The sequence below is a fragment of the Triturus cristatus genome, chromosome 11 (genome assembly GCF_964204655.1).
Source record: "Triturus cristatus chromosome 11, aTriCri1.1, whole genome shotgun sequence".
Taxonomy (NCBI): domain Eukaryota; kingdom Metazoa; phylum Chordata; class Amphibia; order Caudata; family Salamandridae; genus Triturus; species Triturus cristatus.
In genome coordinates, this window is record NC_140594.1 from 453,384,078 (window position 1) to 453,456,166 (window position 72,089).

The following is a 72,089-nucleotide window of genomic DNA, read 5'->3' on the forward strand; positions in this document are numbered from 1 at the left end:
ACCCAAAATGATTAATGGTGGATTAGTATTGTTAAATTTGAGTTAATTTGAACAGTGGATATGTGAATCTGTTAGTTGGATTGAAAAGAATAATGGGGCTAGAAGAGGAAAAAGTCTACAAAGTGTTTATTGGTAGATCATAGTATTAAGATGAGGTTTGGGATGAGTATAAGGAGCGATGGAGGAGAAGAATCTCTAGAAATGGATTAGGGAGATCATTATAGTAAAATTTGTTTTGGGATGAGTCAAAGGATGAATAAGTGAGGAAAGAATTTAGGAAGGGCTATTTGGGAGAACATGGTTTTAAAATGAAGTTTGGAGTGATACAAGGAGGGAAAAAGGAGGGAAGAGTATAGAAATGGTTATTTTGGAGATCATTGCAGAATGGGGTTTGGGATGAGTCAGAGAGTGGAGGCAGAGGATATATAGCGAGAGGTATAGGGTGAAATATATGGTAGTCAATTGGAGAGAGTCAACTTTTATTTTTAACTGTAGGAGTAAAATCATAAATATGTAGATACATAAGTACATATTATTATACATATTTATAACAAGAAACACATCAGTACCACACCCTTACCTCTGGCTGCAGGACCAGGCAAAACTACATGGGTGGACTTAATGTCCCATGAGCCCCCTTGCCTCTCCACGCACTTAAGGAGCACCAGGGGTCCCCAGAGCAGGGTAACATGCCAGCACTACACCCTTACCTCTGGCTGCAGGACCGGGCAAAACTACACTGCAGAACTACAAGGATGGGCCCGTCGGATCCCGGAGGAGTCTGGGCCTACCCTCTTGGTTATCTTTCAGGATTTTTGCTGTTGTGATTCAGCCCACAAAGCTATCTGAAGGTAAAATCTTGAATTTCCCCTAGTTTTATACATAAGGAAAATTTCACCAAGGGAAACGGAAACCTATGCCTGTTTTAAAAACTACTGATGCTACCCTCGATGGCTTGCTTCAAAAGGCGGTAGGGGCGATTAATAAGTAAATAGAACTGGCGAAGCAAAGACTTTTATTAGCTCCACTCCCTGACCCAGCTGCTTCCGTTAACACTGACTCTCATACAACCATGGCTGAAACAGTCACTGAACACAGGCCAAAAGCCCCACTCCCGCCCACCGTCAAAATTCTGAACCAGGGTGACTCACGGGCTACACATGATGGAGTTGAGCCTACCTCTTACCCAACCTTGGAAAAGATCGGTCCTTAGGCCGCAACAGGGGAGAAACATATTGAATTGGCAGTAGTTGACCACAGATTAAAGGGCCACTCACAGAGGGTCAAGAGAACTAAACAAACTGACACAACAAGCAATGCATGTAGATCCCGCGCAGGAGGAGGAAGAAGCACCGCACATGATGGAATGGACACCACTATTGAACATTTTACTTAAATAGTACAAGATGCTTTAGCACCTGTTTTATCCCGTTTAGTCTGTATAGAAGAGCAACTTGCCCGAGTACTGCAGGACTTAGGTCATATCTCGGCATCTAACAACAGATTGATAGGGCCACCCAACTAAGTACCACAGATAAACGTGTAGACAATGCCCCTTCTAGTGCTCCTCTGGATAGGATGGCCCCTACAAACGCAAAACCTACTCTAAGTAACTGGGTTTCTTCCCACAAGCCCCCCATAACAACTTTCTGGCACAGACACCATGGGAACCTGCGGCTCATGAGAATATCCACAGAAATAACCAAAATCTGGGACTTGGGGTCACAAATCGGTCAAGACTAGGCCCATTATATGGGGTTAGTTCTCCATGTGGAAATATAAATGTTAATGACCTAGCGTATGGTTCCCCAAGCATGGGCGGTGTAAAAAACATATTAAACCTACCCCCTGATTGTACACCATATACATTGATCTTGACGGGGGTTCCCCATCATGCCCCTGGTCATCAAGAAAGCTGTCAAAGCCTTATAAATAAATCAGCTCAGTGGTGTTCCCACATAAACTGGTTTGATTATATCATCATGGCGAGTAGGATGAGCTGGTTAGGTTATATGGCTAAATGTGTGGAAGGGGGTTGTGTGGTGCTTAACTTTAACGACGCAAGGTGTGTGTACTTTGCCTTGAAGCATCTCAGAAAAACACCTGGTGAGCTGATAAAGGCTTGCCCATTGTTTTTTTTCTATCCCCTCCACCAGTGGACTATCTTGAGAAAATGGCCCTCACGGCTAGGCCTGGACATATACCCCCCTTACAGCCCCCTCCATTTACTCACCCTAACCGCTTTGATGCTCTCTCAGGTCTGACTGAAATCGACTGACTAATCGAACAATCTGGACAGCCAGCCGAGAATAAAAGAATGGGCTTGCAAAGCATATATTTAGAGAGAGACTCATATGAAGGTGACCCTATTATCAAAGGGCTTGTAGATCCATCTGACACCATTCCGTATATCTCCAACAGTACTAATAGGAAGTTAAAAAATCCTGACTACCCTTCCCTGCATCTTAAATCAATCCCCAAAGGTAACCCTTCGGGGAGAGGAGTTGGCCTAAGGGCTAGGGCGGTTGTCTTTGAATCTGGTGAACTGGGTTCGAATCACTGCAACTACGCTGAACATCCTGTGATTCTGGGCATATCACTTAATCTCCCCGTGCCTAACAAAAAAAAAATAATGTGTCCTCATGTAACGCAACTGGTGCTATGCAAAGCGCTCTGATACCCGATTCGGGTCAAGTTTGCGCTATATAAAACTCAGTAAAAAAAAAATTATAATAATTAATAAAAATAAAACCCCCAGGGGAGGGGCCCGGCCCAGTAGCTCCTGCCACTATGTTGACTATTAATAGTACGGTTTGTAGATACAGGGACAAACTTCTCTCCCATTTAAAATGAATTCTTGGAGCATTGCAGGAATTCGCACTAAACTGACTAATGAGATATAGAGTACATCAGGGGTTTCAACATCATTTGTCTCCAGGAAACATGGTATAAAGATGACATTGTGTTGGAAGGTTATTGCTCCTTCACTGTCCATGCAATACCCTCTCCGGCAAGGAGGGCTCAAGGAGGGCTGGTGGTGTTAATTTCAGTAAAATATGGGTCCATAAAAGTCCTTGGCATAGGTTCGTCACCCTGGTATCAATTAATTATGATTTCCAATCTGATGCAGGTTAAGCTAAGATACTAGTGGTGAATTGGTATTACAACATCTTTGACCAAAATAGCTCTTATGTTTTTGTAGGCCTACAGGCGGATAGCTCTAATATTTCTGGGAAGTGGCAGCCATTATGTATCCTTTGTGTGGGGGATTTTAACTGCACTTTTTGTTTGTATAATACCAAACGAGTCTGTGGGCTGCTGGACACAGAGGGTCAGCCTCAGCCGTACTTTGTCCACACATCGCAGGGCGAGGACTTAAATTTCATTATCATCGAGAATGACCTAGGGGTTATTAATACCTTGGCCTGTAGTTCTTCAGCCCAGTGCCCCACATATGTTGGAGGTGGTAGGGAAAGTTTTATTGATTATATGTTCATTTCAGGGAAGAGTTTGCCGCTTGTCAGCAACTTCGAGGTGGAACCTAATAATGCTTGTGACCAAGGCCCCCCACAGCTTCTCTCAGTATAACGGCTCAGGCAGGGGAAGGTGATGGTCGCCTGAATCATTATAATCCTAATAAAGGGGTAAGATTAAACAGGGGTACAATAAATCCTTCCCAATTTGAGAAAGAAACTGTCATAGCAAACTATCACCCGATTATGAGGTGTCTCCAACAAGACTCTCCTCCAGGTGAGCTAATTAGGGAATTTGAGTTGATTTGTGCAGATGTAGCTAAGAGATTAACTAGACCTCTCCAACGAAGGGAACCCAAGGAAGTACAGTGGCTTAACACCAAATGCTCAAGACCTCAAAAAAACCTTAAAATGGCCCTTCACGCTAGCGCTCGCGACAGAATACAAATCAAAAACGCAAGGCAAATATACAAGGCTACTATTAGCCAAAGAAAAGAAGAACTGAGGATATTGGCATTAGAAGACTTGGAGGGAGCCAGTTCTCTTAAAGACACTAATCACTCTCTATTTACAGATGATGTGAGGCAGATGGAATCACTGATTCTGGGGGATGTTTGGGTATCCCACTTCTCCGCTTTGTTTAACCCAAACTGCCTGCAGTTAGAGGAGAATAGCGAGGACCTGCCTCTAGATTTGATCACGGCCTCCCAATTAAGCTCATCCCTCTCAGTATCTGAGGTTGAGGAGGCCTTAGCGAAGTAAATTTGCATGAAAGCCCCAGGTCCTGATGGGGTCCACTAGATCTGTTTAAAAGGAATCCCTTCCTTTGGGCACCTCTTTTGACTAATGTCTTTAAAGCAATGGCGATTGGCCCCATCCCAGCAACCTGGTAGGAGACCACTGTGGTTCCTGTCTTTAAAAAGGGCAATCAAAATGACCCTGCTTGTTACAGGCCAATTTTCCTTATCGATGCCTCAGCGAAGGTATTGGGGAGGGTCAATCTCGCCCAATTGAAAACCTGGGCGACCACCACAGGGGTCATGTCTAAAACTCAATATGGCTTCAGGAGTGGGCTTGGTACCACAGAGCAATGCCTCAATTTATCCCTGATTATTAGCAAGTATATGAAGGCCCTAGGCATAATGGTGAATGCAGTTCGCCAAGTGTGTGTACTTTCAAAGTTTCTCGAGTGTTTCACCAGGTAGGTGCAGATTGGTGCTGGCCATCTCCTTACGCTTGTTTCTGGATTTTTATCCCTCGTCAGTAGAGATAAGGCATTTCAAATATTGGGGGTTGCTGAGCAGGCTGCCAAAATATTCTCGGTTCTCAGTACCTCTCAAGGCGCGCAGGTGCCTCTCCACGAACTGCATTCACCAAAATATGTCTACCAATAATATTTTGGCAGCCTGCTCAGCAACCCCCAATATTTGAAATGCCTAATCTCTACTGACGGCGGATAAAAATCCTGAAACACGTGTATAGAGATGGCCAGCACCAATCTGCACCTTCTTGGTGAAACACTCGAGAAACTTTGCAAGTACACACTTAGCGAACTGTATTCACCATAATGCCTAGGGGCGAACCTGCTTGGAGGTGAAGCAGTGTGATCCCACATTTGTTTCCTGTTTAAAAGGCTCCCTCAAGCCGTTTGAGCTGACGAGCTCATGGAGAGGCACCTGGGCGCCTTGAGAGGTACTGTGAACCGAGAATATTTTGGCAGCCTGCTCAGCAACCCCCAATATTTGAAATGCTTAATCTCTACTGACGACAGATACAAATCTAGAAACACGTGTATAGAGATGGCCAGCACCAATCTGCCCTTACCTGGTGAAACCCTCAAGAAACTTTTTAAGTACACACACTTGGCAAACTGCATTCACCATAATGCCTAGGGGCGAACCTGCTTGGAGGTGAAGCAGTATGATCCCACATTTGTTTCCTGTTTAAAAGGCTCCCTCGAGCCATTTGAGCTGACGAGCCCATGGAGAGGCACCTGTGCGCCTTGAGAGGTACTGTGAACCGAGAATATTTTGGCAGCCTGCTCAGCAACCCCCAATATTTGAAATGCCTAATCTCTACTGACGACGGATACAAATCCAGAAACACGTGTATAGAGATGGCCAGCACCAATCTGCACCTACCTGGTGAAACACTCGAGAAACTTTGCAAGTACACACACTTGGCGGACTGCATTCACCATAATGCCTAGGGGCGAACCTGCTGGGAGGTGAAGCAGTGTGATCCCACATTTGTTTCCTTTTACAGATTTTATGTTGCGCTTGATTTTTTTTAAGTTTTAAAGAAGATTTTATTAAAGTTCATTTACAACATATTATCAACAAAGCAGAGTATTAAAACTAATCTCAAGTAGAAAAATAGAACGTCATATTTAAGAGAGAGCAAGAAAAGACAAGGGAGAGAGATAGAAAAAAAAAAAGGTAGAAGGCATCATCAAATATAGCAAAAGCAATTGCAGTAGAAATGTAATCATTGCCATACAAAATTATACACAAAATTAAAGGAGTGCATCAGACGTACAACAACTCTTCCAATAAAGATATACACAATAGCTCTAAGTTAAACGATAAAAATATGTACATAAAACCATTAGGAATGCTATCATGGGGGTTTGGGAACTTCTTCTGTACACGGATTATGTAAGGGTAGGGGTCGAGCAGACACATCTAAGAAATCTGTGATGGGGAGCCATAATAAATCACGCTTAATAGCAAGTGTAATGGGGTAAACATAGGCTCTATCGAGTCTGTGATGATAACAAACTCCATACCACCAAGCCTGAAAGGAAACATTCGAGGTATCCTTCCAAGATTTAGTGATTTGCTGAAACGCTACAGCTAAAAGTAAATCAATAATGGACGTGTTAGTGGTATAAGAGGACCATATGTCTGAAAGACTACCTAAAAAGATATGTGAAAGTGTAAGAGGGAAAGAGGTGGAAAAAATCCTATTGATCTGAGCCCACACATCAGACCAAAATTTATGAATCTTCGGACACTTAAATAACATGTGCTTAAGATCCGCCCCTGACGCTGAGCAAGACCAGCAAGAGGAGGGAATGGAAGGATCAATTGTATGCAATTTGACAGGAGTAACCAAAAGTCTGTTGTATATAAAAAATAACGTTTGAGTCGTATTTGCTGCTCTAGAGGTTTTCCTTATCTTAGTCCAGACCCTATGCCACAGTGAGACAGAGAAAGTGTCCTCTACATCTGACTCCCAGTCCAATTCTGTTTTAGATTTATCGCGAGTACTAGTAGTATCTCTCAATTTTGCATATATCTGGGAAGCAGAAGAAGAAGCCAGTAAGCAAGGGATAGAGAGAGGAGAAAAATTAGTGTGAGTGATGGAATCAGAAAGAACATTATACCTGCTTTGCAAAACCTCACGTAAAAGCTCATATTTGGATGCATGTGATACATGCAAAGAAAAACGAGATTGAAGGATAGAAAAGGGAATACACGTGCCCTCATCAAACAATTGATGAGTCCAAAGTATACCAAGGTCATACCAATCCTTCCAAAAAAGTATCCTATTTCGAAGTTTAATAAGAGGATTATACCACAAGGGAGATTGTAAAAAACGCGAACGGTCATCTAAACCATTTAGTAAGAGAGGAGAAAAAGTTTTCCGAGAATTTTTAAGAATAGGGAGAGAGAATTTATTGGGAATATGGGACAATGATACAAATTCTTCAAAGGTAAAAGGATGAAAAAAAGATGATTCAATCTCAACCCACAAAGGCCTTGACAGGGCATCGGATACCTGCCCGGATAATAAGGGGATAGAATGTTTAAGGAAAAATGAGGAATGATAAGAGGCAAAATCCGGAAAATTAACTCCACCCAACTGCTTAGGGCATTTAAGTTTTGCAAAGGACATTCTAGCTTTTTTATGTTGCCATAGGAATTTAGAGAGTGTAGAATAGATATTCTTATAACAAGACTTAGGGATATTAACTGGAAGGTTAGAAAGGTAAAACAAAATAATGGGAACTAACATCATTTTAATCGAGTCTAGTCTTCCCCACCAGGATAAAAACAAGGGATGCCAACGAGTCGTCGAGTCCAGTAACAATGTTTGTAGGTTTTTAAGATTAAGTGCTATAGTGTCTTTAATAGAGGATTTAAACCATAGGCCTAAATATTTTATCTTAATCGGACTCCAATGAAAAGAAGAAGTCAAAAAGTCTGCATGAAAACAAAATTTATTCAGGGGGAGAATTTCGCACTTATCAACATTAAGCTTATAACCTGAGACTTTCGCAAAATTAGATACTTCAGATAAAAAGGATGGAATAGAGGACTGTGGATTGGAAATAAATAAGAGAATATCGTCTGCATAGGCAGAAAGTTTCAAATACTTATCCTCAATGTTGCGCTTGATTTAAAAGTTAATTTTATTACATTGTACAGTATGGTGTGTGGCCCCAAATTCACTTAAACTTGGAACTTTGCTGTTGAGGGCAAGAACATTGATAAACTGCATTAGTTTACCTATTTAGGGAACTTATTTAATAATACAATGAATTGGGAAACACTCATAACAGCAACGGTGCAACACACAAGTAGGGTTGTGGACGGGCTATTTTGCTGTGCCTGCAAGCTAGGTTACAAGCCGGTGACAGGGCTAGTTACCCTTCATAAAGCAAACTGTTTGTCTGTGGCAACCTATGGGGCAGGGGTGTGGGACAACCACAAAAGCTGCGACTCACAGGTTTTAGAAAATACGTTTATAAAAAGGCCATTGATGACCCTAAATAGCACCCCCACACTCCTTTGTCATCGAGAGCTGAGGTTGGAATTTTTAGAGAACCGTACAGGTATTGACCCTTTGCTTCTATGGGCAAGAATTTGGCTGTATGAGGAATTAACGTTTTCAATGGATGTGATTAAAGATTGCATTAATCTAGATAGTGCACTATCAATCCCTTGGCTCCAATTTGTGAGAGATAAATTTCATGAGATGGGCCTGGGCCATTACTACGATAATCCTGATAGTATCCTTACAAATGCGAAAACCATCATCAAAGAGGCACATTAATTGAGGGCAAACGTGCTCCCTGCACAACCTGAGGTGATGGGTCTCTCATGTTTGTTACCCGCCCAACAGAAATTTTACCTAACTATCACCACCAATGTAGAGACATGATTTCTTTTAACTAGACTTCACCTACTAACTCTGCACTTTTTTTTGGCATTCCCAAGACAATCAGGGAGGGCTGACAAACTCATGCCCTGCCCATGTGGCAATTTGGCAGCTCAGAGCCCTTTGCACTTTATTTTATTATGTCCCCTTTATAAAGAACCAAGGGGAAACATTTTAGCTCCACTTCTAATGGCAATCCGGCCTTGCACATACATTGAAGGTTTTCATTTTCTGCATTCTTTGGCCACTTCTGCTATCTGTACTGCAGTTTCTAACTATATTAAAGTTGCAATGGCTATCAGAAAGCATTATGAGCCATAGAAGTCAAATAGGAATGTTGTAATCCTTTAGTACTACTTTTATACCCCCTGAAATTTTAGGACCAGTGCTATATCTTGCTGTGCTAGTTCTTTTGTATCAAGGATTACATTTTTTAACTGTCTGACTCCTATGAACTTTTCTCTTTACTAATTTTAACTACGCTGCATTACAAATATATTATGACATTTTAATTGCAATGTTTGTTTGTTAAACATTTATGGTTCTTGGAGCTGAATAAACTTATTTTGAATTGAACTGAAAACAAGAAATACACATCTAGATACATACATTTAATCAAATTAAATGTTTATATACACAGGGATAGGCTGTAAATTTGGGTTTGAGTCTGGTGGTTATGCAGGAATGAAGCAACTCTTGAGTAGTATTCTGAACGTTAAATAGTTATCTGTGGATCTTATGATTGGGGTAATGAATTCCACAGTTTGGATGCTTACACAGAGAAAGATGTGCCATCTATGGTTTGTTTCTTGTCTGATGGGATTTAGAGGTGAGGTGCCAATCTGGAGTGGAGGTTCGTTCCTTTGTTGAAAGTATTTGATGATTTTGTTCCTGATGAAAATGTTCCATGTACTGCTTTGTGGGTGATACAAAGCACCGTGAATGTGGATCTCCTGGCAACTGGTATCCCATGTAGGGACCTAAGGGCAAGGGAGATGTGGGCTTGTGGCTTTACATGTACGATTAGTCTGGCAGCACGGTTCTAAAATTGTTGCAGTCTTTTCATAGTTGATAAAGATGATCCATCGTAGAGGCCATTGGGGTAATCAGGTTTAGACATTATAAGAGAAATAGTGGCTTGGACCTTGTTTGGAAATCCCAGATGGGAGAAGATGTGTTGCAGAATTTTCATATTAATAAAGCTTGATCTTGCTAATTTGCCCACTTGGGCATTCACTGATAACTTAGAGTCCATGATAGTTCCAAGGTTTCTTACTTCCTTAGATATTTTAGAAATTGGTCCTAGAACGTCAGGTCAGGCAGAAAGTGGGTCATAATTTTTCCATTTCCATTTTGAAAACATTCAATTTCAGATGGCTCCATGTCATCCACTGATAAATAGCTCTGAGGCAACTGAATATTTGTGAGTTTCCAATGTATATGGGGCTTTACTGTTTAAAGAGTATTTGTGTGTCATCTGCATAGTTCTAGCATGTGAGCTGAAATTCATTGATGACTGCCAGTAATTACTTCACGTACTTGTTGAAAAGCATGGGTGAGATGATAGAGCTTTGAGAAACCTCTGCTTTTGTGAAGTACGGTTTCCATGACAAAGGTGGAGAATTAATGATATTAATTCCGTTTTGAAGGTAGAATGTGATCCAGTTATGAGAAGTCCCTTCTATGCCAGTTACATAGAGACTTTGGCTTAGTGTGTCATTGTCAACTGTGTCAAAGGCTGCTGAGAGGTCCAAGAGAAGTAGTGCAGCAACCCTGCTGCAGTTCACTGTGTTTATAAGGTCATCCCAGATGGTGATGAGGGCAGATTCCATGCCTCTCCTGGATGGAATCCTGTTTGGAAGTCGGAAAATACGAAGTAAATTTCAATTAATTGAAACATCTGGGGGAATGCTGCTCCTTCTATCAGTTTATCCAGGGAAGGTCCATTTGTAATCAGTATGTGATTGTCAGTGTCAAGGGGATCTATGTTAATTTTCTTTAATAATGGATGTATGTATGCCTTTTTAGGTCTCCTGGGAAGATTTCCCAAGTTAAGGAATTATTGATGATTCTTCGTACTGGTGTGGCAGCAGAGGTAGTTTGAAGAATGTTCTTAAATATTTGTTGTGGACAAGGGTCATAGGGGCTGCCGGAAGGCCTGCGTGCTTTGACCGGATCTTTAAATTCACTTTGTGATATTTTTTTAAGGAATGCAGAGGTTGTGTTAGCCTGCTCTTGGAGGGTATTTTTGGAAATGAGTTGGTGCTGTTGGTTTTCCTTTGTTTTTAAACTGGAGTCCAACATGTCTGCTTTGGTTGTGTAATGATTTGCCAGTTTGCCCATGAATTCTTGAGTAATGGGATTAGTTACTTTTATGCATTTAAGTTTATAAAATTCTCTGAGAATCTTGCATATTTGGCATTTTTAATTCTGTCTAAATAGTACCTTTTTAAGCTTTTTTGATAGCTGACTTCTATAATCTGAGGAGATGATGTAGTGGTTTTCTGAGAAGGATTTGTTGGTGAAGTATTTTTGGTGAATAGAAGTTGAATGGTAAAGGGTGTGGTGATGTGCTTTGGAAAATAATGTATGTTAATAGTGTTTGCATTAGATGTGCTAAGTGGAAGAGGTAATGTGTGGTTGAGTGGAGCGTGAGGATTATTTAATTGTGGGTTTTTGGTAAAAAGAGGAGTATGTTGTTGGTTGATGAAATGATGTAGGGCTGAGTATAGGTTTGGTGGTGACAGAAAGGGGTCTGTTAGGAGCAAGTAGAGGATAGAGCTGGTGCTTTGTAAGAAAAGGGATTGCGTGTCTGGGTGGATTAAAGTTAGGTATAATGTGGCTTTGTGCTGTGTTGGTGATGTGTGGATTTGATAGTGGTATAGGAAAGTGTGGTGTTTTGTGGGAGACTGAAGGTGCCATTGTGTGGCAGGTGGGGTAGAAGGGTGTATATGTGTGGGTTGCTGGGTTTTGTAGTGTTTTTTGAGGCAATTACATTTGATTAGGGTTTGCTTGTAGTAGATGAGTCGAGTGCGTTTTCTGTTAGTGTGTTAAAGTATTTGTTAATGGGTTAAAGTTGCTGTTGGTGAATGTAAAAAAAGGCAGCATTTCTGGCCCTAGGCCTGACCTATCCCGAACATGCCCAAACAGGAAACTGCCCTTGTCCTCTCTGCCCTTAGCATTGAAACCTGTGCTGTGACACCCTGAGCCCTAAGCTTAAATAGCCTTTGTGATCAGGTTGCACTTTTGACCAATGGGATGCCTAATCCTAACCGATCAGAACACTAGCTCTAAGCCCTAGGACCAATAGGAGACAGTGTCAAATTCACACAATCATGGGTGGAAAAGCCAGGTCAAAATCAACAACCCTTTTTATACCTGGGTAAGGGACGTAGTTTTATACAATCACAAATGGTATAAAGAAAGAAATACAAAAAAGTTTCTGAGTAGAGCACATTTAATTACCCTCTCCACAATTATTATTCTTGATGAATTGTATCAAAACATATTAATAACCTACATAGAAAATAGCACCTAATAAAAAAGAAAAATACAAAAAAATGACATAAATCACAACATTCTATACATAAACCAAAAAGACATCAATGTATAACTCAATAACCCTAAGAAAATTGTTCTCACTAGTGTCCTCCTTACAAATCACTAAGAGGTAGTCCAGGTGGTACACTTAAGATAAGTCAACTAGTGCAAGTCGTTCTAGTGTACTCTCCTTCAATTCCAAACAATCACTATAATTCCAACGACTCCTCCATAAGAAGTGTCTACTTGACCACGTTTCAGCCTTAATACTTCTTAGGCCTCCTTAGGACAGGGTTAATACATTAACCTCTCAGACTATCAAAACAGCCAATACTTCGCAATATGCAGCAACTCCTAATTTTCTAGGTGCTCAGGATGCAGTACACCTCCCTTGACAAACGGTGGGGCTCCCTCAGTCAGAGTATAACAATTCACCCTCTTCGTCTCCTCATAAAGCTATATACTCAACAGTCAACAGTCAAGCTCAACTTATGCTCGAGTCTGTAGTGAAGTCAATCACCACTCTGGCTCTCTATTAATCGACCGCCATGAAAAAGCGTCCCAGATTTGTAAGGAGGACACTAGTGAGAACAATTTTCTTAGGGTGATTGTGTTATACATTAATGTCTTTTTGGTTTATGTATAGAATGTTGTCATTTATGTCATTTTTTTGTATTTTTCTTCTTGATGAGGTGCTATTTTCTATGTAGGTTATTAATATGTTTTGATACAATTCATCAAGAATAATAATTGTGGAGAGGGTAATTAAATGTGCTCTACTCAGAAACTTTTTTGCATGGGTGGAAAAGTCAGCAGTTTTTACAACACAGTTTAAACCATAAAGCAGATGAATTTGTATTTTAAACACGCTCTGCTTAGCCTATGAGGGTGTACTTTGCCTTTTTTACAGTAAAAAACAATCAATGGGGGCAGGGCTGGGGGATTGTCCCTGCAGGCCTAAGCACAGTACAGGGGACACTAGGACACAAATTTAAACAGTCACATGTAGAAAAACCAGCAGTTTTCACAACACAGTTTAAACCATAAAGCAGATGAAGTAGTCTTTTAAACACACTCTGCTTAGCCACTGAGTTTGTACATTGCCTTTTTAACTATAAAAATAAAAAAGAGGGTTGTATGAGCTGAGGGCTTGCACAGTACAGAGGAAACTAGAACATAAAATCAAACAGTTACAGGTGGAAAAAATAGCTGTTTTTCACAGTACAAATTGCACAGAAACCAAGACTTTTGCTCAAACAGCCACAAGTAGAAAAACAGCAGTTTTATAGTTTTGGAAATTCACAGCACAACTCAGCGTTTTTACCACCTTCTTTGTTTGCTAACTAGGCTGTTTAGGGCACAGAGAAGCTCAGGCTTCACGATGGAGGTGCCTGTCTTGAGGTTCCCTGCACAGACCTTAACCCCTTCGCTGCGGCGGGAATTCCGCCGCAGCGCTGGGGGGTGCGGGGGGGCAGCGCGGTGGCGCTGTGCTCATGACGGAGCCACTCCGTCATGAGCCACGGTTGAGCTGTGCTCATGACGGAGCGGTTCCGTCATGACTCCGCCCAGTTGCGTTGTCCCCCCGCACAGGCAGGGAAACAGCGCCGCGTAGGCGGAGCGGCCGCCAACGGTCGTGGCATGACGGAACCGCTCCGTCATGAGCACACGGCAACCGTGGCTCATGACGGAGCGGTTCCGTCATGAGCAGGGAAGGGGTTAAAGGGCTTTTGCAGCTGTGAGAGGAGGAGGGCTTAGGGTTGTTCGGGAGCCAGAGGGCTAATCAGGAAGCCACAGGCTGATGGCCCGGGACATGGGAAGCTGCTCCTAAAGACCAAAATCTCCTTGGAGACAACAGGGCTCAATCCACACTTTGCAAGTCCAGGTTCTAACCCTGCAGGTAATGCCCATAATCTAAGACACTTAAATACTGCTTTTCACGCACTTCAGCGAATCATTTTCTAGCCAAACATGAGTTCTACATACACTTTCCAAACATTGTTTAAATAATTAAAACAGATAAAGCCATCTTGTAAACACTCTCTGCTTAGCCTCTGAGGGTGTGCTTTGCCTTTTTAACTTTAAAAAACAAAAAAGGGTGGGGCTGTGGGCTTGCCCCTGCAGGCCTAAGCACAATACAGGGCAATGTATGATACAAATTCAAACAATCACGGGTGGAAAAAAAAGCAGTTTTCATTTTACAGTTTAAACCATTAAGAGATGAAGTAGTCTTTCAAACACACTCTACTCAGCTTCTGAAGATGTACTTTGCCTTTTTAACTTTAACCCCTTGCATGCCCGCCCCTTTCCCCGCCCAGTGCCGCGCTTTTTATTAGCGGGCGGAGTTCATGACGAGCTGGACTCGTCATGGGCACAGCGCCACCGCAGCCCATGACGAGTACAGCTCGTCATGGGCACTGAAGGGGTTAAAAATAAAACAAAAACCAGAGGGCGGAGTATATGGACTGGGGGCTTGCCCCTGCAGGCCTAAGCACAGTACAGGGGAAACTAGGACACAAATTTAAACTGTCACAGGTGGAAAAAACAGCAGTGTACACAGTACAAATTGCACAGCAACCAAAAGTTCTATTGAAACAGCCATTATTAGAAAAACAACAGTTTTAAAGTTTCAGAAATTCACAGCACAAGTCTGTGTTCTTCCCACCTTCTTTGTTGTTTGATCACTGAGCTGTTTAGGGCACAGAGAGGCTGGGGCTATAAGATGGATCACTCTTGCTTGACCAAGCACTGTTTATCCATTCCTTGATTTTAGGTTTACAAAACATTTTCAAATGACTTGGTTAATCAAAACAAATGAGGACTAATACTCCAAGAATGCCTTGAAATATCCAATGGAAGCCCATACCAAAGACACAGCTTACATGCAGCAAGCTACCTAATGTATTATATTATATAATACTTATTTTTGCATTCTTTTTTTTCAAACAAATGAAAGGTAACAGAACAAATGGATGGCTCAAAGTCCTCTCTGTGAAAATAGAACGTTGTCTCTTAAATTGCCACTGGGCACTCTAAGAGGCAATTGTGCCATGACTGGCTCAATTGGTCTGAAGGCAAAACTGAAAAGGGATGATGTGATAAAGCAATCAGTAGATGCCTACACATCAGCAATTATGGCATTTGTCTTAAAATAAAGGAAGGACGCTATCAATATCAGAAACATTCAGACCCCTTCTGGTAAAAATACATTTTAGAGCTTAAATAGAGATTGAATCATATTGGAAATGGCCCTTCATGCAGGGTCATCCCCAGACATTTTGCCTTCCTCCTCCTATTTTTTCGGAATTGGTTTTCATTGGCTTTATGACTCTTTGCATTTTACAACTTCTAACCAGCACTAAAGTGCTTGGGCTCTCTCTAAAACATGTTAACATTGGCTTATACCCAATTGACATATTTAATTTACTTTTAAGTCTCTAGTAAAGTGGTACCTTATGTACCCAAGGCCTGTAAGGTTAAATACTATTAGTGAGCCTGCGGCACTAATTGCGCCACCCACCTAAGTAGCCCTTAAAACATGGCTCAGGCCTGCTATTGCACAGCCAGTTTGGCCAAATTTACACTGCCATCGTAATAGGGTAATTTCCAAATGGGAAGAGATAACCGGTTCATGTTTGGTGTCTCTGTAATCATAATTTGAAATCCTAAATTATGGTGGATTCAGATTCTTTTTGTCCACAATTATAAACGTATGCTAAGGTGTCGAAAAGGATCTAAAAGACCGTGGCTAGGAATGCCCAGTCTCTCCAGCAGGGAGGGATGTAAACATCCCAGGCTAAGGAAACGACCTGCCCAGTCAAAAGATCTGACTCCTCTGTACACGTATAGTAGTTACCAAGGAGGGTTATAACCGTAAACGGCAACCCAAATCCCACGCAACCTGTATAGCATATCGGTAATCAATGGACCAGTAGGTTATGCACCAAGAAAGAGGAAAAGAAAACAAAGGAGAATGTTTAAGGAATCGTGCCAGTAAAGTGATATTTACACCATTCTTCCCAGAGCTCAAAAACATTTGTTCACTTCGAGTGAAAAGTGCCCCAATCAACTTTAGATATTCTTTGTACTGATTGTATCCATGCTATCTCGGAGGGGGGGGGGAGGGAGAATCCATTTAACATATATCTCTCTTCGTGCAAGGAGAAACAAAACAAAAATAAGTGATTATTGTGCGTTAAGAAAAAGTTTTTTATCCTCCCACCAATAGCCACCCCGAAAACTACCAAAGCCAGTCTCAACTTGATCTCTTGGCTCATAATTCCCAAAAGAGTCTTACCCACTTTATGCCAAAATATCTGGATTGATGGGCCCCTCCAGAACGTGTGGACATCGTTAGTGTTTTCTTCTCCGCACTTGGGGCACTTCTTCACCTCCCGACTTCCCTGTTTCTACAGTTTTCTCGGCGTCCAGTAGGCCATATGGACAGTAAAGAGATGATTCTTTCTGAGAGGTGCAGCCTTCACAGATGACCACATGTGAGACATAGATACTTCCCAAAGTGATTTGAGGTCTTGGTCTGGCAGTTCCCTCCTCCAGATCTCCGTAAGCAGGAGTTGCAATTCTTCCCCTGCCTGGACTAACATTCAGTACCACTCTGAAACTTCTTTCCGCAAAGGCGGCCATAGCCATATCCTGTCCTCCCAATAATGGTTCCCCTTGCTGTCCTGTCCTAGGGCTTTTGCCCTACTTGATAATTGGTAGTACTTAAATTTGGAGACAGAGCCCTCATAAATTTCCAACAAACACTGCCAGGATATTAGTTGATTGTCCTCTATTACTTGCCCCCATCTGTGGATGCTGCACTCACTCAAGGGAATTGCGAGTGTATCATGAAGGCAAACTGGGGTGCTGGGGGACTCTTAGATCAGAGCAGAGTTACTGTAGTAGGGTATTTGTAAGGAGACTCGTACTTGGTACCACAACTCACATGTACCCACTAGGAGCTTTAGCCTCACTTTAAAAATAATTTTAGGTGGGCAAATTTGAGAAGAAAAAATCTCCATGCTCTAAAAGACCGGCAGCAAGAGCTCTAAAGATCAAGGACAAAAGGGAGCTACCCATCAACAGCTGTCGAAAATGCTTTAAATGAAAGCCACGATAATTTTGATAGAGATCTGGTCTTGCAATACGCCCTTGCTCCTTCGTGCTACGAAGCTTCCTCCAGGAAATTCTGACCCTTTTATACCTCCAAATAAAGATACTAAATTGTCCTTGTACCTTCTTAAACCACTCTTTCTTAATTTCTAAAGGGATTGTGATAAACAAAAAAGTACATTTAGGAAGAATAGACATATTCAATAGATTACATCTGCCTATAAATGACAATGGATTGACCACCCCACCCCTTGACCATTTTTCTACCTTTTGTGCTACCTTATTGAAATTAAGCTGAGCTAGTCTATCAAGGTTGTGCACTACTTGAACTCCCAAGTACCTTATTTCTTGCCTTATTAGTTCACTTGTGTATTCCGTGTTCCATTGCATTATCTCCGTATTTTGCTGACTAACAGAGTATCCAGACACCCTTCCAAACCCTGCTAGAATCTCCCAAATTTTGGGGAGGGGCATAGGCAAATCTCCTGTATAAATCACCAAATCATCAGCATGCAATCCAACTTTTTTCTCCCATTCATTATAGGCAAAAGGAGAAATATTCCTACATGCCCTTAATTTACATGCCAATGGCTTGATTCAAAGGTTAAACAGGAGAGGTGAACGAGTCCCCCTTCCAATATTTATTAATTTGGTAAGATTCCCATTAACAAAATCCTGGCTGAGGGGTTTTTGTTCAAAGAACTAACTGCGGCTAAGAAGACCTCTCCTAGGTTAAACTGCTGAATCACCCTGTAAAAAAGGGGCCAGTTGACTCTATCGAAGGCCTTTGCAGCCTTGAAGGTCAATACTGTCAAAGGTCTACTATATTCCCCAGCCAGGTCTATTGCTTCTATTAAATCATGAGTTAGATCATAAAGTTGCCTTCTTTTAATAAAACCTTTCTGGTCACTATGGATCAGAGTGCCCACCACCTTATCAAGCCGCTTAATTAAAATCTGAGTATAGATTTTATGGTCACTATTGAGGAGAGAAATGGGTCTATAAGACTCACAGACCCTGGGGTTGTTGTTTTGTTTAAGAATTATGCTTATAGTGGCTAAACCCCAAGAAGACGGGAAGTCCTTTCTATGTAAAAAGGCAGAATTAAAAAGTTATAACAGAATAGGCAACAGCTCCTCTTTCAAGATCATATAGATCTCATTGGGGAGGGAGTCAGGGCCAGTTGCTTTCCCATTTTTTAGGTTACTAATAATTTTGAGAATTTCTTGAAGACAAATGGGACCATTCAGGCCATCCCTGGAGGTCCCCTGCAAAGATGGCAGTTCCAAATCCTGAAGGAAGCTCTCAATTTGATCTCCCCGCACCATCAGGTCTTCTATATGGAGATGTTGACAAAACTGTGCAAAGGCTTTTTCAATACCAGTATCATTGGCGACTATTTTACCTGTGTTTTTGACATCTGACTTCCTTAATCATATTCCTTGTCTGATTGGACTTAACCTTCCAGGCTAGCAATTTGCCACAGCACTCCCCATATTCATGATGAGACAGATTACTGGCTTCCCATTTCCTCCTCACCATTACCTCCAAATAATTAGCAAGTTCTGACCTTGTTAGTTGTAAATTTTGTTCGATTTGGTTTGAGATTTGGATGTTGGAAGACTTTTCGAGATCAAACTGAAGGGTGCTTAATAAGGTTTTAAATTTGCTAATTTCCTCCCTTACCTTCCTATTTTAAACAACAGTTGACTAGTTAAAATACCTCTTAGAAAAGCCTTATAAGTGTCCCATACGATATGCAAGGAGGCAGAGTTTATTTTAAAGAGGAAAAAGTTGTTTGTGGCAACCTTCAGTTTTTCAACTACCTGTGAATCTAAAAGTAAAGTACAGTTTAGAGTCCATCTCTGAGGAGGAGACCTATTCATTAGAGTAATCTCTAATCTAACTGCCGAATGATCTGATAAATGCTTCGGTACGTGGCTAACTCTAATGGTGTCCTTGCTAGTAACAGAGTCTAGAAGGAAGAAGTCTAACCTGGAACGATAACCATATTTTTTATTGTAAAAGGGAAACCTTCCCCCTGCATTCTTCTCTTTACTGCCCGCTAGACTCCAGATGTCAATAAGTCCAATGTCCACCATCAACTGTTTCAGCGCAATTCTCATATTAGGTGCCGCAATAGTTGCCCTCCTAGACGATGTATCTTGGGCATGGTCAATAACTTCTTTAAAGTCCCCTCCTAATATAGTAAGGATATTGATGTCAACAAGATGGAGGAATAAAGCCAGAAGAGGGGTAGGATCATCTAGGTTGGGCCCATAATACCCTACAAATGTCAGCCAGAAATGTTAACCTTGGCTATTGCCCAGCTGCCTGAGGAATCGACAGCACACTCCCCAGGAGTAGCTTGGATGGATTTCTTAAAAAGGAGCACCACTTCCTTCACCGAGCACGTCTGACTGGTACACACATAACGTTCTATCCATTTCTGCCCTTTGAGTTTCTCCCCCATCCCTCTTTTCATATATAAGACTCCAGCAAAAGAAAGCCCTCACTACCTGAGAGCCTAAGATACTCCAAGATTCTCTTTCTTCTAGGAGCAACTTTGATACCGTTAACGTTCCAGGATAGGATTTTCAAGTGTCTACATCTGTCTGAACTCGCCATATATTAAGTAAGCAGATTTACAATTCCCGGGTGTTTCTGAGTATAAAATTGTAGACCTGGTAGGTCTACCTGATCTGCCTGATTCATTTTTACTAATGAGGACATTTTTTTGTTTTCTTCCACATGTTTTTTCACCCGCTGAAAAAGAAACCCTCCCAGTTAACTAAAGGTATTCTGAAATATTCCCTCTTTGAGCTCTCCCCCTACATCATGGCAATGAGATCACTTTTGTTGTGCTTTGATCTGTTCTATTAAGGTACTGACTTCGTTGGGATCTCTAAAATTGTGAGTTTTATGTTCCACATCACTTTTAGGGAGGCAAGAAAGCGAATGTTAGCAGTGGCACCCAGTTCTCTCAGGTCTTGAATGAACTTGCCTAACTACTCCCATTGTCTGTCTTGCGTAGCATGCAAAATGTCTGATCAAATACAGAAGGACCGATCCCCCTTCTCATATGTTCCTGCTTTAAGAGCCCCTGCAAGAATTTTCTTTTTAAGAGAGTACGACTTGGAAATTTACCAGGATCTTCCTCTGAGTTTTCTTTGCTGGTCTTCTCTAGAACGGGTCATAGTGTACTCTTTGAATATCTCTTCTAAGGTATGTTCATCAATATCCGGATTAAATTCTTTTAGGAGGCTGATCGTGAAACCCCAAATGTTCTTTCCCTCGAGTCCTGGTATATTAAAAACCCTGATATTATTTCTCCTTGCGCTGTTTTCAAGAGCTTTTATCTTGTCCCGAAGCTCTTGTTAATATCGACTTTTTTAGAAAGGTTTTCTAACGACAGCTCAATTGCCCCCACTCCTTTCATCAGGTTATTCATCGTTTCTTCCAGAACTTCGCATGCACCTTGAATGTTTTGTTGGTTTAATTCAGACACTGCAAACTTTTCCCTAACTTCTGTTAATTGGGTGGATAGAAGTTTCTCCATACTGGCTTTTTCAACCTGTTTGTCCCTCTGAATGCGGCCCTCCAGAATCATGAAATTGAACTGGGGCAGTCTTAGATGTATGATTTCTCTGGTCATGCTTCGAGTTGTCGGGGATGTTCTCTACTGCTAAAGGACTGAACCTGCAATCTAAGCAATGTGTGTCTTTTGTCCCTTTAATAACAATGGGGACCTCCATTATTTTGGGCAGGGCCGGACTGGGAACCAAAACCGGCCCTGGCAAAGTGCTCGGCCGGCCCCCCTGGGGCTTGGGAGTGCCGCCGAGCTCTTTGCCAGGGCCGGTTTTTGGCCGATTTTGTTACAGGGCCGATTAAGCAGCTATGCTGCAAAAACGGCCCTGTAACAAAAACGGCCCCCAGGGGCCCAAAACCGGCCCCCACCCGTGCGGCGCACCGGGGAATTGCCTGGTGCCCGCTACGGCCAGTCCGGGCCTGATTTTGGGGCAACTGCTGGATTCAGAGATGTACAAAGGGACAAGGGAGGCTGGCGGGGGAAGAGAGGCAACTTGATCTTCCTTGGACTGGACCTTGAAGTAAGAAGGGAGCGAAGGTGTAATCTTCACTTGATAGGTCTTTCTCGGATTATTTCTTCCTGCTGTTTTGGACAATGGTTTATCAAACAATAATGTCATAGCCACGGAAGGTGAGGGGAGAGATGTACGGGACCCATTACTCTGGAATGATTTTTCCTGTGTGGCCTGAGGTGGATTCCTTTTTGTAGAAAAAGGAACTGAAGGGGTCGCTGAAGTGCCTTTCTCCCAGATATTCCTACTTCTTAATGTGTATCTGTTTAGTGGACATGCTAAACACTCACCTAACCCCTTACAATCTGAGGAGACTGGTTCAGGTTGTTTGAATGTACCCCCCAATTTGACAATCTCCCGGTCCCCTTTCCCTTTCCTCATCGGAGTCATGGGTGGTCTGTGGACGGCTTCCTCCACCTCGCCGCCAACGGAGGTAATCTGTTGTCCAAAAAAGAATGTGCCGTCCCCTCCGCAGTCTGCCGCTCTGCTGGTCTGCCGCTTCCTCGGAAGAAGCTAAGCCTGGCAATGGCTCGCCGGAACCTGCCGAGCCGTGCTGCAGCCTCCACCCACTCACTCAATAACTTTTGAACCCCCATACTACCACAGAGAGCCGACCGCAGCCCCGAACCCCCTCCTAAAGATCTGCTACCCAACCAGACAAAGCCCCACCGAGACCGCCCTACAACAGCACCCACAAAAAGGCAAAATGTCTACGCGAAGGTAAGCATTACTAAAAAATGCTGTATAAGAGGGAGAGCTCTCGACCGGCACTACCTGTTGGCCGCCATGTTCCCCTACCGTGAATTCAGATTTTAAATTGCAATTTTGAAACTGCCACTTTTAGAATGTTGATATTTTCTTTCTTAGCCATTTGGTGCCTGCAGCCTGTCACGGTCACCTGGCTGAGTTTAGTTGGCAGTTTGGATTTTTGCATTCCTTCTAGACAGACACACACAAAGGGAGCTGGGATGTGACTTGATGGGTCATCACTGGCAGGATGGGAGGGGGGAGCTGGTCATAGCCTCACTTAGACCTGAATAGGCTGTGTCCCCACACATAGGGGCTAACGGCCCTGCATTGTCACTTCAGCCAGCTTGGAGGCAGGGCAGGAGAGGCAGGGAATTCATTGCACTTCAAAACCACTGTCTAGAAGCTTCTCCCACCTTCCAGAACCAGGGCACCCAGGTATAAAAATGGACCTCAGACACCAACGCTTCAGTAAACATCTGGACCTGTGGATACTCTCCCAGGAAGAAGGACAGCTGTGCTGCTTAAGGACTGCCACTCTTCTAAACTCCTGCTCTGCTGTGGTGACCTGCTGCCTACTGCCCTCCTGCCTGACTGAGGAGGACTGGACCTGCATATATTTAAAACGAAAACCCAGAGTGACTCCAAGGGATAGTTTGCTGGCTTCTGATCTAAAGTTTTCAGGGCTATATCAGGCTTCCAACAACTTTGTATCAGCACTTGACCGTGACATCTGTGAGTCTACCCTGCCATGTGGTGCAACTCTTAGTACTGGACCCTTGGAAGTGGGCCTAAGGTGGTCTGCCAGACTGTGGATCCAGCAAAACCAATGCATCTCCTCTGCTGCATGGCACAACCCTGAGCATAACCGATGCATCTCTGTTGCTGTGTGGATTGAACCCATCCCTAAAGACTTGCATCCCTGCCGTATCCCGCATCACCCTCGGAACCACCACTACGTGATGCATCCTTGATGCAGGCCCTCGCATCTTTCATTAATGGCAGCCTCGACGATGACGCCAGAGTCCACATTGCAGCCTTTCAGCTCCTCTGAACCGACGCATCACACCAACTGTGCATAGCATCCCCGACACCGGTCTTCACATCACAAGCCCTGTCAACAGGATCCGCGACATCAGTGCAACAGGACCTCTCACTGCAGCCTTGCCGCATCTCAGAACTGATGCATCGCCTCGACTGTGTGACGCATCTGTAACACGGGTCCACGCAACACTCTGCAAACCAGAATTGAAGGTACTTTTGTTCAGCGGGCCAAACTGGGTCCATGTAGTTGGCTTGTGTTCCATCGCTGTTATGTGTTTTCACTGTGTTACTGTTTGAAGTGTTGCACAAATACTGTACAAATTTCCCCTAAGGTAAGCCTGATTGCTCTGTACCAACCTACCAAGGGGGTGTGTGCAGGTTAATTTGGGGTTTGAATGTGTCCTACACTGACAAGGATTGTGGTTGCTGCTTGACCAGGGCTCCCACCCCAGCCAACCAACAACTCAACGTCTTACAAATCTGATCAACATCAAAGCATTATTGTTTACCAACCTATAATAAGTATCCACACACTACAGTTGCAAAATTGTGATATCTGTTGTGCACAATTGCATCATTTTCTGAGCTGTGTATGTTATATGTGAAATATGTGTACATTAATATGTGGCGTGAGTCGCTTGTACTTTGGTGCCTCATGCCTTTACATAATGTGGAAAATGAACCTCTTTTCCGTATTCAGAGCAGCCTCATTCTGTTTTGTATTACTCAACGTGGAGCACAAAGTAGGTAGTCGCATCTCTTCGTTCATGTGGCACCATGAGAGGCAACTTTTGGCCTCTGTAGATTGACATCAAATATTGTGTAAATTGCTATCACACATGCAAATGCCCTTATTAGCAGACATATGGCAAAATATAAAGTTGAAACAAACGTTGTTCCGATCTTTATATGCACATTGCAGTGTCAAATCGCCATGTTCATATATGCCCTTGCACAGGTCAGAATATGCAAAATAAAGAATATTTTATTGCTTTCATTGCCATTGCTGTGCTTGTCACTGAAAGCTCCTCGACTAGGTCAATGTAAAAAAACCTGGTTATAAAGTGACATGCTAAAGTGTGAATTTCCATTAAAATGGGGGATTTGTGTGTTACATGCATTCATTAGGACCCGTATGATTTAGCTTCAGGGGACCCAGCGTATTAGCAACTGTGCCTGCCACCTCATGTAAAAAGTGCACTGACAAGGTGACTGAGCTTGCAAGCATACAACCTCCTCATGAATATTAAGGGACGCAATCCCAGGAGGCAGCGGGGTGTTTAGAATGGAAGGAGCACAGAGCTGACGACGCACGCACGCTAGGTTGAAAGAATATTCATGGCCACGGGTCTGTATCTGGCCTTTGGCTCGTGTTCGGCACCACAGGGTCTGAAATGGAGCCAGACAGTGGCCTTTGATCTGTCAGTGACAGCCGGCTGTCACCGAGAGCCTAACGTTTCCGCTCTGCCCGTGCCACATGTCTACTGTACCGAAACATACCTCATGCACCTACCTCATCCAGGGACGCAGAGTGCAGATGCGATTTTCAAATCCCATCTCAATTTATTACGGGATTTGCTTCCTAAGTAATTAATGAATGAAGTAGGCATTAGCTCACTATGAGCCATAGGACATGATTTTCGAAGACAAAGCCTTTTGAATGCCTCGTTCTATTGAACTTTGCATAATACACACGTATTTGCCACTTTCTGTGAAATAGAACATTCTTACCTTGTGTGCATGTAGATTTTGGACAGCACGTTTCAGTAACCATGATATACGACAGATGTACGCAAACGGGCTTGCCAACCCGTTTGCCCATGCAAAAATGGCATGGGGTATGTACAAGCCCTATTTTACAATAGCAATTTCTTGCGACTCACAAAATAGGGTTTTGTGACTTGCTATTAGGAAGGGGGCGTTCCCTTCCTAATAGCGTGCGCAACCCTAAGTACAGATGTTTCGTGTCTGCAATTGCGGGCGCAAAACACTCGCAAATTACCACCTTGTTCAAGAGGGTGGTAATGGGGTTGCAAAAGGGAAGGGGTTACCAGGGGACCCCTCCCCTTTGCAAATGCAGGGGAAAATATTTTTATAAGGGCCGGCAGTGGTCCCATTTAAAAAAGGAAACGAAAACGTTTCATTTTCATTTTTTTAATGGATCCCGTTTTCCTTTAAGGAAAACGGGCTGCATTTGATATAAAAAACTGCTTTATTTAAAAGCAGTCCCAGACATGGTGGTCTGCTGAGCCCGGCAGCCCCCATACCTGGCAGGGCCTGCCATTCCCAATAGAGTCGCAAATTGCAAGAGGCTCATTAATATTCATGAGCCTCTCTATTTGCGACCCCATTGGGAATCGCTAACAGTGCGTTAGACACTGTTGTACATCCTAAATAGTGCCTCGCAAATTGCGAGTCGCATAAGACTCGCAATTTGCGAGGTCCTATTTTGGCAGTTTTACATCTGGTGCCAGGTCTTTACAAACACACACACACGCACACACACCCACAGACACATGCACGCACATTCTCTCTCTGTCTCTCTATCACCAACTCCATCTCGCTCTCGTTCCTAACTGTGTAGTCATAGTTAGAATAGAGTTTCCATAGGACAGTCCTGGAAACATAGGGGCAGATTTATATCGGACTTGCGCCACTTTTACGCCGCCGTTGCATCACTTTTGTGACGTAGCGGCGGCGTAAACCCTTCGCCATGTTGCGCCCGATTTACAACGTGATGCATCTAGGGAGATGCGTCAAGTTGTAAAGCTTGCGCCACATGTGGGCGTACCTGCACAGGGGGGGGCGTTCCGGCACAGGAACGCCTCCGAAAAGTGGCTGAGTGAAATCTACAAGATTTCACTCAGTCACTTTTCCGGCCATGCTGCGTCAAAACCCTGCGCCTGCTTGAAGCAGGCGTAAGGATTGACACAGCATTGTAACGATAGGGCACCCCCGAGCCTTGCTGGAGCTGCGTCGCGCTTGCGACGCAACTCCAGCAATGCGCCAACCTTCCGCCATCAGATGCGTCACGCATCTGTTTATCCTTCCGCCACGATGCGCTGCATTGTAAATGCGGCGCATCTATTGTGGCGCAAGGGTAAACTTTCGTGACGCATCTTTCCTGGCGCATCCCTGCTGATTTGCAGGGATGCGCCAGGAAACATAAATCTGCCCCATTACGCAAATGATCAATACATTGGAGATCAAAGTGTGGGGAAAAAAATGGGGTGGAATAACAAGGGACACAGCTTGAAAAGGAGACTCTGACAGTTAAATTAAACATTTATTTATTTTAAAAGTCTGCTGCAAAGAAATTAGCAACAAGGACATGTGACAGCAAATCTGTTCCAGCTTACGTAATTGATTACAAAGAGGCTGCCTTTTAAAATACCTTACAGGGCTAAGAGGCCTGCTGCAGAGATCTTTGTTTGTACAAAAATGTTGATAGGATTATGATAGCAGTAAGATAGAGGGATAATGTGCCTGCTGCAATTCAAATCATGTAACAAACACGCAGATCGAATTTGTATTCTATGTAGATAGATAAGAGTCCTACTGCTTTTGACACACAAGTTACTTATCTTCGGTAATGATGTAATTTTTCCCACCTGCAGGCGTATACCGTCTTAGTGGAGGGACGTCTGGCTGCCAAGATTACGTCACAGACTTCGGGAGGCGGGTCGAAAGTCGTCAACAGCCACCGCTCAATCTCCACACAAGGAGGTGGAGACTGGACAGGTTCGGGTGGAGTACCGTCCCCTGCTGCTGCGACATAAGATCCTCCTGAAGAGGCAGTCTGATCAGAGAATTGATGGCCATGTTGAGCAGCTCGGGATACCAGACTTTTCCTGCCCAATCAGGAGCCACAAGATTGGCTTGGGCCCGGTCGCGCCTGATCTTCGGCACTCTGGGCAGAAGTAGTATAGGCGGAAAGGCGTACAACAGACTGAAAATTCACTCGCGACGAAAAGCGTCGCCGAGCGAGTGCCGCCTTGGAAATTCTAACGCGCAGAATTTCTGACATTGTGCGTTCTCTTCGGTGGCAAATAAATCTAACCAAGGCTCTTCCCACTGTTGAAAGAGACCTTGCACCACCTCCAAGTGAAGACGTCATTCGTAATCCATCATGCACCTGCAGCTGAGTTTGTCCACCCTGGCATTCAGAGAACCTGGCAGGTGTTTAACCACCAAGGAAATGCCTTGATGTTCCAACCATGATCAGAGGTGAGCGGCCTCCTGACATAGGGTCCACGACCATGGTGGTGGTGTTGTCCGTGAACTCCTGCACTACCCCGGACAGAGGGAAGGAATGCCTTCAATGCAAGACAAATTGCCCGGAGCTTGAAGAGGTTGATGTGAAGCCCGGACTCCGTCGGAGACCAGAGGAGAGGCCTCTAATTTCCGCCTCTCCCATGTGGTTGCCCCATCCCAGAGGGGAGGCATCCGTCACCACAGTGTGGTCGGGTTGGGGAAGAGAGAGGGACCTGCCACTGACCCAATCCTAGTTCGTGAGCCACCACTGCAGTTGTTGAGCAGTGCCCTCCGAGATATGGAGGTAGTCGGACAGATTCCCCCAAAGCTGCACCCACTGGAACTTCAGGTCCCACTGCAGAGCCCGCAAATTCCACCTGGCTTGATTGGTCAGCAGGATGCAGGAGGCCATGAGGCCCAGCAGCCTTAGGGTCATTCTGACCAAAACCCGGGACAAGGGCTGAAAGATCGGAATCATAGCTCGAATGTCCAGGACTCGCTGTTCGGGAGGATAGACCCAAAACTGCACCGTGTTCAGAACCAGTCCGGTGAAGAGGAGCTTCTGAGAGGGAATCGGGTGCGACTTCGGCACATTGATGGAGAACCCCAGCTGATGCAGGAGGTCGGCCATAGTCTGGAGGTAGGAGATGACAGTCTCGGGCGAGCCCGCCTTCAACAGCCAGTCGTCGAGATAGGGGAGGACTGAAACCCCTGATCTGCACAGATGAGATGAGCTGCGACCACCGGCATCACTTTCATGAACACCGGAGGGGCGCAGGTAAGGCCGAAGGGGAGCACGGTAAACTGAAAGGGCTTGTGGCCTACCGTGAACCGCAGGTAACTCCGGGGGGCCGGCAGGACGGGGATGTGAAAATAAGCGTCCTGCAAGTGCAACGCTACCATCCAGTCGTGCGGGTCGAGGGCAGACAAGACCTGGGCAAGCGTCAACATATTGAACTTCTCCTTCCAGAGGAAGCGATTGACGTCCCTGAGATCCAAGATAGGACGAAGGCCCTTATACTTCTTGGGAACCAGAAAGTTGTGGGAGTAGCAACCACGGCCCACTTCTGGGACAGGAACGCGCTCGATGGCTCCCTTGGCCAAGAGAGCCATAACTTCCTTTTGGAGAAGTGCCAGATGATCCTCTGACATGTGGTGGTAACAAGGTAGCATGGCTGGAGGGGTAGTCTCCAAAGGGGAGGGAGTAGCCCCTTCGGACTATCTGCAAAACCCACCTGTCCAAAGTGATGGTGCGCCAGTGGGGGAGGTGATGGCATATCCTGCTGCCCACTGGCGTGTAATGGGCCTGAAAGGTTGGACTAGGAGGGTTTAGAGGCTGCTGCAGAGGGGGGTTGGTGGACTGGCCCGCCCGCTGTCCCCCTGAACCACGACGCTGGTTCCCACTTTCCCGGCAGCATGAAGGTTAGGTAACTTGCTGCGGCCTGTGGCCCTGGGTGGGACGTAGCGGGCACCCCTTTTGTAGCCACGAAAGGGGACTATGCCGGATGGGAGGAGAGGCCCAAGGACTTGGCCGTAGCCTGTGAGTCCTTGAAACGCTCTAGGACGTTGTCTGCTTTGTCGCCAAAAAGGTACCGCCATCAAAGGACATGTCCATCAAGGTGTTCTGGACATCCCCAGAAAAGACAGTGGACCTCATCCAGGCATAGCGATGAAGCGCTACCAACGTTGAAATAGTCCTGCCCAGAGAGTCGGCAGTGTCTGGCGCAAAGCAGATAGTGAACTTTGCTGCATCTCTCCCAGTGACGACAGCCTGGAAGAGCACTGCCCGGACCTCCTCCGGACACTGAGGCAGCACTTGCGCCACCGTATCCCACACTGAGTGCGAATAACGGCCCAAGAGACATGCGGTGGTCCAGCTTCTTGGGTTCCCTTTCTGGTGGAGCGGTAGGGAAGGGGCTTTTGGAGGTGGAGGCTTGGACCACCAAGCTCTCCGGGTTGGGATGTTGGGAGAGGAAAGTGGGGTCGCCCAAAGCTGGGTGGTGGTGTCGGGCGAGCATCCTGTCCATGGGAGCCCCCTTGTCGGGCATGTACCACGTGCCCAAAAGGACATCGGTGAGGGCCTCATTAAATAGCAGCAGGGGCTCCGACGAGCTCGCTGCTGGTTGAAGCACCTCAGTCAGGAGGTTAGTCATGACCGCCACCATAGGTACCTCGAGGTTAAGAACCTTGGCCACCCTACACAACACCACAGCGTATGAAGCTCCCTCCTCTGTAGCCACGGTAGGAAGAAACAACATGCCAAGGTCTGGAAAAGTGTCTAGATCACTGGCATCCCCCAGTGCCTCTCTCCAGTCCTGTTCAGACCTTAGCTGGTCAGTTAGAGGGTCACCTGACCCCTCCCAGTCCTCCTCATCTTCCTCTGGGTGCCATTGTGGTTAGAAAGGGACCCCAGGAGTGAACAGGGGAATGAAAACCCCACCCGGTGCTGGATCCGGCATCGGTCGACGCTGGTCCGGCTCCGTGCCCACTTCAGGAAGGAGGCTGGGGTCGACGCTGGCCGGGGGGCAGACCGGCATCAGGCACAGCAGTGGTGCTGTCAGAAGCGGCGCCGGTGGAGGTGAAATAAGGTCAACCGGCGCGATCCGGATCCAAGCCTGGATTCAAGAGGGTCTTGCGGCGCCAAGGCCGGAGCCGCTGTCAGGGAAGCCCTAGGCCCCCCAACCAAGTCTGAGGGGCACGAAGGCGTGCCGGCGGGGTTGGTCCGCCCAAAGATAGCATGCATCGCATCGTAGAATGTACAAAGCTGGGCGGGGGTCGCTCCGGGTCCCGGAAAGGAAGGGAAGCTCGGAGTCAACCCTTCGGGCAACACCCGCGCGCCTCGTCGGATCAGCCGACCGGTGAGGAGAAGTCGAAGAGCGACAATGCTTCTTTGACTTCTTCCTATGCTTCGACTTACCCGACCCGAGTGCGAAGACTTTAATGACTTCAAGACTGAATGGCGATGGCTCTGCGACCAGTCCCTCGACCTCCCTCTGGACCGGGACCTCGAATGGTGCGGAGCGGACTGCCGGTGTTCAAGCAGCTTTCAGGACCACTCCCGCAAAGCCTTTGGTGTCAACAACTGGCAGTCGGAGCCGAAATTGGGGTCGTGGTCGTGCTCCAGGCAAAAAAGACATACGGTGCAGATCCGTCACTGACGTCATGTGATGGCAGGAACCACAGACCTTGAAACCGGGCATCTCTTGTGCACTTTACGGAGTCAAAGACTCGAGAAAGACGTCGAAAAAAGTTGAGAAAAAGTTTGTCAAAACATTACTGAGGTACCGCTCTTCCCGGGTCTGCGCTGGCTGGTGTGGAAGAAGAAAGAACTGACGTCAGCGTGCGACGGCGGCGTCTAAGTAGCTGCCACAATGTCATCTCGGCGACCACGACGCTGACGACGGACGGGGAGCCGACACACGCCACCTTCTGATGTGCAGAGGTATTGCTGATGAAAAAACTTTCTGGATCCAGTCTGACCCCTGGAGGTGATTCTAAGGTAAGGAATCTATAACTAACATGTTTCTAGAGATTTTATTGTTATTTTCAGTTGATAAGTTGGAATCCTTCTAATATACCACAATCATCTTTTTACCAACATCAGGAAGCTGAAGGTAAACTGTCAGTCATGGGTTTAGATCCTTCTTGCTTTTTTCTCAATCTGTTGTTATTCAAAGATTGGAAAGAAGGGCTCCTCTGAGAATTAACAAAGTCTTATCAGTACAGCTAACTCCAAGCACTGTGTTACATTATATATCCTGATTTTGTGTTTCTCTCGACCGCTCACTCAAAAGCCTGCATCCAAGTTATGGTTTCTCTACAGTACGTGTAAAGTGATAAGCCATGTTTTTTTATCTTCCATTGTATTTGCATCTAGATGTTAGGCTCCAGATGGCTTCTAACCATGATAATACTAGAACAAAAGAAGAGCTGATGGCACTTTAAATCAGGACATCAACTTTGTGCCCAACTGCAAAAGAAAATAAGAAAGCCTTCTCGCTGCCTGCAGGTTGCTGTACCAAACAAAATGCAGATAATGTGCAGATGATGCTGAGTAGGGTCCTGGTGTCAAAAAATGACCCCAGGACAAATTCAGCATATTTGCCAGATCCAGCCCAGTAATAGCAGCTGGAACCAGGATCTGGCAAGATCCCTCTTTCCATCACTGCCATCAGAAGAGCATTTTTTATTTAGCTAATAACTTTGAAGTAATTTTAGGAATCTTCACAAAACTTTCCCCAAAAATTCCATCCACCTCACCTCCATCTGCTAATGTTTCAGCATGATCCACGAAGCAAGGGGCTGAGAAAATGGTGTTCATAAATGTTGATTTCCCATGTTAATTCACATAGGAAAATTTTTGTTGCAGCTACCAAAAAAAGGACTCAACAGAATTGCACTAAATTTGGCAAAAAGTTAGTACTTTATTCAGAAAGCAAGCTCTTTATGATTTGCTGTAAATCCAGTAATCTGTTTTGGAGAAATTTTTGTTTAAAGAGGTGCTCAGTGTGGTCAGTATGAGGGGGTAAAAAATAAGTATATGCGAATGATGGTGTCCAGAAATGCTCTGACTGGACACTTTAAAGGTGATTAGTAAATCCTAATTGGCTGGCCTCAACCTGAAAACTATATTTTGGCAGCCATTATAGAAATTAGGAGCATGGTCCCTGCATCCTAAAAAAACCAATATATATATATATATAAGGGGGCAGGGTAGGCACACCATTACACCAAAAGATATGTTGCAGGGAGTCCAAAGCTGGCCACAATATAGAAAACATGTTGTGGAAGCCATTAAAGGTCTCGGCGGCCTTTTTCCCTTTGAACGCATGTAGTGAAAGCCTGTTTTTGAGGGTCATATAAAGGAGCACACATACAGGGTGGTAATAGATTTTAGTCACAATATAAATCTTTGCGGGTGGTATCCTATGAATTTTAGGAATTGTGGTGCATTCTAAGGCTATTTTGTCCTGTGAAAAATGCTGAGACTCTGCTCGGATTTCATGAACCATGTCTGAGAAAAAAACTTTTTTCTTTCATGATTGCAGTGGGGACGACTGGACAAGAGCACCTCAACAGTTCTTCATTAGCTTATCATCTATCTTATGGTGAGTGGTATAATTCTGAGGCATCTGGATTGGATTAACAGCTTTCCAGCCACTTTATATTAACAGCAAATCGGCCTCCCTGTTTCACACTCCTGTTATCGCTAATATTTGGATCTTTGCCATTTATGTTGTATTTTTGGGAGCAATCAGCGCTAATCGTTTTCTTGTGTGTGTTTACTGACCACACTGTGTGATCCTGCTTGCCCTGGCCTCATGAGCTCCTTGACCCGCAGCGCGAGTGGCGTTTCAGTACTGAAGACTCAGTAACGGCATGGGAGCATTGCAGGCCCCAGCGAACTGCAGCGCAAAAGGTGTTTCAGCACTTAAGCACTGGAGTAGCATTAAAGTTCTCCAGACTGACCTATAGAATTAATATTGAACCTCATGCCATCTCCTGTTTTGTAACTGGGCTAGGCACTGTGACCCAGGTATGTTGAATCATGCTGCAAGGGATGTATTGAAGATCTATTTTGCATAGGATTGCTCTGCAGTTCTGCAGTTTTCTCTATTGCCAGAAGTACATCATTTACATCACATGGGTGTCCTTGTATCTGGAGTCAAGACCACCTACCTCAGTGCAGTGTGCTTGAACTATGGTCCAAAGGATTATATAGATATAATTAGGGAAAAAAACAACAAGCAATACTTACACAAACTGTCAAGCTGTATCATATACATTTGGTTTATTTCTGTTCTCTATTCATTTGTTTTGTGTTTGTTGTGCTGTATCAACCTTCTTTTTATTCATAGGAATCCTGTATGTAAAATATTGCACTTCCCCAGTTTTTTCTCCCCTCACCAGGAGATCCTCATATTAAATGGTCAAAATGGAAGAAAACATTTGTCTATTTTGCCAAAGTTTGTGAGTCTAATTGCACACCTGAGAGGAAAACTTCTCTTCTCATGCACTGTTTGGGTTGTGAAGGGCGGGAAATATTCGAAAGCTTACTGGATCTGGAGAAGGATACGGAGGAAGAGCACTTGAATGAACTTAACACTTGTGAAAATTGGATCTACATTATCACCCTAAGTTAGTACTGTGTTGGAAAGATATTGTTTTGGCTTGAATGAACAAAGATGTGGTGAAAGTGTGGAGGAATATGTCACCAAGCTTAGGAAATTAACTTCTTCTTGTAAATTTGTTGTTACATGAGAGAAAGGGATCAGTTTATGCTCTGGTGTGGATATGATAAAGTGAGACAAGGGCTCTTGTTGAAGGATGATCCTACACTAAAGTAAGTTATTTCTATAGCCAAACAAGTTGAGCATTCTTTAGGGCATGTTGAAGAATTGGATAATAATACCAAGCCAGCAGTTCATAAAATTGATCTGAATGGTGAGGAAAACAAAAATAAAATAGAACAAACTTCTCAGTCTCAGTTCAAAGGAGTGAGTTTCAGATGTGGTAATTCAAGGCATGCTGCTTCTTTTAAAGAATGTCCTCCTCTGACTATTTTATGCAAACTCTGTGACAAACAGGGACACTTTGGTAAGTGGCTGGCTGGAAGATCAATTGAATATTTTCTGAGTCTGTCAAAGTCATAGATGATTGTACCTTATCTGTCTCTACTGAGATGGGGATAAAGAGGCATCCTAACGGTATTACTTCTGTAGATGGGTTACGTATGGAAGCTCTGATGGATTCATCTACCTGACCCACATTGATGTCCGATAAATTATTTGACAGGGACTTTTGTGGTAAAATAGAATTGAGTGATGCTGATGTAATTCCTTGTGGATATGGTGGTCAGACCATATTACCAAGAGGATTCTTTGAAGCTGACAATGAGTTTCAAAATAGCTAAATTCATGGTAAAGTTTATTTTCCTGTCAAGGGGGACAGTGTTGAGTTGGCCACACCAGAGGGAACTCAATATTATTTTGCATACTAATGCCTCTACACCCATCAGGCTTAGAGAAGACTAAATCAAAGCGATATAAATGATCAATCTACAAAGTCTAGAGATTGTAAAGGTGAATGCTAATGCAGGGGTCAAATTTGTTGATAGTTTTCTAGAAGTCTTTGATGAGAAGATGGGTGTTTGTAAGGCTATGTGCATCAAATAAGGCTGAAGTTGGGTTCCACACTCATACTTTGCAAATATAGATCTATATCCATATTGCATGAGAGAATCAGGAGAGATCAGATTATGTGCCAATTTGAGAGCTTTGAATAAATGTGTGATAGTTGACCATTTTCCCCTACCAAATATTACTGTGATGGTGATTTTGCTACATGGGGCTAGGTTTTTCACCAGTTACTTAACAGCTGTGTACCATCAAATAAGGATAATTCTCGATTGGAAGATCTTACTACCTTTGTAATTCCTGTTGGCACATACCACTTTGTATGTATGCCTTTTGGTCTAGTGTCAGCTGTGGCTATGTTCCAGAGAGTGATGCATAAGTTGTTTGGAGGCATGGCAGGAGTGAAGGGCTAGCAAGACGACATTCTAATCTTTGGTGAAACACTAGTAATACATGACTTGAAGGTGAGGCAAGTATTGAATGGACTGAGGAAGAATGGGTTGACTCTCTAACTTAGTAAGTGTACATTTGGAAGAGAAGAAACTAAGCATTTGGGGCGGGCACATCATAAAGTGTGATGGCATTTGTCCTAAGAGGGAGTCGGTCTATTGAATTTTGCCATTGTGTAGTCCATCGAAGAAGGAGGAATTGATGTATTTTTTAAGTATGGCGCAATTCCATGCAAAATGTATCCCAAAAATGGCATAAAAAACTATCAGTTAGAGACAATTACTTAAGAAGGAAGAAGAATTATTGTGGGTTGAGGAGTGTGAGAAAGAATTTGTTGATGCAAAAAAAGTCTTGAGTGTGTTAATATGTCGCAATGTTTTGACCCATCTAAGCATTGTTTTGTAATGACTGATGCAAGTTTTATAGGAAGTACTGGGTGTTCTGTTGTTATAAAGGGAGAATGACAAAAGAGAATTTAGAACAATAACACACATCTTTAGATGATTGGTGGGGCAGAAGATAATTATTCAGTCATAGAGAGAGAAGCTTTGAGTGTTTTCGGGCCCATAAAAAATTTGAGGAATTTTGTGTGGAAAAAGGCTTTTACTATAATGGCGGATCATAAACCTTTGGTTTAGGTTTTGAGTGAGAAGGGTCTTGATGCAGTGTCCATGCGATGGATAGTGGGATTGCAGAAGCATTGATTTAAGACTTGCTTTGTTCATGGTCCGCATAACAAGGTTTCAGATTGTCTCTTTAGACTTAGTGTTGTGGAGCAAAGGAATAAATTGATTCTGATGAGCAAATGAATGTTTGCAGTGTTACAGAAGGAAGCATATCACAGGAAGAATGGGGGGATGCTCTTCACAGAGGTGCTGTGTTACAGAAGGTGGGAGAAGCTATGCAGAATGATACTGGAAGGTGAGACATGGATGGTCTTGTGATAAGGGTATTATTTTGTGTGGAACCAGGGGGCAGATTTATGAGGTTTTGCCGTAGGGAAGCGCAGCAGGCCTTCCTGCTGCGCTTCCCTACGGCAAAAGAAAAGGGCAGGGATGCGCCGTATCAATAAAATGCGGTGCATTCCTGTCCTTTTCCCCTGCGCCGGCACACAATGGGCTGCCTGCGCCAACGCAGGCACCTCTGCACCATGGTGCAAGGGTGCCTGCGTTGCGGAGATGAATACTTTTGTACAGGAAGGGAAACCTTTCTGTACAAAAATAATAACAAGAGGTTTTTCCTCTTTGTATGTGTGCTGCAGAATGCAGCACACATAGAAAAAGGAAAAACGAGGAGAAATAAAGATATTTCTCCCCGTTGCGCCTCCCTTACGCCTCCCCTGGGGAGGCGGAAGCTTTTGGCGCTGCCTCAGATTTACGATTTCTCGTAAATCTGGGGCAGTGTCAAAAGGCCATGGATGTTGCTGGGAACGCCCCCAGCAACACCCATTGCACGCCCCTTTAACGCAGAACACTGCGTTAAAGGGACTGATATTTATGAGGCAGCATTAAGCCAAAAAAAGTAGCTCAGTGCTGCCTGATAAATATCACGCAGGCTTCTGCGCCACGGAACGTCACAAAAAGTGACGTTCCGATGGCGCAACGGACCTCATTAATCTGCCCCCAGAATTTTTGTGCCTGTTGCAATCAGGGGACTAATATGAAACTTGAACATGAAGGACACCACGGTATGAGCAAAAATAATGCAATAGTAAGGATGAATTATTGGCAGCCATGAATGTATATTCAGATTGTGAGGTTAGTAACAAGTGTTTGGATTGAGTGAGGTGTGAAAGGGTGTATAAAGTGAGGTGTCCTCCTAAGGCATGTAGGGATATGCCTAGTAAACCTTGAAAGATTGTTGCCATGGACATTCTAGGGCCCTTATAGCACAGGATCATGTAATTACCTTCCTGTTCTAGTTGATCAGTTTTCCCATTGATCTGAGATAGGAATTGTAGAAGGAATTGGGATAAAGAGAATACAATATTTTTTGAGTGAGATATTTAATAGGGAAGGTTTACTGGATTCTATTCTTAACGATAGTGGACCAAATTTGTTTAAAAAGAGTTGGAAGACTTTTTCATCCAAAAAAGGCATAAAACATAGGAAATGCTCTGTTGCGCAAGCGGGATTTAGGACTTGGATTCAAATACTTTGGTTACAGTGGTTTTAATTTTCAGGGGTACACTAGGGCATTATGACGTTCTTATTCCTGTTTCTTATCTCTTATCTTATCTTCGAATACAGAACTTGGCTAGGAGACACCTCTGCTAGTACACCTGGGGCTGGATCACAAAACATTTTGAACTGGTGCTGTTCTGTGACCTTTGTGGCAAGTACTAGCTACAAATAGCTTTTAGCACAATGCTATGAACACAGGATTCTGGAGGTGGTAAAATGAGACATGAACATTTGTGTAGACTTACTAGATTGTACTTTGTTGTAGTAGTGATACAGTCTGTTGCTTTTTGTTCTGTGCGTGTTTTTTGTGTGCATTTTTGCAATGTGGTGTTCTGTTGAGATTTGATGGCTGTTTTGTTTGTTTGTCCCCTGGGATGTTTTTAGCTATTCGATTGTTTTGTGCATGCCATTGTGTAATGTTCTGTTGTTTGCTTGAAATATGCCAACAATTGCTGCTGCTACCTTTCCGAAAGCAGGAGATGCAGTGAAAGTTCCTGTGACACACAACCGTTTACTAGTGCCTAAAATAAGGTAAAAGTAAGTGAAGTGGTTAAATAGCACCGCTCTGGCTCGTCAAATAAAGTCAGCAACGAGCCCCAAACTGCGGCTAAAAGCAGGTCATAACTTAGCGCTACGAGTCCTCTCTTTACGCTTTCTGTCTAGAAGTGTTGCTGAAACTGCCACCAGCCCATTCATAGTTTTAAAGCATCTTTAAAAGGACAGGCCTAATTAGAGTGCGCCTGCTCCATGCCAACCACTGAGGCTGAGCATCAATCTTCAGACGTGCTTTTCTGAACACCGCGGTCTGTAAATAACACGCGATGCTGTCTGCTTTGTTTTCCCATTATCTCGTCTATAATTTCTTATTCCTCACTCCAACAACATGCACACAAATGACTTTGGCGCTCAAGGGTGCCCTGTCCTCATACATATTTATTGAGCCGTGGTAGGGTAGCCTGTGCTGCCGCTGCGCTAGAGAATTATCCGAATTAATTTCCCTGCTTCAGAGTAAACTTTGCAAGATCACCATATTGAGGGGAAATATGTCTGTAACAAGTGATACATACACCTCATTAAATAGTCCGCATTTAGGACATGCCTGACACATACTCAGAACAGTATAGTAATGCTATAGCAAGTTGATAGGTGGAACAACATCTTCTAAATCAGAGTCTTTACACACAATTAAATGAAGCCATACATATATAATGTGACTTACTCAGGACATTTGGGGGCGACAGTGCTCGCAGGTGTACGTGCTATTAATATTATTGACTTCGAAGAGTGTCAATAAAATGTGCTATTATCCTGTACCCTCCTAATGTCGGCCTATTTGAGTCTCAGGCACACAGGGCTAGAGCAAGCCAACTTCTAGCACTGTTGTCATGCTTTGCAGTCAAAATTGATGCAGTGACTTACGATCACACATGGGGTCAGTAGCACAGCTAGCATTCAAGCATCAGAATAAAGTGGCATTTATTAAGTTAATGCATATATTTCATGGGAAACGTGTGGTCTGGTTGGTCCATAAAAGTGATAGACATAATTTCATGGCAAGGAATGATGTAACACTTCGTCTCAATTCGACTTTTTCTGCCCTGCTTTGTGATTTTTCTCTGGGACGCAGTAACCTGTAAGTCAATTAGTGTTACCCGTATTTTTTTAGGCTCTTCACTTGCAACGCAAAAGTTTCCACTGGGTGGTAGTACCTCCATAATACCACCCCCAACTTCCCTTCAGTCGAAGGTGGTATTGTCTCAACACACCAATCTAACAGGAGATTGCAAGTTAATTGTCGCCGCCCGCGCATGTGGCTTGGTCTATCAGATGCCAAGGTAGCCCCGAGCTCTCTTCTTCTGCCTGGGCCTCCAACCCATCTGGCCCTCCCATGCCACCTTGTGCCTGCGAGCCTGGTGACCCTGCTTGCCTGCCTAACCCCTGCAGAAACATTTGTGCCAGAGTCTTGAAACATTCCTGTACAATTGCACTGATATGCTCACCGTTAGTCGCTGTGTCCGTTGACCCCCTGGTTGGCCCCGCCGCCGCCGTGCTGGCTACAGGTGGCTGGATCTTCCTTTGGGGGGCCTTCTTAGGTGCCGCTGCCTCCGCGAGCTTGGCCGGCACCCTCCACTGCCGTTTGGCTGCGGGTGCGACGGGCACCGTCTGGCTCTGGTGACTTGGCCCCTCCTCACCGTCTTCCTGTGGGCGGGTGTCCAGCCAGTCATGTCCGTGGACCTCGAAAGCCGCCCGGATCCACCGCATCAAGTCGCCGAGGTCTTCCTGCTGCCTCTTGCCCCGTTTTGCCATCCTTCTGGCCGCCGCTGCCTGTGTGTGGGGTGCTGCCGCAATTAAATGCACCAAAAAACGCTGTTGTCTAACCCCTTGAGTGGGGTTGGGCGCTGCTGGTTATGCTGCAGGGTGCTGCTGCACGCGTATGCACCAAGACACAATAGTTACCTGCAACACACCGCCTTTGAATAATTCAAGCCGTAATGTTTTTTTTTTGTTTGTTTTTAGAGCTCCAAGCCCTTGTGCTGAGTGTGCCCTGAGAGTGTTGGTATTCCGACCTTAGTCCAGCAAATTACCACTGCTTACTTCAATAATTGTAGAAACACCAACACCGGGTGTTGAACATGTAACTTTGAGAGTAAGAGTCTCAGCCCTTAACCATTAAGCCACAGTGACTGCTATATGCTGAATGAATGAATTAAAAAATATTTAATAAAGCGCACTGCGGCCAAGCGGCTTCCTGGCGCTGGGGACCTGGTCAGAGCTCACAGAAGGGATCCGAGGGACCTATGAAGAAAAAGCCTGAATGAAAAGAAAAGTTTTGAGGGCTTTTCGAAAGTGGGTGTAAATGGGGATGGAGCGAATATGAAGTGGAAGGCTGTTCCAGAACTGGGTGGCCAAAACGGAGAGGCGAGTGCCACCAGTTCTGTGTTTGCGGAAACGGGGGATGTGCAAAAGAGAGAGAGAAGAAGAACGGAGGGTTCGACTAGTGGCATGGGATGAAATAAGAGCGGTGATGTAGGCAGGGGCAGAGCGGGAGTAAGCTCGAAAAGCGAAGCAGGCTAGTTTGAAAAGAGATCTGAAACGGATAGGGAGCCAGTGAAGAGATTTAAGAACAGGAGTAATGTGAGAGAATTTGGGAAGGGAGAAAATGAGGCGGGCAGCTTGATTTTGAATGGCCTGTAGACGTCGGGACTCGTAGGCAGGAATGCCCACGTACAGGCCATTCCCATAGTCGAGGCGAGAGATGACTAAAGCCAGGACTATGGTTTTGAGTGCATCAGTGGTGAAAAAGCGTGAGATTTTCCGGATGAGACGGAGGGAAAGAAAGCAGGAAGACACAACAGAGCTAATCTGACTATGCATTGTTAAGTCAGAACTAACTTTGATGCCGAGGGTGCGAACAGAGGAAGAAGGCGTAGGAGGGGGACCAAAAGAAAGGGGCCAGTGTGCTGGGGACCAGGGGTTAGATGAACCACCCGTGAGGACAAGTTCCGTCTTATCGGGGTTGAGCTTAAGATGGTTAGCGCTCATCCACTCGGAAATGAAGATTAAGGTGGAACTGAACTTAGGAAGAGAGTCAGGAGAGGAGGAAAGATCAAAGACGAGCTGGAGGTCATCTGCGTAGTTATACACAGAGACCCCCAGCTCAAGAAGAGAGGTGACAAGGGGACAGATGTAAAGATTAAAGAGAAGGGGGGAAAGAGAAGAACCCTGGGGAACACCACAGGTGACCGGACGGGGGGGGGGGCAGAGAAACCGGAGAGATGAACCGCCTGGTACCTATCCCGAAGGAAGGATGCTAGCCAGGAGAAGGCCGCGCCCCGAATGCCCGCTGCGCTGACACGGGCGAGAAGAATGGAATGGTCAACCGTGTCAAACGCAGCGGACAGATCGAGAAGGACCAGGGCTTGGGGGAGGTTGGAATCGGCCTTCCCCTTGAGTTCATCCAGAACCGCGAGAACCACTGCCTCCGTTGAGTGACCTGAGCGAAAGCCCGCCTGATGGGAAGCGAGAAGGCCATTATCCTCGATATACGAGGAGAGGCAAGAGGTGACATGGGTCTCAAGGATCTTAGCTAAATAGGGGAGAAGGGAGATGGGTCGGAAATGAGCAGGGAGGGAGGGATCCAGACCGGGTTTTTTTAGAATGGGGAGAACGACGGCGGATTTAAATGATAAAGGAACAGAACCAGAGGCCAAAGAAGAATTAAGTAGAGTGAGCGGGGGGACAGGAGAGTCGGTGAAAAGAGTTTTTAGGATGCCCGCCGGGGCACAGTCTGCAGGGGAACCAGATTTAACCTTGAGCAAGTAGTTGTAGAATAGATCAAGGGAAATAGGGGGGAAAGTGGCGAGGGAAGAAAGCGGGGAAGTAACAAAGCACATAGGGGTAGGTTGGGGCACAGTCGGAATGTTAGCTTTAATCTTCACGATCTTGTCTATAAAAAAGTCATTGAGTGACAAACAGAGAGACTGAGAGGGGACCAAACCGAGGGAAGAATGATCAGAGGTGGCAAGATTGTGAACCAGGGAAAAGATTTCACGGGATTTGTTTGCAGAGAGAGCTACTCTCTCAGTGAAATAGGAGGTTTTGGCCACAAGGATAGCTTGTTTGTAATCAGTGAGGAGTGATTTATATTTAGCGCGCAAAGAGGGAGAGTACTGTGTATTAAAGAGGGTACACCATATTCATGTTGATAGTAGGTTTATTCCTAAGAAAGGATCCCATCCACGGACAGCAACTACAAGCAGCTGCTTCAGGTTACAGTCCTCAGCTAACAATGAACAGACTCTGCTATTTACATCATAACATTCTATAGTACATAGCAACAGGCATAGAACACTAAGATGCCACACATCTCCCTTCCTAATAAATAACAAAACAAATGTACATTTGTAAAAGAACAAAGTAAACTACATAGTGTAAGAACATACTTACAGCAAAACAGGAAAGCAATCTGGTATAACTTACTTGACAAAATCATCTAAATATTTTGGAGAACGAGAAACCCTGGAGGACTTCCGAATCACATTGGGTGCATTGTGGGTTGGATCAGACATGCTAGGGGCTTGGTTAGACTTAGAAGCAATCTCTTTTCTAACCACCACCACCCTGTTCAAATTCCAAATGCGGTGATCAGCAGTCTTAACAGCATTGTTGAAAATCTTAATGACTTGAATTGGCTTCAAGAATGCTGTAGCACCCTTTTTATTTGAAGGATTTTTTATTAAAACCCAATCTCCTACCTTGACCACTGTCTCTTTCACATTTTTCCTTAAATCATGAACTTTTTTCCTATATTCAATATTCTTTGATTCTGCCAGTCGCCAATCACTTTTCTCATTTTCACTAAATCTGCCTGGTTGCATGTCATTAACCCATGGGGGAGTAACAATGGTATTGGCACACCTACCTCTAAAGAGCTCAAAAGGCGTCCTCTTGGTGACAGCATGTGGTGACAACCTATAGACTTCTACCTTCTTCCTAACTTCCGGACGCCAGTCTACATTAGACGACTTAGCCATTTCAATGGTTTCCTTGAGCACACGATTAAACCTCTCAACCATTCCATTCGTTTCTGGGTGATACAGTGAGGATTTTTTATGTCTAATGCCATGTTTTGACAAGAATATTTCCATTTCTTTAGAAACTAATTGGACACCATTGTCCGTAAGAATGCAGCCAGGTATTCCTTCCCTAGCAATGAGCTTTTCAAGGAACAATATGACATGTTTCGTTTCAATTCCATGTGTGATAGCTATTTCTGGCCACCTGGAATAAAAATCAACAAGAACCAATATATACCACTCTGTACTAGCGTGACAAATGGGACCAACGATGTCTAACCCTACCTCTTTCCAGGGTCCATCCGGACGATCTCTTATGACCATGGGCTGTACCTTAGGTTTGGCTACTCTCTCACTTAACGCACAATCAATACAGTCCCTAATCTTCCTTTCAATCTGTAAATCCATTCCGGGCCACCAATAGGCTAATCTCAGTCTTTCCTTTGTTTTGGAAATTCCTAAATGTCCTATGTGTGCCAATGAAATTAGCTCTTCCCTAATGGAACTTGGAGGGACAAGTCTCATGCCTCTAACAAGGAGACCATTCTGTTCCGACAGTTGGTCCTTAACATGCCAAAACCTCTCTAAGATCTCATCGCCTTTAGGTTTAACTCTCCAGCCTGCATTAATACACTCCAGAACTTTCCTTAAATTACCGTCAGCCTGAAGAGCTTCCTCCCATCTTACTTTGTCAACGATGTTTTCTTCAATAACACACACTAATTCCGCATCTTGCTCATTCTCATTTTCATCCTCTACTTCATCTTTAAGCACAAGGCGAGAAAGTGCATCAGCCACTTTGTTCTCTACGCCAGGAAGATACTTGATGTCAAAATTATAGTCTTGTAAACCTACAACCCATTTAGTGATTCTACTAGAGACAGCATCAATGCCCTTTTTCTTGAAAATTTCGCACAGCGGCTTGTGATCTGTCCTAACTTCAAAAACACTACCCCACAGCAAGTTCTTGAGTTTCTTCACAGACCAGTAAATTGCTAGAGCCTCTCTTTCCACTACGGAGTATCTCTGTTCTGCGCCCCTTAAACTCCTTGACAAAAATAGAATAACGTCATCCTTGCCACCTGTCCTTTGAAGAAGAACTGCTCCCAGCCCTTTCAGACTGGCATCAGTTATTAGAATCGATTTTTTGTCTGGGTCAAAGCTGCTTAACTTGGGGGCTGAGTTTAACTTTTCTTTAAGAAAGCAAAACTCCTTTTCACACGCCTCATTCCAAACAAACTCACAACCCTTGCGCAATAAAGCTCTCATATTCACACACAACGAGGCAAAATCTTGAACAAACTTACTATAATATTCTGCCATACCCAAAAAACTCATCAATTCCTCCTTATTAGTTGGAGAGGCCATTTTCTGTATCGAGGTGATCAAACCCTCTTTCGGTAATACACCACCTTCCGAGATAGTGTGACCAAGATAATCAATTGAATTTCTCCTAAATTTACATTTGTCAATCTTAACAGTCAATCTAAAATCATTAAGTCTGTTCAACACCTCTAAGAGTCTCGTATCATGTTCCTTATTGTCCACTCCAAAGATCAATATGTCATCCTGATAAATTCTGACGCCACTTAGGCCTTCCAACACATTCTCCAAAGCCCTCTGAAACACAGACGCAGCTGATACCAAACCAAACGGAAGCCTAAGAAACCTGTATGTTCCATAAGGAGTAACAAAAGCAGTCAGATCTTTTGAGTCTTCATCTAATCTGATCTGATGATATGCTGATCTCAGATCTAGTGTGCTGAACACTCTTGCCCCTTTTAACAACATTAACATGTCAGCTATTTTTGGTAAAGGAAACCGATCAACAATTACACTCTTATTCAATTCTCTGAGGTCCACACACAAACGGAGAGAGCCATCAGGTTTAAGTGCAGCCACTACCGGAGCAACCCATTGCGTTGCCTCAACTTCCTCAATAACCCCCTCTGCTTTAAGTCTCACCAACTCAGTTTTAACCTTATCCCTAACAGCAACAGGGACATTGCGTACTTTACAACAAACAGGTTTCGCATCCTTGACCAAGCGAATGTGGTGAACGTAACCTCTGAGACAACCTAAATTAGTACAAAAAACATTAGGGAATTTCTCTCTCAACATGTGTGAGAATTCATTGTCAGAAATTTGATGGATGCTTGAGATAGACTTAGATTGGAAATTTTCTTTTAGAATGATAGATGGTGAGGAATTAGGATCTAATATCACTCCCAAATCTTTTTGGTGAAACCAACTTAGTATGCTATCACCCTTTTGTGAAATGTACACTTTTGCTTTAGTTAGCCTGTTCTTGTAATCTATTAGACCCCAGAAATAGCCAAATAAGTGTATTGGTTCACCACCATAGGCATACGGTCTAATGTCTGGATGAAAAACCTTAGTTTTATGTTTCATCTCTTTGAGATAGAATGCCTTTGATATTATGGTGATTTTGGCCCCAGAATCGAAAAGGACTCTAGTTGGTTTCCCTTCAACAAGAATCTCATCCGTCGGACAATTTTTACTTTCCCCATTTTGTATGACTTGAACTTGAATTTGACCGCAGTCTACATCTTCAAAAGTTACAAAATCATCACCCACATCATAATCAACTTCATTGATCTTGCCTTTATAATTTTTCCCTTTACATGCTATGGATAAATGTCCCTTCCTCTTACATTTGGTGCAGGTGGCTTTCCAACCGGGACAATGTTTATCATTAGCAAAGTGACCCATTTTCCCACAGCGAAAGCATTTGACTAGAGACAAGTTGAATTTACTCTGTGGCTCATTGAATACTCCTCTCTTCTTGACCTCTTTGTGTTCTACCTCTTCTTTCATGTTACTTTTGATTGCTTGGACTGAACTTTTCCCTTTAACATCACCATTTTTCTTAATAACATCTACACATTTTATTGAATGTTCAATCCTTTTAGCGATGACTACCACATCATCTAGTGTCGGTTCATCCTTCTGCCATAGCTCTTCTCTAACTTTTTCAATGTTGCAGCCCAACATAAATTGATCTCGTATTCGCTCATCTAGAGTGGCACCAAATTTACAAGAGGAGGCTAGCTTCCTAAGAGAAGTTATATAATTTTCAATGCTCTCTTCGTCTAATTGCGATCTGCGACCAAAATGGTACCTCTCTAGTATTGTGCTGACCTTTGGCAAGTAGTGTTTGTCCAATTTTGCCATGCATATCTCATATTCATTGAGGGTACGATCTTCAAGCTCAGGAAGATGGTCCAATACGTCTTGACCTTCTGAGCCTAAGCAATGAAGTAGTAACGCTGTTTTCCTTTCCGGACCTAACGAAGCCCCACATACCCTAGCATATCGCTCAAACACCTTGCGCCATTTTTGCCATCTAATGGGTGGGTCTCCAGGAGATGACAAGAAAAACGGAGGTGCAGTTACATTCTGCATGCTGTATAAGAAATGTTAACAAAATGAAAATTATTGAGACACTCAGATTGCTTAACTAAGCATTACACATCAGACATACCCCAAAATCTATGAAATAAATAATTGTACTGCGGTAGTAACTCGCAAAGTGTGTGTGTCACTGTCTGGACACACAATGTAACGATGAGGATTAATAATATCCCTTATTCCACCACTGGCTTACCGCTTAAGTGAGTGTGTCACTGTTGAAGAGTAATGTTGTGTTAATTGAAAGTGTGTGTATCACTGGTGTGACACACGAGGAAATACCTGTGGTGTTAGGCAGAGAAATTGAAGTATAACACCAGCGTCCGCTTCATTGAATCAATAGTGTGTGTATCACTGGTATGACACACAAGGAAGTACCTGTGTAGTTGAAGTATAATGCTAGCGTCCGCTTCGTTGTATCCCAGAGCAACGTTTTGTCATTTGCACCAATTAAAGTAAATTCATAGCGTTGTTATGCAGTTTCCCAAAATGGCCGTCACGTCGACGTATGAAGCGTGAAGGTCGCCGTGACAACGGACGCTTCGTGACGGAGTGACGTGTTAAGCGTGAAGCAACAATGGAAGTGAAGCCCAGGGGAGACACAGCTCGAACACAGTGTTGAGAAGAATGAGGCAGAGTAAAGAGAACGTCAGTCAACCTCTGCCAGCCACAATCACCCGCAGCGCATGCCAAGAAGAACGCCGCTCGAGCGCCAAGTGTTGGAGTTCCAAGGTAAGGCGCGTGTAGATTCAATGGAAAACAATATCGTTTCACTCCTCCATTGACCAACCGTTACCAAAGGCCGTGTTAAGCGAAGGAAAGATTGCTCTTGATAGGATACCACGATGTCACCAAAAATGCTATAGTTTTCAAAGCACAACAGGAGCGATGTTTAACAGGGGTGTATTTCATCAAATAGCATGACGATTTATAAAGCGCATCAGAAGCGGTGCTTCGCAGGAGTCCAGCCTCTCACACAATTAACAGAGAAGCAAGTCTAACGGCCAGAAATAACATTAGCGGAAAGATGATTTTCCTCCCTTCTTCTTGTTTTAAAAAAAAACTTTTTAAACAGTACCTTTGATAAGTAGAAGAACAAATCTTGATCAAATGAAAGTCCTTCTTGCTTTAGTGTTGAGATCCTTCCATAGCCATCCTCGTCGCCAAGTGTAATAAAGAGGGTACACCATATTCATGTTGATAGTAGGTTTATTCCTAAGAAAGGATCCCATCCACGGACAGCAACTACAAGCAGCTGCTTCAGGTTACAGTCCTCAGCTAACAATGAACAGACTCTGCTATTTACATCATAACATTCTATAGTACATAGCAACAGGCATAGAACACTAAGATGCCACACACTGCCGTCTCCAGAGACGTTCCGACCGCCTGAGGTCGAGTTTTAAAGCTTTAAGCTCTGGAGAAAACCATTTGTGCGCATCGTAGGGGCGAACCGCCTTGATCTTTTTTAGCGGGGCCACTCGATCGCACGAAGAGGAAAGCCATGTACTGATGGTGTTGGCCTGGGACTCAAGGGGGAGGTTGGTAAGATCAGGAGCGGAGGAAACCAAGGAAAGTGAAAGAGAATCAAGGTCGGTCTGATTCCAGTTACGGGCGAGGAGATTTTTGGGAAAAGAGGGCTTGTCAACCACACCCAAGTGAATAGAAAAGGAAATAATATGGTGATCCGACCAAACACAAGGGGAGATAGAGGGAGGTGAGGCAAGGGGGCGAGAAGACCAGATTTGGTCAAGGATATGACCTTGAACGTGGGTAGAGGCTGTGACATAGGAAGTGAGATTCAAGCAGTGGAGAGTGGCAGAAAAGTCTTTGGAAGGGAGATCTTCCTTTGGATCTCCTGGCCAGAAGTTGAAATCTCCGAGAAATAGAACGGAGGAGTTGTTAACCACCAAGGTGGCTAGAAGATCCTGAATAGAGGCTACGAAAGAAGGCATCGATTGGGGGTGACGGTAAACAAGAACAACAGTAAGAGGAGAGGGGAGATTAAGGGAACGGGCCACAAGGTAGTCCACGTTGGATATGAGGGAGTGAGGGAGGAGTTGAAATTTAAGTGCTGACCGAACGATCATCGCCAACCCTCCACCGGCCCTACCATCCGAGCGATCAGCTCGGAGGGCATAATAGGTGTCGGGGAGGATGGCTAAAAGATCAGGAAGAGAGTCGGCAGAGAACCAGGTTTCAGTCAGAAATAAAAAGTCAGGAGAGTCAGTGGTCAAAAGATTAAAGAGTGCTGTCTGATGTTTGACTGCAGACCGGGTATTAAGTAAGTAGGCAGAAGCCACAGTGGGAACAGGGGGGGGACGAGAAACCGGAGATAATGTAGTGGGACAAAAGGAAGAATTGAAAGAGGTTGGTATTGAGTAAGGCAAAGGAGAGGAAAGAATACCAAGTGAGTGTAGATGATGTAAGGGAAAAAGGGGGGGAGAAGGAGAGGCAGATAGTGCTATAAGTTGAGCGGAGGAATAGACCAAGTGAGGAGCAGGGTGTGTGGCCCCTGGTCCCGGCCCGTCGCGGACGGGCGCAGACGGGCTTAACTTAGGCGCAACTTCGGCGCGCCTCCGTCGCGCCCGCTGCGCCCGTCCGCTGCGCCGCCGGAAGACAGGAGCCGTTATATGGGGACGACACATGAGGAAGGAGGGTCAAAGGGGCGTGGCAGGGGGGGGGAGGAGCCAAAGAGCTGCAGCGCCGAGGCCAGACCCGCCCAAGATGGAGGAGCCGCCCGTCCCCCTCCGAGAGTCAGGCGAGGAGGGGGCGATCAGCGGAGGCGGTCTGGTCGCGTGCAGGAGAGAGGGCAGCCAGGGAGGATCAGGGCGCCGGATCCGAGGCGCTTTGAGGCAGTGCAGGTAGGCGGCAAGTTAAAAGTCAAGAGTTCTTAGTAAAAATAACGTTGCTCCCGGAGAAGCCTCGGGAGATCTGGCGACAGGTCAAGAAGTGTGGGCAGGTGTGCGCCTTAAGTGTCAGCCAGGGGGGAAGGAGCCAAAGAGCTGCAGCGCCGAGGCCAGACCCGCCCAAGATGGAGGAGCCGCCCGTCCCCCTCCGAGAGTCAGGCAAGGAGGGGGCGATCAGCGGAGGCGGTCTGGTCGCGTGCAGGAGAGAGGGCAGCCAGGGAGGATCAGGGCGCCGGATCCGAGGCGCTTTGAGGCAGTGCAGGTAGGCGGCAAGTTAAAAGTCAAGAGTTATTAGTAAAAATAACGTTGCTCCCGGAGAAGCCTCAGGAGATCTGGCGACAGGTCAAGAAGTGTGGGCAGGTGTGCGCCTTAAGTGTCAGCCAGGGGGGAGGAGCCAAAGAGCAGCAGCGCCGAGGCCAGACCCGCCCAAGATGGAGGAGCCGCCCGTCCCCCTCCGAGAGTCAGGCGAGGAGGGGGCGATCAGCGGAGGCGGTCTGGTCGCATGCAGGAGAGAGGGCAGCCAGGGAGGATCAGGGCGCCGGATCCGAGGCGCTTTGAGGCAGTGCAGGTAGGCGGCAAGTTAAAAGTCAAGAGTTCTTAGTAAAAATAACGTTGCTCCCGGAGAAGCCTCGGGAGATCTGGCGACAGGTGGGTTATCCCACAATTGGTGCCTGCCCCTTTAAGGATTATCCCCCAGGCGCCCGCTTCATTCGCGCACTCCTCCTTTCCCGTCACTGCCGCTCAGAGCGGTGGAGCCACGGACAGCCGGGAGCGGTGTGCAGCCGCCAGCCGCTTTGCCGCTGCGGTAAGTTTGATTGGCTTACCTCGCGGGCGCAGTTGGGCTCTCGGTCCTGTGCTGCAAGTAGTGTCCTTGGCGCCGGGGTGGGCTCCCGGTCCGGGGATCGGTAACGTCGAGGAGGCCGGGGTGGGCTCCCGGTCGTACTCAGCCGCAGGCGCTGGTGTCGGTAGCGTCGAGGAGGCCGGGGTGGGCTCCCGCTCGTCCTCAGGTCGTTGGGGGTGTCGAGGAGGCCGGGGTGGGCTCCCGGTCGTCCTCAGCCCCGGCGCTGGTCGTTGGGGCGTTGGGGCGGCCAGGGTGGGCTCCCAGTCGTCCTCAGCCGCGGCGCTGTGATAATGCATGGAAGTAGCCGGGGTGGGCTCCCGGTCGTCCGCAGCTGCGGCGCTGGGATCGGTAACGTCGAGGAGGCCGGGGTGGGCTCCCGGTCGTCCTTTGCCTCACCAGGTCTTCCTCCAGACCTCCGCTCACCCTGCTCGCCGGCAGAGCTCGGCCGCTATCCCCTCGACACGATTCTCCCGCAACGGAACGATTCTCCAACGATTTTTGGTGCTGCTCCCCCGCTCCCCAGCAGATAGGAGCATCCCTGGGAGAGCAGTGCGTATATCCCCCCAGGTGCTGTACCCCTTTGCTTGAACCCCCCCAGCCGCAGCAGGGGGGGTGCCGGAGCTCTCTGCTGCTCTGTGGCGCGAAAACTGGTTTCGTCCAGGGGGGGGGGGGGGTGGCTCAGCGTCGGTTATGGCGCCGGCCCTTTAGGCCCCCTTTGGCGGCAGCCTCTGCTCGACCTAGGATTGTGGAAACCGTGCTGCTGCACTTGGCCTTGGAGTAAGCGAAGGTTACACTGTCTGATTAGTAAAGGAGCAGGTCCTTGAAGAGGATGCCACGGAGCAATGCACAGCCAACTAAAGCGTATGGGGAAGACATTTCAAGGAAGTAAGCTGCTGAGCAGCAATATTCTAGCTCAGCTGACCTGGGAGTGACTGAAGTACTGGTATTCGACCAGAGGGTTAGGGACTGCAGGGAGTGTGCCATGACTACAGCTTTAGCAAGTTTTCATCATGCATGACACCCACATACACTCATTCCTGAATTTGTTGGAACACGTGACATCAAATTCCACTTTAGATCAGGGTGTTTTTCTTCTTCATGCTTGGACTTAAAATAGCATCTTATAAGCTGTAGTCAGTTTTTTTAATTTTACAACAATGTAACCTTCACTCCCCACCTTAGGGTCAATTGTCACCGCTGAACCAAAGTTATAATTCCCAGTTTGAATCAGTGAACCAGTGGGTTTCTATGGTCTGCATACGGGTCAGGTAGCAGAAAGTTCCGAGATATAGGGCCATGAAGGTTGGTAGTGATGCACTTGGTGTGCTAACCAGTTCCACCACGATTGCATTACCCATTCATTAACTGTGACTTTGAAACTAGATAGACTTACCACTGTCCCTACTGAACTGCTATATTTACACCAACACTGCATATGATATCTCCAGTAGCAAGGTGACATTTTGAACTCCACCCTAGGCATCCTGAAAACGTCTTTCGGTGAGCTACCACCTTCATCTTGTAGAGATTAGTTATTTTGGCCAGCTCTCATCAGCATGGGCTCAAACCCCCTGAGTTGTACCTCCATGCACCCAGGTTTACCTAAAAAATAGAGCAAAGGGCATCTAGTGTATCTTCCGCCACATTAGCGCCCATCTAAGCCCAGTTCCACAACTGGGCTTAGAGTTCACTAATCAGTGTATCCTGGGAGTTGTAGTTTTCGCTCATCTTGATTGACCCAGTCAGGTTAATGCAGCTGATAACAAAGATTAGTAAAACCTCAAACTAGAAAGGCTGAGTCTCTTTGGAATGGCGGTTTTCTGTGACCTTTCCCGAGATGTTGAAGTGTGTGGCCCCATCCTCTACTTGTCAAGAGCAGAGGACCAATTTCAGTTGCTAAGGGTGAAAATGGTATGTTTGTATTGCGGTGGAAAACAAAAAACATAATGTTCAAAATTATACCACTCACAAAGTACCTAGAGCCAGTGCTTGATTTGTGGTTTGGGCTGCAGGCTGTGGCTCATATTTTTTGAGTCATTTGATTAATTTGATCATGAGGCATTCTCACTGGAAGGAGAGGAAAGGAAGAAAGAAGGAGGTGGGGAAAGACAAGAAATCATGACAAAGATGAAAAATAATCCAACAGGGATGAAAAAGAATCTGCAACAGTGAGTAAAACGAATAGAACGCGACTGGGTGTGGAAGAAAGAGGCAGGTGTAGAATCTAGACTGAGTGCCCAATTATGAATTTGGAGGTGTGGGAGCAGGCCCCTACACCACAGCTCGGCTCCAACACTGCCAAACCTCACTGCTGGCTGCCCTCCAGAGTACGAGTTATCTTGTGGTCTTGCAGGTCGTCCTTTGGCTTTCCAACGGTGGTGCCTATTCAAAAGGCATCGCAATGGGAGCACCAAAGCCCGTTCCTTCATGGCAGTGACTGTAAAGTCCAGCCATGCAGGAAATGGGGTGCAGGCAGACAGGGGGTCACACCATGCACCCCACTTCATGCATCCATGGCCCTGAGTAAACAGGGCCCCCTAAGTTTCCTCACTGCCACCCTTTTCATGGCGGGCACACTGCAATAAAATGGGTGGATGTGAGGAAACTCGTAATATTCTTGGAGGTGTCGCTGTGGCACCGCCAGAGCTTGTCAGTACAGCAGTGTCACTGCCAGCATATTTCGGCCCTCAGACCGCCACCGCCAGGAAGCAGATCCCTGGCGGTTGCAGCGGTCCTATTGCGGTCCAACAACCGGACTTGTAATACGGCGGTCAGACCACTGGTGCAGCAGTCCACGACTGCCACTGCACCGCCACCATGAGTTTGGCAGTCCTATGGACCACCAAACTTGTAATTGGGCCCTTAGTATTTTTCTACCCTGGTGCTTGACACGTCGGGTTGGGGTCCTCAAAAGATTTTTGAATCCCAGCGCTTGTGATTTTTACAAATTAAGCCCTGCAGAACTTGGACTACCACAGGAGAGACAGGGGTAAAGTAGTGCCATCTATAGGTGCACTGCTTTCCAGATTACATCTAAATCACTGTATTCCTCAGCTTCGACAAGTCCCGACCTGTGTTCACGTCCTGTATTTCGTGATATCCACCATGTCTAAAGTCTGTCAGTATGTTCACCATGGTTCCAAGGCCTGTGCAAAGGGTGGAACACTGCCTCTGTAGCCTAACCGAAATAAATGCATCAACTAATACCCATTCTACGCTGCATTGGCCGTGACACATTGCCACTGCTCTGTATCACAACCGAGATGGCTGCATACACAACTCAGTGACCCAAAAAGCTCAGACAAAGTGGACAAAATCAAATACGGAGAGTAGAAGGCAGAAATAATGTAGCAGCAGCAATTTCCCCTGCTTAGCTCAAGGCATAAGTACCGAATGCAATTAGATTGAAAACTCCTCTAAATTCATGGGACTGACCTGGTCACCCTCACTGCCCAGTGTTTTGCAAGATTAGCAGAAATAAAAGTCATGTAAAACACAGACAAGGCCCATCAAAGGCGAGTTCCTCTTTCTCCAAAATGGCCGCTTGATTGGAATAAAATTACCTGAGTAATTGCACCATCAAAGACTATTCATCATAATGACCTTGAGCGAATGGAACGCGCTCCTGCTCCCTGTGCACAGGAGCACTAACATTAGGATTCCCGTTGGAGCGGCGGCCATGTCGAAGCTGTCGCGGAGCGCAGGTAGGAGAGAGGAACTAACATTACTTTTCAATCTAATATTTTGGCTTGGCATTACATCTTGTTTAATGCATTCGTTCTGTGACACCAATTCTCCAAAAGAATGACAGAAGAAAATACCCCAGGCCCTCATTATTGTCGCGGAATGTCATGAATCATCCGGCAGTACTAATTAAAACAAAGAGAGGTTTTAATGCTGGGGATAAATCTCTTAAGCCGAGGTCTTTTTTGACAATAAAGAGGGAAGTATTTCTCCTCTCTGACACTGCGATATGCAGTACATTGGGACCATCAGCTTCGCCGGCCTAATATGTGATCAATGGGGACAGCGATGCCGGGCTGCAAGACGCGATGCGCAAGGCCATAGTCATTAGGAGAGCTCTTCCAATGAACGTCGGGCACAGAGGCTGCACTGGAGACTTAAGGATGGATTGGGTGGCGAGTGTCTCAGGGACAGCCACTTTAAAGACATCATAAGAAGTTGTCCTTGCTGGCTCAAAGGGATGAGGAACTTTGGGCTTGATCTAGAGTTTGACGGACGGGTTACTCTTTCACAAATTTTGACTATTCATTTGCTGTACCACTGGTGCATTATATACCTGATTATAGTAAATGAGATAAATGTCACATTTGTGAGAGATTACCCATCCACCAAACTCTAAATAGTGCCCTTATATTTAACAATGTCTCTCTGAACTTATAAAATGTCTGACAGTCCACTTGTGGAATTATTTATTGTTAGCCGAAGACAAGCGCCTATTCTTCCTCCTCAGTCGTTCAATCCTTAACATTGCTGTCGCTTGAGAACCTTGAGATGATTGGATGGATCCAAATGGTGTTTTCACAACTCACAAATGCAGACGTGCGAAACTTTCCACGTGGCGCTGTCTCTGTCCCAGGTTATAGGGCATAGCTTAGAACCAGGCTTCACTTCAAGTTAAATTGGTCTAAAGATGTCCAATGTTGAGTTGTATTTGGAGGGTTAGATTTGTCACTATCAATGACCTTATGCACTAGATGTACCAGAGGCACCAGATTTTTAGCATCACTATGTGCAGTGCTTTCACGTTAACAGCCCTGTGGAAATAGCTGGAAGCTGAAGGATAACGATTATATTAGACAGAGTCCGGTTTGGAGCAGGAAGAGTGAGAAGAACAATTTGGACAAAAGTGAACATCCACGCTATAAACATCAAGCACAGAGGAGTACTCACAGAGACCGCGTTGAAGAGTAAATGGGAATGGGTGAAAGATTCCTCTGACAAGGGCGTTTCTGAAAAACCACATTTATTGCTTTCCTTTGATGAACTAGATACGGCCCTTTTGGGTGAATAAACAGCAATGCGGGATGCAAGAGGAAGCAGGCAAGAAAACACTACCATGATGGTCAAGCAGAGACGGAGAGAGGCGACCAAAATGTTGTGATTATTTGTAGAAAATCATAGTATTCAAATGAGAGTTTAATCAGCGATTGTTATTGGCTGACTAAAAGAAAACTAGGAGTACAGTCTCATTGGTCTAGTGAAACTCTGGGATGTCCTCACGAATGGAAAAGTTGTGCTCTGAAGAAGTGTGGTTTCAAAGTGTATAGAGTCTGAAGTTAAATAACGTACTAGGTTAAAGATGATGGCTAGGAATTTTGTATTTTTGGTATTGTAGCATATGGCATTTGGTACACCTATGTGGTGCGCCGAAATGCATTTTCTGACAGGTAGCACGCTACTCTGTGCTGGAGCACGTGGTTGACAGAGTATTTGTATTGATCCAATGAGGAACACATTTTGGTGTAGTGCATAAGTGCCCAAATAAATGCTCTTATCTCCCCTTGGTGCAGCACCTACCAGTGTAGTGCGGAAGGAGGTATGGAAGATAGGCATGCAAATTATAACAATATTTTGGACTAATACATATAGACAGCCACAGAGGGGATGAGAGAGAGATGGAGATTGTGTGTGTGTGTGTGCGTGTGTGTGAGTACTTTCGAGAACAGTCGAGAACTTGGACTACATACTTCCAGAGAGTGAAGCTAGGTCAGTTCTACTGAATAAACAAAGTAAATGAAACCCACAGATACTGTTCAACAATAACCTATTCTGAGGCGCAGAGAAATTTTCTGAAGCAGAATATTATATTCAAAATGGCAATCTAGTAGCAACTGCAATTATTACAACCAACTAGTTTGCTTGAGAGTGAGTCCATAAGGAGTATATGGCTAGTTAGTAAGATCTCTGTATGAGTTCACGTCATTATTTAGTTTCTAAAGCGATTTTTTGCTGTTCCACTGTTGGCCTGACAGGGTTAACACCGTGTTTGCTTTCATGGTCTTCGCATATGGGCTTGGCTGCCGGCTTCCCAGGGGTGCCTGGCATTCTGCTGTGCCTCATGTGTTGACTGGGATCATCTGGCAGCCCGCACTGTAGCCCGCAATGGCAGGGACAGAAGGTCTTCCTGCATATTCTAATTGAAAGGCACATTGGTGCTTGGGCGACACATCTGCTGCTCTAATCTGAGCTTGTAGCGCACGATATTTTGATTTTCCTACCCAACAAAGTGTATCCAACCGGCACAGAGCAAACCAACATTTCCAAGGGTCGTGTTGCCAAACCCTGAAACCACTAGATGTGTTTATGCTGTAACATGACACTACACTGCATGATTTTCCTATGTATCAGCTCTCTTTTACCATTCGGTCACTGCTGAGTGTACAATTCAATATGAGTTGGTTAATAAACCAACTACGATTATAAAATGTAAAAAATACCACGAGAGAGACAGGAGAATATTGTTCCTGCTTCAACCATGGAGCATCCTGTGGTCCTCTATTACATATACAGCGCCTCCGCTCATGCACAGGTACGATGCCGTACGCGCATGCGTGGCTCTGTGCCCGTCACCCTGTCAGAACAGCAGTCTCCCCCACCACACTGCAGGCCATTCCCCGGGGGCGGACGGATCCATCAAACGTGGCAGCACTCACTGAATATCGCCACAGCCTATAGGACACAGATGCTCCCCTCATTGGGTTTGTTTGGAGTTTCTGGTAAAACGGCCAAGCTTCTACCCTAAGGTCTTATATTTTAAATTGAGTACCTGTGTACCCTCTTTCTAAGTGGGGTCGGTGTTTCTGTGGCAGGGAGGCTGGTGTATCTCCCATTCAACAGGTGTGAAATCAGGGATGCCTTGAGGGCTGTGAGGCAGTGACCCTTCACCACTGACTGAGACCAGTACGCCAAGCTTTAAAGGGAGGGCCCGCATCCCACACACTGCCCTCTACTGTCTGCCCTCCTCTGCTGCTGTCCTAGCTGAGACATTGGAAGCAGGGTAAGTCCCCTTCCACCATACTGTCTCTTTTTTGCTCTGAAATGTCATACCCTACTAATAATGAAAGTGGGAGTGGTCTCGAAGGAAATTCTAGAAGGGCAGGTAGACCTGAAAATAGCAAGGGTCTCTGGGATTTAAGTAAAAGTAAAGGGCTCATCTGGATGGCTGAAGGATAACTCAGGTCAGTCAGTGCGTTCTTGTGCTATCATAGCAGCAACCTACCAAGGGCTTCATGTCTCACACGCACATGTGTAGGGTGTCTCGGTCTGTCATGGATGACTGGTGCTTGTCCACCGTGGGAACCTTCAGGAGCATGAAAGGGACTTTGAGCATCAATCCCTGCTCAAACCTCTGGCCACGTTTGACCAAGCAGGAGGTGGTGAAATCTAGGCCTTTAGCAAGTGTGTAGTTTCTGCTAAAGTTGTTAGGCTTGTGTCCTCTTCTGCTTCTTTCCTTGTTCAAGAGGTGACTTGGTACAGCAGTGGGCATAATCTGAGTATTTAAAAATGTGCTTGGCTACTGCTCATGACATGAACCCAAATTCTTGCCCATTTTACATCTTTCAACTCATTTGACAGCATCTCTGTCTGAGCCTTCTCTATTTACCCCCTGAAAAAAAACCACACACACACAACACACACACACACATTTAAGTGTGTATAATATGGAATATATTATATGCTTTTTTCTTTGCAGCTGTATCACTTATCATCCTGCAGTTATTCCTCATTTTCTTTAAAAGCATGCACTGCTTGTCCGTTTTACTCTGCACAGCATTTCTGGTAAAAGAAAATGGTCTTGAGCTTCAATAAATATCAATACATTGTTATTTTGTGTGCTTTATTCTGGGCTTTAAAAAGAAATGCCTGACCTGGGCATGAAAGGTGGTCACTTCTTCAGAGCAGGCCTGTAAATAGAGCTCCCACACACATACCTGAATGTGACGTGCGTGCACACGCTCGAACAAGGATCCCTGCTGTGTCGCTCTGCCGTGATAGATCTGTGGCATGCCGCGGTGAACCCCGGCAGGGCGGCTCGCCAGCTCCTCTCAACTCCAGATCAATAATGGAAAATCCATTTAAATGCACTTTGGATATCTTTGAAACTCAATTTGACTGTGAACAGGATCGCCCATTCCTCTTTCTGCTAATTGATGAAGTATTTATTGTATATTTATTTCGTGTAGCTGTGCCATACTCTGTTGTGCTAAGTTCATTGTGGTAAGTTTATTCAGTGCTGAAATTGGGAAAAAAATGTACTCAGGGAACCCATAAATTGGGATACCAGATGTGGCAGCGGGAAGGGGCTGGAGGCACGAGGGCTGGGGCAATGTAAACCAGAAAACGAAGGTCAATTTATACATTTATGTTTTTTAAAACTCTGCAGCAAAGAAATTGGCAACTAAAAAGTGACAGTAAATGGGTCATGGCTTACTTAATTAATCACAATGAGGCTACATTTTAAAGCACCTGCTGCAAAGCTTTTTGATCGCCCAGCAATTTTTAGGAGACAATAATAATGGTTAAAGAACTCTGGTGGTTCAGTCACTCGCTGTACAGATCTGTGTTTTGACTCGGTACAGTTTTGACTCCTAAAGTAGCACAGAGGGTTAATGTTCCTGTTGCAAACTACATTCGGGTAAACTGCAGAGCACTGATTTTATTTTATGCAGATAGGTAAGTAGGTGTCAGACCTAGCATCCTTGGTGTAGTTTTCCCCTTGACTTTTTGCCTTCAACCTTCCTGTTTTGCTGACTTCGCTTTTGCTGGCCTTAGGACTCTGTGCGCTTTATCTCTGTTAACCAGTGCTAAGGTGCTTGTGCTCTCTCCTTAAAACATGATAGAATTGGCTTATACCCAATTGGTATATTTAATTGACTTGTCATTGCCTAGTAAAGTGTACTACCTGTGACCAGGGCCTGTAAATTAAATGCTTCTAGTGGGCCTGCAGCACTGCTTGTGCCGCTCACTTAGGTAGCCCATTAAACATGTCTCAAGTCTTCCAGTGCAGTCTCTGTGTGCAGTTTTAAACTGCCATTTCGACCTGGGAAAAGAAACCTTTTGTCAAGCCAAACCTTTTTTTTAAATACATATGTCACCCCCTATGGGAGACCATGGACAGCTCAGAGGGCTGGTTGCAGTGTGTTGAAAAAGTTTGACACGTTCTTTAAAATTTTACGTCATAGAAGTCAAAAACTCTTACATTCAATTTTCACTACTGCAAAGCCTTCCTCTCCTATAGGATTACATTGCAGTTACTTCAATACATTTAATAACCTGTAACTTCTAAATGGGAATAGGTAGTTAGATTATGTTTTGTGCCTTTGGAATTATAATGAAAAATCCTCTCTTATGGTGAAGTCTGATATTAAATTCTAATTTTAAAAATTCCTCTTTTAGAAAGTTTTAATAATTACGTGATGTCATCTCTACCACTCATCCACCGATTCGGCCACAGAGAGAGGCCCCTTATCATTTTGAAATATCTACAGTCCTGAAGATGGTCTCACTGATTTGTTAATGACCGGGACCAAATCGTCAGCATACATTCCAACTTCCTGTGCAGTCATTGTTAAATATGCTATTTAATGCCTAGAATTTTTTGACTGGCTTAACCATTATGTCGAGGAAGTGGTTGTTTGATACATTGCCAAATGGCATGTGGAGTTAGATATGATTAAGTAATAATCAATGTCAATGTGCCATAAGATTTATTTTTGTGAACCCCTGTTATTGCATTTATGAAGATTTATCTTTTTCAATACGGAAACTATTTTTTAAATACATACACCTGCTTTTTGAAAATGTGTTTCTTTTTATACTATTTGAAAATAACCTTCAATTAAGTTGCAATGTCAAGCTTTGACATATTGAATAGTTCAGAAACTTGCATACTAGTGTTGGAATAATTCCCTACTTTAACATCCTTACCTGTTATGTTATACGTTTAGAAGTTGGTATGTTTCTCTCTTATCCATTTAGGGCCTGCAGCCTGTCTCAGGGTCACATGACTGGGTGTAGCTGTCAGTTGAGCTTTGTGTAGTCCTCTGGGCAACATTCTTTGTGCAGTCCTTCTAGGTGCCTGAATGGGCCATCACTGGCAGGATGAGGGGGCAGAGGTAGGCACAGCTCTACTTACAGTTGATAGGCTGTGGCCTGCCCCCACGCAGCAGGCTGTATACCCCCTATAGTTAGTCTGGAGCCAGAGCATGGTAGACAGGAAACCTGTGCCCTTCAAAGGGAAACGGCTGGAAGCTTCTCCAACTTCAAGGGAGGCATTTGGCATAAATATTTGGCCCCAGACTCCAACTCTTCAGTACACTTCTGGATCTGTGGAGACTCTGCCAGGAAGTGCTGCTGTGCTGCTGAAAGGATTGTCACTCTGCTGGACTGCTGCCCTGCTGGACCACTGCCTTGCTGGACTGCTGCCTTCCTGGATTAATTCCCTGCTGCCCTGCTGTGTGGGTCAGAGGGATCTGGACCTGCACCTAAACCCAGGACTCCCAGAGTGACTCCAATGGCTATTCTGCTTGCCTCCTGTTCTGAGCCACAGGGGCATAACAGGCTCCCAACCACCTCTACAAGTACCCAGATCCGGCTGGAGTAAGTACCTAATCCCCAAGTGGTGCCCCTCAGGTCCTGGACCCTTGATGTGATCACATTGGAGATGAACGGAAGATTTGGGGCACTTTGCGACTGCGAAGGAGCCTGTTGGCGCCAAAACCCTGTCCCTCGCACTGCCTACCAGCATGAATTTGCATCAACCTTACCCTGTGAGCTACAGCATCGACTGCTTGTGAGATGCGCCACCGCAAAGCTCTGGACTGACCATCAGGGATGAAAACAGGAACTTCACGCGACAGCGACACCAGTCTGTACAGCATGGCCTGCTGTTTGTGCTCCAATGACAAGCAGCTGCCGCGCTTCTCTGTTCTTAGCAGCCACCTCCACCGTGAACAGTCAAGCTACCGGAGAGTTGAGCACAGGTTATTTCGGGGTTTGTTTGTACCTCACCCTGACAAGGATTATGGTTGCTACATGAGTAGGGTTTCATCACCCCCCCCAACCAGAAACCCAATTTCTCACAGTAGGGTACTGATTTTAACATAGAGATCCTTTTGTTACATGACAGTTAACATGTGGCAATCCTAATATTATGCAGTAAGCTATGAACCAGCATCAAGGAGCTGCATGCAAACTGCAAGGTTACGTTTATAACCATACTGTTAGGCGCCCCCCGCGCTAGAGGAGGGGCGCACTTAGTAGCGCCACGGGACTGGACCTTCCCCAGGGCCGATGAGGTGACGTCATCGGGGTGCGCGGGAAGATATTTAAGTCCGAGCCCTGTGATCGTCAGCCTCTTTGTCCCCTTGAACCTCCGGCAAGCTGCAGGGGCACATCGTCAACGCGGAGAGAGTTCGAGTCGGCGGTGTGCCGAGTGTGGCACAGGAGGTTTGAGGGGGCCCTAGGCGTAGTTTTAGGATAGTTTGACGATCAAGTATTTAAATAAATATTTCCTTTTAGAGTGCGAGGCGTCTCAGTGCCATATGCGGTGTGGCGCGCCTTTGTTTTTCTTGTGTATTTCCTTTAGAGGACCCAGGGAAGCCGCAAGAACGTCGGAAACAAGGCGAGGCGGGTTCAAGGAGGCCTGGCGTAGTGTCGTTAAACATCGGGCTATTAGCTCAGTTAAGTATTGCTGTGGTGATCAGTAGCCTAGTTCACGGGTTCGATTCCTTGTGAAACTATTGCATTTTGTTTAATTTTCTTTGTAATTGGATTCTTTTAGTCACATTGCTAATTTTCATTTTGATCGTAGGGGCCGCGCACAACTAATTCTTATTGTGGGGCCAAGGCGGGAAGCTGTGTGGGTTTTGAGGCTGCTGAGTTGAAGGCGAGCCTGTATGTGGTAGGGAGTGGCTCCGGTGATGGAGCATCGTCGTTTCCCTGGGGTTTGGGCTTCGGAGTGTGTTGCGGTGAGCCTTTGAGGTTGCTCATATTAATTTTCAAATTTTGGCTTTGACACTTAAATGCAGTATCTGGTTTTAATTGTTTTTGCTAAGGAGCTTTCTTTCAATATGACGCACTTATTGTGCGTGCGTAGGACCAATGGGTGCTTTGTCAATGCACGTGCGAATGAAGAAGCGTTTAACTTATGAGTGTATACACACTAGCGTGAACATACACTGGTTTCATGTTCATACTTATTCTCCTCTATAAGGCGAACTTCCCCACTTCGTTACTGTGCGCGTGTACGTCTCCCCGCATTACACTGCATGCATGTGCGAGCCCGCAGAGTACCCTGCCAAGCGCATGAAGCCTTCTGTGTAGACGACTAACTTAAGCAAATCATAGCCCAATAATTAATACTGCTACGCATCTGCCCGCGTCCAAGAGCGTTAGAAAGGAGAAGGGCGGCGTGGTACGGAGGGTTTCAAGAAGGTCTATCGTAGCGTGTAGACAGCGAGCTGTTCAGCTCAGCTGAATATTCTCATAGTGTTTGGACGGTGAGTAGGGGGAAATCGATAGAAACGCAATAGGAAATGGGCTCATGTGATGGGGGCTACCGCCGCGGTATGCAGGGGCCTGTCCGCATGGTGGACAGTACGGGGTCTTGGATCTTGCCGCGATGGGGCACAGATCGGCTTTCGTGGAGTTTTTGTTGCAGTGGACCTTGAAGTACATATTACTGCTGGTCTCGCAACAATAGGCAGTGGGGGGCGGCCAGCGGGATAGATGCTGTGGTTTGCTGGGTCCCGCCTGCCCCATTGGTGGGGGGCGTGGCCTTGGTTGTTGTCGTGCAGTGGTTGGCCCGATCGGAGCAATGAAATTCGCGCAGTGGTTGGTGCCGGTGTCTCCAAAGTCTGTAGTCATGGGTTCGATTCCTGACAAGGCGGGATGGTTTAAAAATTCAAAAAAAAAAATATTGTGTAATTTTAGTCCATGAGTTTATTATAAAAAAAAAAAAAAAGAAGACAGTGAACAGGATGTTTATGGTGCCTGGCTGGGATTGCGTAGATATGGGTTGTGCACTCTTTGTTACTTGAACACTGCAATGATAACGCCAGCAATAAAATATTGCACACAAACATCATACTGTTTTACACATAAGTAGTTCTGCATTGCAAAGGGATCATGATGTAAGTGTTTTATGCCGTTCTGGGCCTAGGGGTTCAGTGCACTAATGGGTCCAATGCAGGGGCCTGTGTTTGACCTCATGGTCGCAGGTTCATTTCCTGGCAGTTGCGCTTAGCCCTCCATCCCTCTGAAGTCAATAAATGAGTACCATGGAGTTCGGTGACAAACATCTGTTATTCGGGTCACAAACGTTCTCGCAGTATATGCTTACAAGCAGCATTTTACCAGTCAGGGTCACTGTGGGCTGACACTAGCGTCCTGGTCACTTCACTTACTAACCCGGTGCCTGTATGTAATTTGTTTAATGCACCTACTACCTGGTAAAATACAGTGGATGTCATGGTTGACAATTAAGGTGCCCAGTGTGTTTTCAGGCCTGGGCTATGCTGAAGTATGCTGTGCCTCCTTGCACAAAGGTGGACAATTCATGGCAGATGGTGCAGAAACACACCGTCGCGTACAGCAACTGCACGCTAGTAGCGGGCATTCTTACTGTGTGGGTGTACAATTCATGCCAAATGGCGCGGAAGCACATCACTGCGCACAGCACGCTAGTAGCGGGCATTGCTTCTGGGTGGGCGTACGCTTATTACCACTCTCGGTACATTGCAACGAGACAGTGGGATAGGGGCTGCACGTGGAAATACTGGGAGCTAATCCAGCCCAGTTTCAATAGGCGCCGGATGTGTACCTGAATCCACACGCTTTTGCTGTAGTGGGGTATTAGTTATGGGGCTTATGTTAAGTAGGACAATAGGCCGAGCGTTTGCTGTGTGAAACATTCTAAACGTTCCGGGCTAGGCGCCCCCATGTGCGGCATTACGTTGCTCTGCTATAGGTCACCTGGTACAATGCATATACAAGTTCTCTAAACAGCAGGATTTGCGGACTGCTTTCCCTCATTGATAAGGTACACGTTAGAATAGGCTCTTGCAGGCACAGCTGAGCAGAACTTTGCGTATTCGGGCTAGCTCCCATTACACCAACTCCAGTAAGGTTATATAGTCCAGTAAGAACTCTGTAGATCTAAAACCGGACAATGCTGTTATGGTAAAGGCAGCACATACTTATTTCCGTTTTTATGTTACCAGCAATAAGGAAATCAGCCATTGGTCTCAGTCACTTTTAGTACGTTTGGTCCCAATACTCCCGTCAGTGGCAATAACCAATTTTCCTAGGGGTAACACAGTACGGTTAAAATTGCCAGCCATAATGGTCCTTGTGGCTAAGTCTCTGAGGAATGTAAAGCAGCTTGTTTTACCTTATAATCTCTTGAATTACCAAATGAAAAGACACCACACAGGTATATATATCAAATATATATGTATTTATTTCTAAATGTACTCTACTAATCTCTTTATGAGATTAGAGCCAGGTAAACATTCAAAGATCAACAATTCTCAATAAATTAAGCACAAATATGGCTGTAGCCCTAGGGGCGTACCAGACCATATACTATAAAAAAAAAAAAAAAAAAAATGGTATAACAGTTCAAAACTTTTACCTTCTTCCAGTTATCTGTGAAACGTTATGGTCAGTTCAGCACAAGGGACATAAACTCTGTCTTGCCAACATAATCACATGGCTGGTGTGATAGTATAGGGGGAATCAGCCTTGGCCTGGATGGAGAACGTCTCATCATGTGCTCATGGTGCTGCTAAGAAGTCAGGAAACAGATGAAATATTTTCTGCTTACAATTACCCTTGAGCCGCTAGTGCGGGGGAAACAATTCTGGCATGGATGTAGTTTCTTGTTATGTTCACACGGTGATGCCAATAAGTGTGAGGAGACAGTGCAAAATCATTCTCAAGGCTTTGTTGCAGGAGGACCCCTTCCAAAACCCAAGTTTACAATCACCAGTTTGTGCTGATATGGAACAGTATTTATTCCTTTCACGTAGGGGGTCTTTTACGAGGGACATAATAACCGTTAGGGTATTAGTCCGTTTGGGGCTGAACGGTGAGTATTGTTGCGTGGGCTACCGGGTATGGCTAGTTATCAGGCAATATATTAAATCATCCAGCCGCTGCTTCCCTCGACCAAGGGCAACGCCATCTTCACATAGTGTTGGCCATGCGGGGGTGGGAGGATTTATAAGTTAAAGAGGCACATAGCAGAGGATACGGTAACCGGAGGCTCCCTGGTAAAGGTGGTGATGGAGTACAATTTACGAACTTCACCTCAGGCACAGGGTAATTACGCGGCAGGTGCTATATTATCATGGTAAAACCAGCCATGTATACCCCTGTGGCAGCCTGTAACCACAGGTCTTAACAGTAAGGGGCGATGCAAAAACAGCCTTTTATACCCCTGTGGCGGCCTATAACCACAGGTCCTAACAGTAAGGGGCAAAGCAACCCCTCTCACAAAGGGAGCAGCCTTGTCAGTGGGTGGAGCAATAGCTCAGAGGGTGGCAGTGCAGGAGTCCAGGCCAGTGAAAGTCCTGCTCAAGATGGTCTTTTGATGGACACAAAATATGTAGCATAGCTGAGTGGTTTCTAAGCACAAGGAGGTGCCTGGTTGGTAAGTTAACTATGACTGATGTCAGCAGGTAACGGTATGGGGCGGTAGTTCTTCTTCGGGATTGAGGCTGCGGGGAGATGGGTCACAACACAGGCATCCACACATGCTGTGGGTCATAGGGATTCCCAGAGGTTCTGGTGAAGTTGCCTAAGGCTGTCATCAGCCGGGACTTAGCTTCTGGTTCTGGGGCATCTGGCTGGCGACAGAAGGGGCAGACATGCTGGTGGCCCCCGACGTCACCTGGCTGGTGACAGAGTTCGGACCTGCTGGGGGTCCTGGACTTCATGGACATACCGAAGAGGCTCGGGAGAGTACAGTTAGGGTTGCACTAAGGTTGCAGGCATCCTGGTGGGCAGAATTGCTATTGGAGGCCCTAAGGGACTAGTTTCCTAGGGGAGGGAGGTGGATGTCATAAAGTCAAAACGGGAGATAGTGTTAGGCCTTCCCAACTCGGTGGGCATTAAGAGAGGCTTCTGGACAATGTGCCGGCTACTGAGGTTAGTTGCCAAGACATTTATCTAGATCATTTTGGGGCCTGGTAAATTATCACAAGGCTGTAGAGGGTGCGTTATTATGCCACCGCTCAATGACCAATGGTCTGAAGGGAAGTTTCTATACGGGGTCGGTAGGCTAACGCAGGCAGTATAAGTTAAGGGGGTTCTGATTGAGGCCATGGACAAGCTGGGGAAGAAAGTGATACAGGCGACCAGTAAGGGGAAGGCAGCGGGTCAAACATTTCCTCCGCTGCCCCAGTAGACCAGGGGAGTCTAATTGGGTTGCGCTAGCATCTAGGCACCAGTACGGGCGGAAATGTTATGGAGGGCCTGGGGTAGTAGTTCCCTTTAGGATAACGGTGGTGGAAATACAGCCGGTTACAGGTTCCTGGCAGTGGGACATGGATTCATTTATGGGAAACAGGAGATGGTGTAAACTAGGGCCTTTACAACTCGACGGCCACTGAAAGGGGGCAGGTAATGTAGCACAGGATGGCCCAGATAATAAAAGGGAGCAGTGGAATTAGGATGGAGGGCATATTTGGGTAGACGGTCATTGGTTCATTATACAAACAATACTAGGGGCCATTGGAGAGCACAGTTAGCGCCGGGGGGAGGGCGAGCGCGCCAGGGAGCTTCTCGCCCGGTGGCGGTTCAGCAACTGGATGGCCCCCAGGAGGGGGTAGGAGCCACGTGTGCAGAGGGTAGGCGGAAGGGGGGACTGGCCTGCTGGTGGTCCTAGACGCTTCTGCCCTAACCCACAACGTATGGACTGAGGTGAACCTTGGGAGGCTGCCTGAGTGCAGGTACCCAGTGGGCATGCCAGCGTGCCATGCGGGGCCCTGGTTTTCAAGTAGTGCAACTGTTTGCTGTAGCGCGTTGGGGCCTGCTGGCACAATGTGCACAGCAGAGAGGGGGCTTGGTGGGCCGAGACGGCCAAGTTCAAGTGTATGGCCAAGTTCAAGAGTTCAAATGGAATGTGGTGCATATCTTCTTACTGCCTTTGACAGGCCAAGGCCACTAAGGTGTACGGCCAAGCTCAAGTTCAAGTGTAATGTCGTGCCTAATTGCCTTGCAGCCTTCGTCATGTTAATACCGCTAAAGAGTGATGCTTGGATAAGTTTATATCCAAAAGGGATACTGTTACTCTCGTGTTGGTCACTGGTGAATTACCTGTTTCGTGAATAAAGAGACTACGCCATGAACAACACGCTCTGTTTCTGAGAGTTCGTGGGCAAATGGGAAGAGTGAATGTCACGTTGTGCGCCTACTATGTTAGGCGCCCCCCGCGCTAGAGGAGGGGCGCACTTAGTAGCGCCACGGGACTGGACCTTCCCCAGGGCCGATGAGGTGACGTCATCGGGGTGCGCGGGAAGATATTTAAGTCCGCGCCCCGTGATCGTTAGCCTCTTTGTCCCCTTGAACCTCTGGCAAGCTGCAGGGGCACATCGTCAACCACCCACCCACCCGGCAAGAGAGCGAGGGCAGAACGGTGACAGGTAGCAACAAAAAGGCAAGCACAATAATGGCGGTTCAGCAACTGGATGGCCCCCAGGAGGGGGTAGGAGCCACGTGTGCAGAGGGTAGGCGGAAGGGGGGACTGGCCTGCTGGTGGTCCTGGACGCTTCTGCCCTAACCCACAACGTATGGACTGAGGTGAACCTTGGGGAGGCTGCCTGAGTGCAGGTACCCGGTGGGCATGCCAGCGTGCCATGCAGGGCCCTGGTTTTCAAGTAGTGCAACTGTTTACTGTAGCGCGTTGGGGCCTGCTGGCACAATGTGCACAGCAGAGAGGGGGCTTGGTGGGCCGAGACGGCCAAGTTCAAGTGTATGGCCAAGTTCAAGAGTTCAAATGGAATGTGGTGCATATCTTCTTACTGCCTTTGACAGGCCAAGGCCACTAAGGTGTACGGCCAAGCTCAAGTTCAAGTGTAATGTCGTGCCTAATTGCCTTGCAGCCTTCATCATGTTAATACCGCTAAAGAGTGATGCTTGGATAAGTTTATATCCAAAAGGGATACTGTTACTCTCGTATTGGTCACTGGTGAATTACCTGTTTCGTGAATAAAGAGGCTACGCCATGAACAACACGCTCTGTTTCTGAGAGTTCGTGGGCAAATGGGAAGAGTGAATGTCACGTTGTGCGCCTACTATGGGTTTTTTCTCAATCCCCTTCATTCTAATGTTGTTAAAAATGGTTCCTTTGAGTAGTAATCAAGTCTTATTAGTACAGCAACCGCATCCACTGTGATACAGTTAAAAACCTCACTTTATGCTTCACTCGATCACTCAGTCTTAACATATATTGCCTTCTGGTAAGGATGATATGTGATTCCCACACCTCGTATTTCTCATTGTTTGCAGCAATATATGTCCTGTACATTTATTGTTTTCAGTAATGTATTTCCTGTCCATTGATTGTGCAGTAAGCTATGAACCAGCATCAAAGAGCTGCATGCAAACTGCCAGGTTACGTTTATAAACTCACAGTTTTTTTTTCTCAATCACACATTATTCTAATGTTGTTAAAAATGGTTCTTTGAATAGTAATAAAGTCTTATTAGTACAGACAACCTCATCAACTGTGATACAGGTAAAATCCTGACTTTGTGTTTCACTCGATCATGCAGTCTCAACTTATAATGCCCACTGGTAAGGATGATGTGTGATTCCCACACCTTGTAACCCTAATTGTTTTCAGCAATATTCCCTCTACATTGATTTACACACTTTTATGATATAACGTCTCTGGATAATGTGTGAGCATTATGTTAAGCTCTCTGACACCTGCATTGCGATTAGTGCTGTAAAAAATAAAAGAAAAGAACATTAGCAAGTGCTGTTCAGGTAATTCCTCGTACAGACAGACACATCTGACATTTGTCTCTTACATGCAAGGATTGAACAGTCAAACACATGCCTCTAAGCTACAGTCTCTCCTAAGTACTTGTGAAGTGATAACAAGCTGTGTGCCTTTGCTTCCATCCATTGCATTGATAACTAGGTGTTAGGATCCAGATAGCTAGCAGCCGGGATGAGATTTCAACAAAAGGTCGGGCTTTGTGTTGGGCCCAGCTGCAAGGCTTCCTACTGCTGCCAGGCCGCAGTTCCGAACCGAAAGTACACAACGTGTGGGCACAGCTGAATGTATCCCGTGTCCGCAAATTATAACGGGACAAATTCAGCCTGTTTTACTGGGTCCTGCCCAGATCGCGGATCTGGCTCAATAATATATTCTGGATCCAGACGTATCCCCCTCTTTTTCTGCACTAGTCTTGCAATTGTAATATAACTAAAATAATTTATGTTGAGTTCCACAGTACAGTTACTGCCAACTTTGGAAACATTGCCACAGTGTGAGGAAAGAGGCGGTGCCACGGAGGGGCAAGGCTTTAAGGGGTGGCTGACCTTTTACACCCTCACAGCCATAGGACACTAGAGGGTGGGGCCTCGAGCAGTACTGTAACGAAAGTTGAGAGGGCCCCCCTGCAAGGTTCACAAAGGGGCCCCCCACTCCAGATTTAAGCTGGAGTTCTTAGGCCTGAGTACTGTGCTGAGGGGGGGCCCCGCTCGTCCCCCCCGCAACGCAGGGGCTGCGGGGGCCTGTGTTATGCCCCTGGCCTCGAGAGTTTAGCGAGGTTATTCCCCGGCGTTGCTACGTCTAACCCTCTCCAACCAACAGACAACAGGCTTCAGAATACCAGTTTCGAAATCCGTAATGGAATTTTCACATGTGAGCTGTAAATCTGCTCTGTGTGGTGGTCTCCAGCTGACCCAGTACTCACCATGTGATATTAGGACATCACCTGCTGACCGTGTGTAATGTGCTGTTATCATTTGACACACGGGTTCACAGTCTTTGTCAGAAGGTCTGATGACAAGTATCTCTGTTTTTGTATATCTACTGTATAAATATGTACTGCTGTGGTTCGTTGCGTGTGAACTACAAAATTCATTGCCATAAGGTACATTGCCATGCATGTTGCATTTGGTTTCGTTGCTGTATCAAAACATTTTGCTACAAAGTTCAAGCATATTATTATGAGTGTGTGAAAAAACCTTTTTTTGTAAAATGGGGCAAATTTTCATTAAGGGGTCAAATTAAAATTGGTTCGACAAAGACGGTCTTTTGATAAGACATTTTCTGCTTGAACCAGCCTCCCAACAAGACAAAAATGAAGCAAAATTGAGTAAAGTGAAATTTGCGAATTTCTAAGATTTAGAGATGAGATTAAAAGTTTGCACAGGCCTACCTTTTATTTATTATTTTACCCTGTTCAAACATTCTTACTCTTGACATGATGAAATTTAATGCAACTTGCTTGTTGGCTGCATTATGGACAGAGAGCCTGCCTCCAGCATCCCATGTACAGTACAAAGTGAAACTATTTGATTTAGTCATGACAGCTGTTTTTTGATTCTTTGCTGTTTACACTGTAGTGAAATCAAAGTGCAAAAGAAGAAAATAAATATGTATAGGGTATTCTCTTTTTCTGTAATCAACAGCTCCTTGTTTATTTTTCATCTACATTTGATATCACACTCCTTCCAATTTTTCATCAAGGGAGATTTTGCACCTCAATGTGTTTGAGTTCCTGATTGTGCTTTGTACTCCCAAAAGTATTTCCACTCTCCATTGATGTTCCTTCAAGGGTTATTTTGCACCCAAATTTGATTTTGCACCTTAATATGTGTTTTATCCTAAATGCGACAACATAATTCTGCTCATTAAAGCAGCAAATGTGATATTACACACAAACGTGATTTACACCTGAATATGGTTTGCACTTGTCAGAACCCATTCAGAGTCTAAAGGGTAAGTATGTCCACAGGCGCACCAACAGCTCTACAACAAGACGCACACAGACTTCAGGTGATGTCCCCTCACCTCTGGGAGTGGCTATCAAAGACACCAGCCATGGATTTCAACATTTCATTGGATAACTCCCTCCCTTGGTCAGCAAAGAACTTGGAACATGACCGAAGTCAAATAGTTTTGGGTCACACTTTTATACACATTTCCAGACAGGAGATTTTGATTTCAGTAACAATGTCCAGAAACCAGTTTGGAAAGGTTCCTTTTAATAGGTTGTTCTACTTCTGCAGAGCAGACACATTCTTTGTCGAATGTGATGGCTCTCACAGCAGGTAGACAGAAGGCTTCCTCCAACTGAAGCGCCCTAAACCCGAGTACAATGAAAGGTGAAGACTTTGTACCTGACTCTGATCAGCCTTCCATAGTACAGTACCTCTTCCAGGAGAGACAAAGGGGGCATGCCCTGCCTAAATGATTCCTTTTTCTTAGCACCAAAATATTTTATCTTACCTCTCCATCAATCTAAATAGCTGTACTCAGGAAGAAATAATGACCAGAACTTGGCTAACAGGTCACAATTGAATAACTCAAAATGCACTCTCTGCATCAACCAAACCTAGGTAGCTTGAGTACCCCAATCTTGCTCAGGAACACAAGAAGTATATTTCCACTCTCTGTGGAGGTTGTTCCTCAACTTTAATCTTGTGCTATGTTTTACTAGGGCTATCCAAAATAGATTTACAGATCTCTGCAGTCATATACTCTTAAACAGTATGTAATCATGCTATCATTTGCTAGTCACATATCATTCACTTGGCATGCACACAGGGATGGCAGGGCAGGGTCTGGGCATTACATTCAAGCAGAACTTTAGAGTCAGGGGTACTGTAGTCACAATGCTTACCCCTGAACTGAAGAAGGTCTGGTCATTACTATAAATAATGAAAACATTACGCTACCATCACCCTTTAATATATATGACTCAGGACACAGACAGTAGTCTCATGTCAGCTACAACGCACACTTGGTGTGCCCTTCAGGCCACAGAGCTAGGCTACAGTTTCGGAACCATGATGAAAAGTTTAGGTCTCAGTGTGCAAGCGTGATTGTCATGTGATGGGACAAAAGTATATCAGC